At 47.5% G+C, this 72,089-nt stretch overlaps 1 protein-coding gene across 1 annotated transcript; it reads right to left on the reverse strand.

The window, feature by feature from the left end:
- Nucleotides 1–2,367: 2,367 nt before the first annotated feature.
- On the reverse strand, nt 2,368–40,108 carry LOC114082099 (nuclear pore membrane glycoprotein 210-like). The gene is given in 27 exon segments (XM_071607251.1): nt 2,368–3,579; nt 4,607–4,690; nt 4,784–4,879; nt 5,092–5,493; nt 5,659–5,829; nt 5,952–6,441; nt 7,878–8,014; nt 8,403–8,620; nt 9,202–9,377; nt 10,476–10,650; nt 11,973–12,064; nt 13,369–13,527; nt 13,893–14,024; nt 14,958–15,038; nt 16,993–17,172; nt 17,337–17,400; nt 18,829–18,963; nt 19,074–19,201; nt 20,596–20,724; nt 27,218–27,319; nt 27,405–27,509; nt 27,728–27,834; nt 28,241–28,433; nt 29,046–29,219; nt 30,702–30,923; nt 31,204–31,366; nt 39,816–40,108. Coding segments are annotated over 27 exon segments (4,509 nt in total). The 3' UTR covers nt 2,368–3,478.
- Nucleotides 40,109–72,089: the final 31,981 nt, after the last annotated feature.

Genomic DNA, 72,089 nt, shown 5'->3' on the forward strand with positions numbered 1-72,089 from the left:
TGGGAGACAGGAGGAGGAGGGACACATGGGCAAGGTGCTCTCAGCTGAAACTCGGCCTGAATGTCAGCTGACACCAGATATTGATTTGGGGGAGACATTTGTTACACGGCAATAGTTAACTGATACATCGAATGCTAAGCCGGGCACGTGAAGCTGTTTTAGATCTCTCTTTGGCTCTGACAAAGAAATAGCTTAAAAAAATAAACATTTGGATGGAGAGCAGATAGCGCTCAGAGGGAAACAGGAATGATCAATAAACAAATAAAAGCTTATCCTTTTTTGTACCATCAAGGAATTTAAATCACTCATAAAATTCTAATTTCCATCTACCAAACCAGTAAAGATAAACACACACATATGGTGATATTGTGTGTTGGCAAGAGTGGTAGAAACAAAATCTCGTCCCCAGCTGGTGGGTGTGCAGACTGATACAATGCTTTGCAAATGTGGTAGCATCTACCAAATTGGTAATGGGCATGTGCCATGACCCAGTAATTCTACTTCTAGAGAAACTCCCGCCTCTGCACCTCTATTAGTCAGCTTTGCATTACTGTAATGGATTACCTGAGAAAATTGACTTATAAAGAAAAAAGGTTTATTTGGGCCCATGGTTCTGGAGGGCCCAGGCCAAGATGGAATGGCTTCCTGGTTACATCATGAGTTCAAAAGCAAAGAGAGAGGATAGACAGGGTCCCACAGTCCCTTTTTAAAAAATTATTTTCTTTTAATTGTAGTTGGATGCAATACCTTTAATTAATTAATCTATTTTTATGTGGTGCTGAGGATTGAACCCAGGGCCTCACATGGGCTAGGCGAGCACTCTACCACTGAGCCCCAGCCCCAACCCTATAAAATAACTTTATGGGAAAATTCTCTTAGAAATTATTTTCTTGCTGGGCACGGGGGGTGCACACCTGTCACCCCAGCAACTCGGGAGGCTGAGGCAGGAGGATTGAAAGCTCAGCGACTTAGCGAGGCTCTGTCTCAAAATTGAAAAAAATAAATTAAAAGGGGCTGGGGAGGTGGCCGTGACGTGAGAGCATTTTTTCTTAGGAAAATAATTTTTCTTTTTCTTTTATTTCTTGGTACCAGGGATTGAACCCAGGGGTGCTTAAGCACGGAGCCCCATCCCCAGCCCTTTTTAGATTTTATTTAGAGACAGGGTCTCGCTGAGTTGCCTCAGCGCCTCACTAAGTGGCTGAGGCTGGCTTTGAACTTGGGATCCTCCTGCCTCAGCCTCCGGGCCACTGGGATGACAGGTGAGCGTCACCTGATGAAATATTTTTTTTCTTATAAAAACTTTGGGGCTGGGGCTGTGACTCAGAGGCAGAGTGCTTGCCTCACAGGTGTGAGGCACTTGGCCTGGCCTCGAGGCTGGGCTGCTGACCAGGCCTCCCTGCCTCCTCAGGCACGAGGCATGTCCTGGGCCGGCCCTGTGCCAGGTCACAGAGGGAACCTCCCGCCTGGAGGGGACGTGGGATGGCGAGTGCAGACGTGGGATGGCGAGTGCAGGTGGAGGGGCAGCCCTGCTGCCCAGGAGTCTGAGCGGGGCCCCTTCCCTGGGAGGCCCCTGTGACCCCAGCAGTTCCGCTCCCCACCCCCATCCGGGAGTGGGCAGGAGGCAGGGCTGGTCCCTCAGACCCTCCAGCCTGGCTGCTTGGCCTGGGTGCTTGCCCACTCTGACCCTCAGTCTTCTCCTCTGTGAAATGGGCCCGGGGAGGCGGTAGGGCAGCACTCAGCCCGGGGACAGACCCAGCCCAGGAGGAGGACGGTGGCACCCCAGCTGCTGTTCTGAAGGAGGCCGTGGGGAAGCCAGAGAGGGCTCCCGGGACTGGCTGCCAGGTGGGCGCCAGGTGAGGACACCATCTTTCCGCCAGATGTCCATGGTCACTTCTGCTCACCGTGACCACCACGTGGTCACCTGTTGACGTCTAGCGGCAAAGAGGGTGGGGAACCAGGTGGCCTGGGGATCTTGGCTCAGCTCCAAGGCAGGTGGAGCTCAGACCCTTGGGAAGAAATGGGGATGGACCTCAGGGACAGTGGGCAGCAGAGGCCCCTTGGCCAGGCGGGGAGCAGGAGGGCCCAGGAGCTGCCGAGGGTCGGTGGCGAGGAGGGCAGCGTGGCCGGGGGTGTCCAGGCCATGGAGATCAGCAGGGGCCAAGCAGGCGGGGGCCATGGCAAGGGGACATGCTCAGTTGACATTGGATGACGTGGTGGCAGAAGGGCAGGCCCGTCCCCCCGCGCAGAGCCGCTGGCTCCTGTCCCCAGCTGGGTTCCCTAAGGAAGGGTACCCTGGCCACAGTGGCCTGGGCTCGCCTGGGCTCCGGCGACAGGACGCGGGCAGCCCCGCAGTGACCACAGCCCTCGTGAGAACAACCACAGAACTTTATTGACCACACCAGGAGCCGGGCTCCGCGACATCCAGGTCGTCAGTGTGAGCTCAAGTAACAGGCAAGGCACAAAGGTCTCCGTCCCCAGCTGCAGAGCAGTCAGTGCTGTTCCCAGCCCCACGGTGGGCCTCAGAGGCTGAGCACTCAGCAGACACGTGGCGTGCAGGTGTGGCTGGCTCCAGGCGCACGGTGCACAGCCTGGATCCAGGGCCTGCCCTCCCTGGCCCCAGACCTGGAGGGGGCACTGGGCACAGCGGGGTCTGAGCTGTCCTCTGGTGGAGTCCCCTCCTGGAGGGCAGGTCCTGGGTGGCCGCCCAGCCTCCTCGAGGCCAGGGTGGGCTCGGGGCCTCCAGGAGGCTGCCCGGCGGCAGTGCGGGGCAGGGGAGGGGATCTCAGGCAGGAGGGGACACCGTGGCGGGGGGACACTGCAGCTGGGGGACACTGCAGCTGGGGGACACCGCAGCTGTGTCTGGCTCGGGTGGGCCGAGGTATTGAGCGTGGCACAGGAGCGGCAGGGACGCTGGGTCTCTGTGCTAAAGGGACAGCAGAAGGCCCCATGGGGGCTCAAGGACACTCCAGGGACAGGCTCAGGCTGTCCTGGGGGGCAGAGGTCACGCGGAACCAGGAGTTTCTACAAAGACGCAGAGCCACTGTCACAGTGGCCCCCGGAGGGGACGGAGCCGCCCTGGGTGCTTGGCTCTGGGCTCAGGCGTCCAACTGGCTCGGCTCCTGGTCGTGGCTGGGGACAGTTCCTGAGGTGGGCGGGGCTGGCCCAGGACACTGCTGTCCCTGGCCTGTCGTAGCAGCAGCGACAGGGAGAGTCTTCACGGGGAGGAGACACACAGGCCAGGCGCCCCACAAGCCCCAGCGTCACCAGAGAGCCCTTCCCTGAGACCACGAGGGTGACACACGGGTGACTCGCCTTGCCACGGCCCAAGGTTCTGAGGACGCAGCGCTTTTTAGCGGCAAGGAATACAAACACGAGGGTGTACGGGCTCCTGGTGGCCGCACGGAGTGGGCCGCGGGGCTCAAAGGAGGAGGGACACAGCACACTGACCGCGGGCTCCTACCCACGGGGCGCTCAGGAGCTAGTGGGAGGCGTAGGCTGGGCTCCAGAGCCCCAAGCGGGGGCTGCCTCTGCGACCAGGAGGCAAGGCATGGAAGGAGGCCGGAGAGGAGGCCGCTGGATCTAGGGAGGAGGGAGAGAGAGAGTGAGCAAGGGACCCTCTGGGGGAGTAGACGTGTCTTCAACCCTCTTAAGCCAAAAGAAGCATTTATGAAGTGCCTGCTGCATGCCTAGGACACTTTCCTGATGAGGCCTGAGGCCTCCAGGAGGCAGCAAAGGGAGATCCTCAGGGGTATGATGTGGAGAGGGCGGTCATTGAGATTGTGCAGTGCCCAACCTGTGCAGCTGTGCAGGGTGCCCCTGTGTCTCCTGTTCCTACTCAGGGGGCTCACCCCCTGTAAAGGGAGCCCCTGGGTTATTTCCCCACTAACCCTCTGGGGTGTGGACAGGCTTCCAGGGGTCCCTGGGTTTTTGGAAGAGGATGTACTTCTGTAGACAGAAGCACTCTTCCAGGTGGGAAGAGGTGAGAGCCTACCGCAGGTATGGCTGTAAGGGAAGTGTGTCATCGAGAGCTCGGTGGCTCTCCTAGGTCCCGCGTCACAGGTGAGAGGCGTGGCAGGGCAGGGGCTGTGATTCCAGGGGCCAGGACATGTGTGGCATCTTACTTCCAAGGAAAATGCTTCTCTCTATGAAACTCTGCCCTCGTTCAAAAAGTCCAGTCCCCAGCCTCCACCCGCGGCTGCCCAGGGCCAAGCCTGGATGGGGGCCCCTGGGCGGCGAAGGGGAGCCTGGACCCAGAAAGGGGTGCCGTGAACAGCTGCACAGGATGGGCACTGCAACCCCGTTAGATGGTGCTCCCAAAAGGATGTGCCTCTGGAGGCCTGTGGGGTCACCAGGCCTGTAGGGCCACCAGGTCTCAGGTCCCTCGGAGACGGAGGGGTTTTCAAAGGAATAGGCTTTGCCCTTTCTCCCTCTGGGGGACCCCTCAGGACTGCCCGGACCCCCCGCCTGACTTGGGTCCCACGAGGCAGTCCCAGAGTGGACACCTGGGCCAGCATGGGCAGGAGCCCGGGGCTGTCCCCCCACACCCCCACAGCCCGGCCCCGGGGCTCAGGGACCCCCCAGTCTGCCCATGGCGGGGACTACTCACAGTGGGGACTGTGCCCAGGGCTGGCTCGGGGCGTGAGGACCACGGGGCCAGTGAGCTCCCGGGGCCCATAGACCGTGTGGTAGGCTGCGAGGGCAGGCAGGTCAGCGTGGTCAGTACGGTCAGCAAGGGTAGGGCAGGCGGCACCCCCGCGACACCCCACAGCACCCCCCGGCTCACCTATGACGGTGACGGCCGTCCCGGCCAGCAGGGTGAAGAGCGAGAAGAACAGGGCCTGGTAGGAGTCCAGGAGGTGCTGGAAGAGACCGGCCCCGTCTGCGCGGGGACACCGTCAGCAAGGCCAGGCCAGGGCCACCCCAGGCCCCCGCCAGCCCCGCCCATCTGGAGGGTGGCCTGCCAGTGTCTGCCGGCCCCAGGATGCCCAGCAGGGCCACCAGGGCAGGGGACCCGCTCAGAGTCCACCCTGCGTCCCCTCCAGGTGGGAGGTTTCCAGTGGTGACCTGGCCCAGGGCCGGCCCAGGACGCACCTCGTGGCTGAGGAGGCAGGGAGGCAAGGAGGCCAGGAGTCCAGCCTCGAGGCCCGGCCAGCTGGGGAGACCCGTGGGAAGCCGAGCCATCGTCACGCTGCCCATGACAGGCGGCTCTGGCAATGGTGTCCGGGGACAAGAGGGTCAAGGGGTTTGGGAGCCAGAAATGGCTCAGGAGGGCGGGTCCCAGGAGGGGAGGACGCTGGCCAGGGCCCCCCGGGAGGAGGATGCTGTGGCCGGAGTGGGGGCCGTGGGGGGTCACAGGTGGACAAGAAGCCAGGGCCTGTGGGGTCCCATGGCCACTGCGGGGACCCAGGCCCACCAAGGGCCTCAGCGGGCCCAGGCACCTAGTGACCCCGACTCTGGATAAAACACTGGGGGGGGGGGTCGCAGGGGCCGGAGTTCAGTCCTCGGTACCCAAAAAAGGTGACTGTCACCTCGAGGGACACCCTGCACTTAGGACCCTCCAAGTCTGCATCTGACCACAGGTTTCCACTGACCCCCGAGACCATGCTGGCCGTCCCTGCCCCTGCCCCCCAGGACCCTCCCGTGACGTCCCGTCCTGACACTCATAAGGACCAGCCCCACAGCGATCCAGCACCAGGGCCACCGTCACCGGGATGGTGAGGGCCTGGTTAGTGGCAGGGCTGGAGAAGGTCAGGGCGGTGGACAGAGGGCCCTGGCTGCCCGCCCTGGGGTCCGAGACGCCGACCGTGTAGGTGATGAAACTGGGCAGCCCTGGTGGCACCGCACAGGACGGACTCCCAGGAGGGCCCTGGGCCAGGCTGGACAGCGGTGAGCCAGGCCATGACCACCGGGCAGCCCAAGGCGGTGGGCAGAGCCCCTCAGCCCTGGCTCACCCAGTGTGACGTCGAAGTCCGGCTCGGCCGAGAACACGTCTGTCACTGGGAGGTCGAAGACGTCTTGCTGGAACCGAAGATGGCAGCTGAGGAGGGCCTCGGGCCCCAGAGCCGGGATGGCCGCCCTCTGGGCCGCGGAGCACTCGCTGCAGACGGGCGGAGTCAGGAGGCCTGGCCCGCGGCCACCACACCCGGCCACCCAAGGCCAGGGACAGGCGGGCCCCAGGGAGGCGAAGGTGTCCCCTGGGTGGGGACAGCTGGCCAGGCGCAGCTTGGAGGCAGAGCACCTGCCCAGCCGTGGGGTCCTAGGCTCTGGGTGGCCTCTGGGTTCAGGGACACTGGGAGCCACCTCCCCACGGCATGGACCTCTCAGGTTAGAGCTTCTGTCTCCCACGGTGACGGTCACTCTGGAGGCTGTGGCCTCCTGGAAGCTGGCCTGAGCCGTGTGGACACGCCGGGCCACGCTCCTCTGGGGGACACTGACCACGATCTGTGGAGGGCGAGGCAGCTGGTGAGGAGCCGCCCGCTGGCCATCCATGCTGGGCCCCCCGTGACCCCTCCTGAGCCTGCGGCCTGCGGACACCCGGCCCCAGGTGACAACAGGACCAAGGCCTGTCCACCCGGCCAGCACAGCGTACACTCAGTCCGCTGGACCTCATGACCCGGCCTGCGCCCCTCTCGACCTCATGGCACCTGTGACACCCAGATGACACACCAGTCAGGAGCTCCTGACCTGACCTCGCAGCCAAGAGGACCCACTTTAGTCTCCTGTCCTTTACTCAGAGTCATCAACCCCCACTGCAGGCCACAGGCAGAGGCCACACTGACCCCAGAGCCCAGGCACTGCCTCCTTCCAGGTCCCCAGGGGCCAGCTGGACAGGGCTGACCACCACAGCCCCGGACAGCACTCCTGGCCCTGGCTCCGCCCCAGTCCGTGTCCCACTTGATGCCTGTGGCTGGGCCTCGTCCCCAGCCCTGCGCCCAGCCCGTGTCCCGCCCACCCTCGGGGACACAGGAGGCCCCAGGTTTCCTGGCAGCCCCACGAGGAGGTGCGACCCCACCTGGACCCCCTGTGACCCCCACTGTGGTGCCCACCCCCTGCCCCGGCTCCCCTCAGGAAGGGCCGTGGGCGCCTGGTCAGCCACGTGGACAGGGTCACCCCAGCCCTGCTCCCTGAGGCCACCTGCGCTCAGCCGCGGGACCAGCTGCCCAGACCTCACGCCTCCAGGATCTGACCAGAGACCGGCCAGGCCCAGGACGTGCAGCCCTCCTTCCAGCAGCCACCCAGGGCCCTGCGCCCCGGGACCTGCCTGCTGGGCCCTTCCAGGAGGCAGGACACGCCCAGTCCTTGGCCACCCAGGCGTGGCACTAATGTGCCACCGGGGTCCACGCTGACCTGTCCTCAGCCGGACAGAAACACGGAGCCAAAGGGTTGCTGCCTCTAGAAGGCTCTGAAGGTGACCTTGTGGCTTCACTCTGTTGGTGACGTCACATCATTGAGCTTCCCTTGGTGGCCTCAGGTGGCCTCGGTGGCCTCAGGCAGCTCAGGTGGCCTCGGTGACTCAGGCGGCCTCGGTGGCCTGCGTGTCTTTCTAAGATTCCCCTGAGAGGAGCGGCCTCTGGGGAGGAGGCCCGGGGGTCTTGTCCCCCCTGAACAGCACAGCATGGTCACAGGGCACACAGTGCTTCCCTGCTGTCACCAGCCACCCGGGGACGACTCAGAGCGGACGCAGGGCTGCACAGGCCACAGGTCACACTGTGCCGTAGCACGTGAGGGGCCTGACTGAGCACCTGCAGGTTTGGGGACCCAGGTCCTGGCCGACCCCTGGACACACGGTACTGGTTTAAAGGACAGGCGTTCCCAGCCACAGGCCAGGGCGCCGTTGCCCACGGAGGGTGGGCCAGGCCCGGCGCCCACTGCCCTACCTCCTTTTAGATCCTCAGGTGCCTGGGGACCTCGTAGTGCACCGTCACGGACCCCGCGTCCCGGGCCACGGCCACCCCCGTCTTGGGGTCGACCTGGAGGATGCTGTCGGCTGAAGAGCTCCAGGTTCCTGGGGCACCTGGGAGGAGAGGCCCCATGTCACCCGTCCCCCCCCCCCCACAGAGGACGGCCGCCCATGACCTCTTCCTGACCCCTGCCCACGAGGGGCCTTGTGGTTCAGCCTCCCTGCCCGCCTCCGTGGCCACGTCCTGGTGGCCCCTTCTGGCACACCTGCTCTATGGACTGTGGCTGCCCAGCAGACCGTCCCCAGGGGTGCCGTCACCAGGGGAACTGTCCCCAGGCGCCCACTAGGGAGTGGCCCTGCTACCAGGCAGGTACATCTCCAAAGCCAACATGGCCTATGTGGCCCTCTGGTGGCCTTCCTGACCCCTTCAGGGCACCCCAGGGTCCCCCTCCCACCCTGGCAGGCGCGGTGACCCCGAGACCGCCCTGGTTGGCTCTCTCACCCTTGGGGCCCGTGAGCGCAGTGGCCAGGCAGAGGACATCCCCGACCACCACGGTGCCGGGCAGCTCTGGAGCGATGGCCGGCAGGACGGGCAGCGGCACGTAGTCGGAGAGGCCAGGGTGCTCGGGGTCCCACACGCGCAGCAGCGTCAGGCCCACGCTGACCGTGCGCAGTACGCAGATGTTGGTGGTGCCCTTGGTGACCTGCACGAAGTCCTCTCTGGGGACAGGGAGGCGCTCAGCTGGAGGGAGTCCCAGGGCTTCGCAGGCCTCCTCACGCCTTGCAGGACAGAGGCCACAGCCCCTGGCCACCCAGGGCCAGCACCGCCACCCCACACCCAGAAGGGAAGCCGCGGCCAGGAGGAGAGTGACCCCCAGAGAAGGCCTCTGCTGTGGGACAGCCTCGCCACGTCCCCTCTGTGCACCGGTGACACTGTGCCTGCCACGTGGCGTGACGGGCGCGCTAAACGGCTGGCGCTTAGAGAGCAGCTGGTGCCCGTGTCTCCTAAGGCCCCACTCTGCCAGCTCGGCCACCGGCCGTGGGAAGCCCAGGCTGCAGTGGTCACCACCGGCAGGATGCTCCCTCTGCTCCCCCAGACCCTGGAGACGGTCTGCTCCCTCCGCCAGGCAAGGTGGCCCCTCCCTGGGAAACCACGAGTGACCCCAAAATAAAAACAGATTTGAATTGGACAGCACTGGGTCCTGTTGGTGGCTGAGCCCAAGTCCCCACCTGTCGCCACACCGGGTGGAACCAGGGGCACCCCGGGTGGGGCTGTGACAACAGTGTCACCCACACCCTACCTGTTGGTGGCAAAGCTGAGGACCGAAGTGTGCGCGTGGAAGACGTCTCCAAAGTGGTCGTGGAAGTGGACGGTGAAGGTCACGGTCATCCCCAGAGGCAGGGCCGCCAGGGCCTCCTTGTCCTGGGTGTGCAGGACCAGGCTCATGGACATCCTCAGGTAGGAGATGGGGGACACCTGGAGGACAGGGGCAATACGATGACACCCTTGAGCCGGGGATGGGCCTCCAGAGCGCCAGGCCTATGACCCAGTTCCCGCCTCCAACCGTGCAGGCCAAGTCCCCCGGGTGCCACCCAGGACACCCACATCAGGACCTGGAGAGACCAGAGTGCTGTGCTCGTTGCTTAAGCACCACCGGCTGTCACCTGGCTCTTGGGGCACGTGAGGCGGGAACAATGCCCCTTGGGTCAGAGAGGAGTCCCAGGTGACGGAGGAACCCGAGTCCCATAAATCGCAACTCAACAAATCTCTCTGGATCCCAGGCAGAAACCTCCTGGTCACAAAGCCACCCCTCCCCAGTCCAAAGTCACCGCAAAGTCCCGGGAGGCAGTGGCTGGTATAGTTAGCGCTCAGCACGTGCGTGCTGAAACAGGATGAGCACTTAGCCACTTTCATGAGCTTGAAAGTATCGTGGGGGGTCCCCGGCAAGTGCACCGTGTTTGGTCAAGGATTGACCTCGCTCTTCCCTGGGTGGCCCCCGCAGGGGCTCCACTCCCAGGGGTGGCCACGTTAGGGATCAGGCACGTCAGGCAGTGTACCCTTGGGCCGGGGGGACGGGGCACCAGCCCTGGGCCCCCGGGCTGATCCAGGCCCTCATTGGACTTGTTTCCCATCTATGAAACAAGGTGGGTGGAATCGGTGACCTCTTGGGGTCTTTGGCTCCAACGGCCACACACCTGCCCAGGATTTGTCCCTGGGTGACTCTTACGTAAATCCCTACCCACGGTTTACAGCTGGAGAGTGAACACATACTTTTTTTTTTTTTTTGGGTACTGGGAAACTGAACCCAGAGGTGCTTAACCCCTGAGCTCCATCCCCAGCCCTTTTTGTATTTTATTTAGAGATAGGGTCTCCCTGAGTCGCTCAGGGCCTTGCTAAGTTGCTGAGGCTGGCCTCCAACTGGCGATCCTCCTGCCTCAGCCTCCTGAGCTCCCGGGATCACAGATGTGCACCGCAGGCCCCCGGCTGGGTGAACCAGTTTTACACCAGAAAGAGGAAAAACGTGCCTCTGAGCTTTAGATTTTGTTATCCCAAACAGGGCCAAGTGCCACCCACCTTCACGGCAATGATGATGGTCTGGTTGGCCCCGAAAGGCTCCTGAGCGGTCACTTTGACAGTGGACGTCCCGATCACAGAGCCGGACACCAGGAAGCCCCTCTCATCGGCATGCACGACGGGAACCTTCTCAGGCCCCTCCAGGACACGGTAGCAAAGAGCCGCGGCACCGTCCCTTGGGGAAGAAGACATCTGTTTCTGCAGATGGCTGCGGGGGTGGGGGACGGCCCTGGTCGATGCCTCGAGATCGACCATCTGCCTGCAGTGCAGCGTGTGCTGTCGCCGTCTGCAGCCTCGTCAGCCACCCCCAGGAGACCTAAGCCAGAAAGCCTGTGGCTCTGAAGACAACGTGGCCACACACTCCTCAGAGTGGCCGTGGGGTCAGCGGGCAGCGGGCGACAGACCCTGAGGACGGTTGCATCAGCGACACGGTCATTTATGGGTAAAGATGGCTTCTGCAGCTAACGGTCACTGAGGTCAGGCCGCCTGGTGCGGTGGAGAGTGCGGGGCGGGGGCAGGACTGGGGCGGGGACAGGACCCTGGTGGGGACAGGATCCAGGTGGGGACAGGTCCGAGGTGGTCTAGAGCTTCCTCCGCCTTCTCTCTGGCCTCGGTTTCGTCAGCTCTGAAAGGGGAGGCCGAGTGCCCCGTCCTATTTCTGGGGGCTGCTCACTGGACCCTGAGAGGGGTCAAGGACAGCGTCAGCAGGCACTGAGCCAGGGGACGTCCTGTGGTGTCCTGTGCCCTCTCCTCTGCGGCCAGCCCTCCAGGTGATCTGGGCCGCGGCTCCCCTAAATCTGGGGGCCAGCAGCTCTTACTTGAGCCCTGGCTTGGCCGTGTGGCCCCTTTCTTGGTGGGCTCCTGCAGGACGCCTGCTGTCACCTGATGTCACCTCGTGCCATCCACCTCTGCCTGCATTCCTGGGGCCTAGCACAGTGCTGGGCACTGAGTTACTTCCGGCTGAACACTCCCTGGGTGTGCGTTCATAAAACATGGAACTCGGCCCCCGGGCCCTTAGCAACTGCCACTTAAGCGCAAATGCTCCTTAGGAAAAGTGTCCCTGTCCCTGTGAGGGTCAGGTGGGAATCACGTCTGCTCAGAACCTTTAAAGATGCACTTTTCGGACGTTAATGTGCATGGCCACCGCCCAGGGACCTCATTACAGGGCAGCTTTGTCCTTGCGGGTCTGAGCAGGGCTGCGAGGCGCACTTGACCTGGTCCCAGGTGAGGCCGCTCTGGTTAATTCATGGGCTCTGCTTCTGAGTCATTTGAAATATTTAACAGTCCAAGTTGGAACTTGTTCCCCTTTTCAACCCCGAGCTTCCCCCGTGAGTGGGAGATGTTTCTAGGCTGCGGTAGGCGGGCGGCCCCGGAGGAGGCCAGAGATGGGCAGTGGCCGCCCAGGCCCAGCCCAGTGCCCAGAAGGCCCCGTGGTGTCCAGATGGGCATGGGGGGGCAGCTCCCAGCCCTGCTGTGAACAGGAGCCGGGACACGTACCTGTTTGTCTGGAGCTTGATAAACGAGTTGGGGGACATTAATATTTGTCCTGCTTCTATCTCGGGGTTCAGCAGCCGCAGCTTCTCGAAAACCTGGGAAAGAGGGTGAGCTGGGTCTCCCACGGCACGCCTGAATCCCCTTATCCACAAGTGGGGGCTGGGGGCCAGGACGAGACCAACGGCAGACTATCTGCCCCATGGCTGGGGACACGATGGGGCTGGTGGCCCAGCCCAGGAGCAGCAGCTGTCTGCACCCCGTGGGAGCTGGGCCACCCGGCTTCACCCTCGGCCTCGGCCTCGGCCCCCATCACAGGAGACTCCACAGCAGGGAGATCAGGCCCGGCGTCCTGCTCGGGGGACCCCCGCCACTGAGACATCCTGTCCCTGTCACCATCTCAGAACAAGCCTCTCTCTCTGCTGTGGCCCATCCGGCTCCGTCCCCTCTGCCATGCTCGAGGGCTCCCGGAGGACACAGGGGCAGCAGGACTCCTAGGGAGCCCACCGCCTACATTCCCTCTCCAGACCACATAGGGCAGCTGGCTCCCTGCCCTCCAGGCAGCTGGTCCTGTGTCATGAGGCCCCACCCAAGGCCTGACCCCTGACCACAAGCAGGGCCCCTGACCACCTAAGCAGGCTCCGCCTTCCCCTGAGTAGGCTCCACCCTCCCCTGAGCAGGCTCCACCCTCCCCTGAACCAGGCCCCACCCTCCCCTGAGCAGACTCCACCCTCCCCTGAGCCAGGCTCCACCCTCCCCCTGAGCAGGCCCTGCCCTCCCCTGAGCAGGCCTCACCTTCCCATGGGCAGGCTCCGCCCTCCCCTGAGCAGGCTCCACCCTCCCCTGAGCAGGCTCCGCCCTCCCCTGAGCAGGCCTCACCTTCCCATGGGCAGGCTCCGCCCTCCCCTGAGCAGGCTCCACCCTCCTCTGAGCAGGCCTCACCTTCCCATGGGCAGGCTCCGCCCTCCCCTGAGCAGGCCTCACCTTCCCATGGGCAGGCTCCGCCCTCCCCTGAGCAGGCTCCACCCTCCCCTGAGCAGGCTCCGCCCTCCCCTGAGCAGACTCCGCCCTCCCCTGAGCAGGCTCCACCCTCCCCTGAGCAGGCCCCGCCCTCTCCTGAACTAGGCCCAGCTGCTGTTCCTGGAACCCACAGGCTGTTCCCGGTCACCAGGCCTTTGCTGCTCAGATCTGCAGCCAACCCTGCCACCGGCAGAGTCCCTCCATGCAGTCTGGCGACACCACCCTTGGGCTCCCCCCAGGGTGACACACACCCCCTCTGCCCGTCCTCCCCAGGCAGGCGCAGCCCCTCAGTGCAGCGAGGGTCCCCCACACCAGGGGCCCAGGAGCTCTGGGCCAGGCCCCTGCGCTGTCTGCTGCCCTCACGGCTGTGTCCCGTCAGTACCTGGACCTGGATCTCGTCCGAGAGCTCCTTGGCAAGGCCGTGCAGCTGTCCCGCCGAGGGGTCCAGGGCCTTGACCACCACCCTCAGCCCCGTGCGGCCCTTGGCCCGGCCCAGCAGGCTCATGGCGAAGTTGTACTGCGAGGGCAGCTGGACGGACGCCTGAAGGCAGAGAGTGGGCTCAGGGACGGGCCTGGGGGCACCCTCTTCCCCAAGGCCACTGCCCTCGGCCGGGGTCAGATCTGCTGACCCAGGGCCACACAGACGGCAGTCACCCACACAAGGCCACCGGCCACTCTGCATGGTGCCTGGGACGCGGGGTCACTGAGCGGGGCCTGGAGCCCTATGTGTGCGTGGGAGTGTTATGTGGGGGCTGCTGGGTTTTGTGGGGTCCCCCACAGGGCCCACTGCAGGACGTCTGTGATAAGCCACAGTGTGTCCTGCAGCGGGCCCTGTGTCCCCTGCCCTGGGACAGGCCCCCGGGGCGATGAGGCCGCCCGCCCTCCGGGAGGCAGGCTGGGCCCTACCTCGTGGTGCCGTCCGCAGAGCTCCAAGATGTCGCGCTTGGTGACCGACCAGTGGAAGGTCAGGCCTGGCACGGCGTTTGCAAAGGAGAAAGGGCTCTGGTTGTTGGTGACCCCAGTGACATAGACGGGCATCTGGGGGTGAGAGAGCCGGGCCTGTGAGCACCCACGCACCCAGGCTGGGGACCCTCCTCCTGGAGCTCTGCCTATCTGCCCATGTCCACCCCAGGCCGGACATAGATTCTGGGAGCCATGACCAAACACCAGATAGTCCAACCACCGGGGACCGGCCTGTCCCTCCCTGCCAGGGGCTGTGCATGGCCAGGTCCATTTCTGGAAAGACCCCTGGGGCTGCAGGAGGCCTGCGGACACCCCTGGCCACTCAGCCCATGCTGCCGAGGTCCGCACCCTCCTGCTGACCCTCCCAGGCCTTGTGGGGCGTGGACACCGGCAGCCCGGCTCCTTCAGCCTGTGGGCAGGCGTAGGTGAGCCGGCCACCAGCTGGCCCCCAGCCCGACTCCAGGTGGCAGACTGGGGACACGCAGTGCTAGCCACACCCGCAACCAGCTGCACAGGCCTGAGAACTGTCTGACTCGCCCTGGGGATGCTGGGGACATTGGGGACAACCCCAGGTGCATGGGAGGACACACAGGCCCCTGCACCCACGGGGCGCTTCACACGAAGGACGAGGGCACTCTTAGGTCCTGGTATTGGCAGGGGCTCTGGGAAGCAGGCCTCCTGGGTGCCAAGGACAGCAGCCCTGGCTGTGCACAGGACTCGGGGTATCCACGTCCATCGCTCACCGGCCAACCTCACAGGTGCACGGGGTAGGGGCTCCTGCTCTCCAGGTGCTACCCAAGGTGGGGGATGGGCAGCCTCGCCCTCAGGGAGGAGGCCAGGTGGACCCCAAGGGGAGACGCTATGCTTGTGTTGCACGCCCACCCCACCCCAGGCCCAGAACCGAGCCTAAGCTGGGCACCATGGACACGTGGCTCTGGCCCAGGGAAGTGCCCTCACAATGGCTTCGTCAGAACCAGAACACGGAGCCCCATCCCGACTGGTCCTCACCTGGGTGCCCGTCCTCATGCGCGTGATGGGTGCACGGATCCTCACCGCCCGCAGCTGCACCACCTCTAGCTCCACCAGGTCCTGGGAAGAGACTGGGCTCAGGCTGCGGGCCCTTCAAAGTCCCCATCTGGCCCCTGAGCCTCGAGGCCTAGCGGCCCAGCTGACCCATGTTAGCATGGCAGGCTTGCTGGGGCCTGTTCTCTCAGCGGGTGGCCCTCGCAGGACAGGTCTCTAGGTCCACTCAACCCCAAATCCAGCTCGTCCTTCTCCCTGACTCAGGACACAGGCAGGCACACAGGAGCCACAGGGTGCGGTGAGAACAGACTGCACATACTCCCACATTCTCATCTCCATGCTTCTGTTGATCTGACCAAATGCCCACTTCAGTGGCCTGCTGACCTGCGCAGCTGACCTGGGCTGTGCTCAGGCTACTAACCCCTCCAGGCCTGCTGACAGGCTCAAGGGGACCCTGTGCCTCCTGACTGCTGTCAATCCTTGGCACTCAGCTGGTCCTGAAAAGCACTCACTCTCCCACCGGCCCCGGGTCCTCCTTCTCTGGTCCATTTCCACTAAGAGGCCTGGGCCACCCAGCAGGACCACCCAGCAGGTTGGGGTGCTGATTCTGAGCTGGGGTTGGACAGCTGGTCCTGGATGCTTTGACCAGACACAGCTCGACATGGACGTGGGTCCAGGGAGCAAGGGGGCCAGCAAGGCCAGGCCACAGGGAAGAAGGGCAGAGGGGAGGGGACAGGGCTGTCGTCCTCTGCCTGGCCCCAGAGAGGAGGAGCCGGGTCCCCCCCAGAGAGAGAAGCCAGCAAGGCACCCGGGGCCTCTGGACCCCGTGGAAGTTTCCGGGCGCTCAGGGCTGCCCTGCGTCTGCTGGCACGGAAGAGGGTCAGGGCGTCCCCTGGTGCTCACAAAGCCTCTGTGGTCACCCGGATGCTTGGAAGCCCGCACTGAAGCTGCGGGCAGAGGAGTCCATCCGTGGACTCATGGTTGGATCAAAGTCCGCCTGGGAAGCAGGATCACACGCCCTGAGCTCAGAGGGCTCGGGCTGCTCGGAGGGGACCCGCTTCTGGGCGAGGGACGCTGGCTGAGATCTGAAGAGGCCCTCCTCCCTGGTGGCCCTGCATGCCCACGGGGCTGTCCTCAGCCCCCAGCGCTCAGTGTGGCCGGCAGCGGGACCCCAACCTGCACCTGAGGGCCTGGGTCACCACGGTCGAAGGATGCCAGGGGCACCCAAGGCCTCTGGGGTACCCCTGAGCCTCTCACAGCCGTGGAGATGACCCGGCCTCCACTCCAGGAGATGGAGGTGCCCGACCCCCGGGAAAGGCAGCGGACCTCGGATGCTGACCCCCGGCCTGGAGCCCCCCATGCAGGCGGGGCAGGAGGCCCGCCCAGCAGGGACAGCTGTCTGGTGACCAGGAGGAGCAATCAGGCCTGTCCCCCCAGCAGAGGCTTGGGGACACCTGACTGTGGCAGGTGGCTCACGGTCCCTCCTGGAGGTGCCACCCCTGACTGATTCTCCATCTGCCACACTTGGGGCACGACCCTGAGCGCACGCACACTGTCACCCACACAGTGTCCCCTCCTCTGTCCCTGGCACATAATCAAACCCCACTGGGAACGAGCCAGCAAGACCAAGAGCCTGGCCACGTCCCAGACCTGCCACACGAGGACAGGGCCACTGGCTGGTCACTCCAGGGGCTCTCTGCAAATGGGAGCCAGAGGCACAGAGCTGAGGACCGAGGAGAGGACCGCACAGCGTCCACCCACTGGGAGCACGGGGTGGGGTGGTGGCCTGGCCCGCCACAGGAGACCTGGGAGCCTCGGCCTGCAGGAGGCACCCGGGGACGGGGCCCACATGGGCAGTTTGTCCCGGGAGGGGACACACAGGGACGGCAGGTCCAGGGGCAGGTCCCCAGGAGTGCCTGGCACCGCTGGCCACACGGGGCTGCCTGGACCCAGGGCACCAACCCGCAGGGCTCCCCACCCCAGGCGTGGCCGGTGCCGGCCACCACGGGCTCAGGGATACCTGGGAGCCCACGATGACCTTGCCGGTGTCCGCGTCCGCCGCTGGCACGACGCCCGACACGGTGCCGCTGCCCACGGCCAGGCCACGGACCAGCCCTGTGCTGCCCACGGTGGCCACGCTGGCGTTGCTGACGGAGAAGAGGATGTGGGACTGCGGCTGGGGACCGCCCTCAGAGGTGACCTGCGGGGCAGACGCGTGGCTTCGTGGGCACCTGCACACGCGTCAGGAACGTCCACCCTCGGGCCAGCAGAGGCCACAGGCGGGCTTGTCCTGAGGCGGGGCGGTGGCCTCCTCGCTGGGACCCGCTGGGGACATGAGTGGGAAGGACAGGCCTCGGCTCCTACCTGCATCGTGGCCCCGATGATCAGCGTCACCCTCCTGGGAATCAGCCTGAATGGGGGGAAGACCCGAGGGGACGGGAGAGGACGGGTGAGCCTCGGTCACGTGGGTCACATGGGGCACAGCGCCCACGCCTCAGGAGCTGGTGGGCAGAGGTCGGGCGGCGATGATGGACAGTGGACCGGTAGCCATGGGTGACCGTGGGGGCCTTGGTAGGGCACGCGTCCTCTGGCCCAGGACAGAACCACAGAGCCCAAGGCGGGTCCTGTGATGGGGACACAGCCCTTGGGGGCTCACACACGTCACCGTCTGCCACCTCTGGCTCCCAAGGTCCCTCCAGATCCCTGAGGACGTGAGGAGCCCAGCGGCCATCTACTCCAGCATCCTCGGGATTTCTGAGGCTCAAAGAGGGGCCGAGGGGCAGGCAGAAGGGACACAGCGCCCCCCCCACACGGCAGGTCCCCACCCCCTGGGCAGCCCCACAAGTCCCCACGGCCATGGGAGCCGCCAGGATGCTGCCCATGGTAGGAGGGTCAGCCTCCCAGGGCTGCGCCAGGGGGAGGAAGGTGACCGTGCCCTGGAGGCCAGCACCATCCCCTGGAAGCCTACTCTGTCCCCTGGAGTTCTGCACTGTCCCCTGGAGGCAGGCATGGCCCCTGCCAGCTTTGGACGCAGGTCAACAAAGCCCACTGGCCCCTGCGGGGCCAAATCCCTTGGAGGGTCCAAACAACAGGGTGCCCTGGCCCCGGTGGCCTTGGCAGTAAGACTCTAAGGACCCGACAGAGCCCAGCGTCACACGGAGACAGGGGCTTCAGGGCTGCCTTCCCCAGAGCGGCCGGCCCTGGGTGGCTCCGGGTGGCTCAGTGACCCCTCTGCCCGCACAGCCCCATGGCAGGAGCTCAGCCCCCAGGCGCCTGGGCGGAGGCTCAGGTCAGGTCTACACAGTGCATCTGCCACTTCCCTACGGGCCACTCTCTGGGAACAGTTCTTGCTCGTCCCCTTGCCATGTGACTAGGCATGCCTCTCCTTAGGGCCACACAGCCCCCTGTGTCACAGAGGGAGATTAGAAACACTCAGGCTGGGCTCAGGGGCCCACGCCTGTCATCCCAGCAGTTTGGGAGGCTGAGGCAGGAGGATCGCCAGTTGGAGGCCAGCCTCAGCAAAAGTGAGGCCCTGAGCAACTCAGTGAGACCCTGGCTCTAAATAAAATGCAAAACAGGGCTGGGGACAGGACTCAGTGGTCGAGGGCCCCTGGGTTTAAGCCCTGGTACCAAAAAGCAAAACCCCCAGCCACCTCCCTCCAGCACTGAGACCTGCCTCCCGGCCCCGGGGCCGGGTGGAGACCCTCTCCTCAGAAGCCAGGACAGGCACACATTTTAACAGGGCCTCTCCGTGGTGACTTCCTGGGCTGTTGCTGGACCGTCCAGCCTGTCACCAAGAAGACACCCTCCCCCAGCAGGGGCAGACCCCAGAGGGCGTGAGAAGGGCCCGTTTACTTCAATCTGCTGCGGGGTCGAGCTGATCCTCTGTCCGGCGGTATCGGTCACGCTTGCGGTCAGGCTGGTCTGGCCGATGGCCGTGCCATGCACCAGGAACGCAGCCGTGTAGCTGTCCAGGGCTTCATCCAGGGCCCTGAAACAGACGGGGCGCTGGGTTCCACCTCCGGGTCAGACCTGCCAAGGAGGGCGCAGTCGGTCCAGCACTGTCCCTGAGAAGCCAGCCTGACCCCCGGGAGGACTCACACCAGGGTGATGATCTGGGAGGCCGCCCGCAGCTTGAGGTCCATGAAGGCAAAGTACTTGGCCAGGAAAGACTTCTTGTAAAAGTCCAGCACTCGGACGTGGGCCTTGACCATCTTTCCAATCTCCACCTGTGTCGGGGGGACAGAGGCTTGAAGGACCAGTTCCCTCAGGTGGGGACAGTGACCTCAAAACCAATGCCCTAGGAGCTGGCGATGAGTTGCCCAGGATGACCTCTCTCTGGACTAGGTCAATCAACAAACAAACACCAATTAAGTACTTATTGTATACAACAGGGCTTGGGGACACTAAGAGACAACAATTCCACTCCCTACTCTTAATGGATGAACCACAGAACCCCGAAAATAAGGTATAGCTTAGGCCAGGCGAGGTGGCCCACGCCTGTCATCCCAGCAGCTTGGGAGGCTGAGGCAGGAGGATCGTGAGTTCAAAGCCAGCCTCAGCAACAGTGAGGCCCTAAGCAAATCAGTGAGGCCCTGTCTCTAAATAAAATGCAAAATAGGGCTGGGGATGCGGCTAAGGGGCTGAGTTTCCCTGAGTCCAATCCCTGGTACACTCATTCAAAAAAAAAAAAGAAAGAAAAGAAATATATATAGCTTATAACTCCATCATGCATTCAACAGGAGCTCAATAAGTGCTCACCAACTGAACAGTTCACATCTGGCAGTGCATAATAGCAAGTGGGGGCTGGAAATGCTTAGCCAAAAAAAAGGAATCTAGTAAGGAAATGAGCAGAGAAATCACATTATGGGAGGAATATTTAAGACCCGGTCGGGAATGTTAGCACTTTAGCTAATTAATGATACTTTGTAGGTAAGTAGCCTAAGCTGCCTGAAAATTTGCCTTTTAATTACCAACCGTTACACCCACTGGGTCAAACAAGAGGCTGACAGCACCCCCTGGAAGCCTGGCGTGGGTTACCTCTGATATTGGGAGTCATAAAAATTTCCTGATGAGCTGGGTGCCTGTAATCCCAGTGGCACGGGAGGCTGAGGCAGGAGGATTGTGAGCCTCCACAACAGCGAGGCCCTAAGCAACTCAGTGAGGCCCTGTCTCTCAATAAAATACCAAAAGGGCTGGGGACGGGGCTCAGGGGTCGAGTGCCCCTGGGATCAGTCCTGGTACCAAAAAAATATAATAATAATAATAAAAAGAAAAAGTTTCCTGATGAGGCCAAAGAAAACCCAGATCTATTATTTACCATTTTGCAAGAGCAATTGGAGGCCCTGAGCTCTCCCCAGGGTGGTGAAACTCCAGAGGAGCACAGCTGCACCCGGGATGGGGGGCCCGGCTGCTGTGTGACCTGCGGGCGCTGGAGGACACAGGTCCCAGGCCAGGCTGGCTTAGCTGACCTCGCCAGGGTCTATGGCTGAGCCTCGCGGATGTCGGCTGGATGAGGAAACCGGACAGCAGTGGAGATGCTGCCCCTCCCCACCCAGCCAGGGAGCTCAGAGCAGCCCAAGGGCAGTGGGAAGGCCAGCTTTGAGGGGACATGTCCACTGACCTTGTCAACCACGCGGACATACAGCTCGTGGATGTCTGAGATGTAGACGGTGGCCTCGGCTGGGGCCAGGAAGGGCAGGCACAGGTCATGGATCAGGACAGTGGCCGAGCCTGGCAGTAAAGGGTGCACCTGCAAGATGTGGGGTGGGTGGGGTCAGGCCCCCATCTCTGGGGTGCCGCTGCCTGAGACCAGTGCTTGGAGGCAGTGGGCAAGGACATCCACAACCCAAGGGGTGTTCTGTCTACTTCCGTGGGCCCCATGGCCAGCCAGCAGAGGAGCTGGGGATGTAAAATGTCCGTGCTGGGGATCTCAGAAAGAGCGTCTATCTCAACTTTGTCCATTTTACAAAGAGAAGAAAATGGAAGCTGCTCAGAGAGGTGCAGCGGGCGGCCTTGGGACACACAGCAACCTGAAGGCAGAGTCAGGATTTAATCCCAGGAGGCCAGGTCCTGTTCTGGCCGTCTGTTTCTGCGACTCCATGGGGCGAGGCTGCCAACCAGGAGCCGGCAGAATAGGAGACAGGTGCTTTCAAAAGTGAGTTCTAAGAAACCCCCATTAGAGCTCACAGCGTCACAGAACCTGGGGACCGACCCCAGAGGTCACTCAGGCAGATGCTCCTAGAGGCTCATCCATCTCTACACCCTGGCTTTGCTTGAGGTAGTGACCACAGCAAACGCACCAAGTGAAGGAGCAAACCTGAGCTGGTGTTTTCTGGACTTTTACTTGCCAATGTCCCCATTTTAACTCTTCTCTCCCAACCCCTTCCAGGGACTCCACTTTCTACAGAATCTCCCCCCTAACAAATGGCACCCCAGTCTCTCTCTTGTGCTGCCAGATGATGGGCATCCCCACACTGGACGTTTCTCAGCTGAACATGGACCAGCTGCAACATGTCATAGTGCTTAGGTGAGTATTTCACCTGGGGGTTTTCGGTTGGGGCGGGCAGGGCCAAGGGGGGTTGCGGCCCGTCTCTAGCTCACTTTGCTTCCTGCTCTTTGGGATCCCCTACTCAGGGGAAGGGCGATGTGCACAGCGACAGGTCAGTATCTGCTAAGAGGACTTTCAGTACTAAGAATCTGGAGGGGGAAAAATCAGGCTTTGGACTCAAAAGGAGACAAGCAGCCAAGATCATATCGCACCCTGGTTAAAACACGTCCACGGCTTTCCAGTGCTCTGAGGTTGAGCCCGAATCCTCAATGTGTCCTACTGGAGACTGCGGTGGCCAAGGCCGCAACCCCCCTTGGCCCTGCCTGCCCTGGCTGAAAACCACTCAGTTGAAATACACGCCTAAGCAATACGACACTCGCAGGGCCACAGTCTCACTGCACCATCCCTCATAACCATCAAGCCCCAGCCACATCAACCTTCTCTCCTGTCCTCACGGTCAGCAGGCTCCTGCCCGCCTACCTGCCGTGTGACCTTATAGTCCACCTTGAAGGTCTGGGATACAGCCAGGATGGTGGTGCATGCCTGTCATCCCAGCAGCTTGGGAGGCTGAGGAAGGAGGATGGTGAGTGGGAGGCTGGCCTCAGCCAAAGCGAGGCCCTAAGCTCTTCTCCCTTGAGCTGTGCCTTCTGACTCCAACTCAGCCTCCACCCCATACAGGGGAGGCCCCTCCATTACTTTGCTGACTTCTCCCAGGGGCTCCTGTCACCATCTCTAACACAGCCTTAATGGAGAGCACCACTCAGCACCTCCTTCCCCTCCTGGCCTCTCCACCCTATGCTGGGCCTGGTGCCTGGCACAGCCTGGACCCTGGGCACCTCCCTCATCAGACAGAGGCACCGAGGGATTCTCCAGATGCACAGACACCTGGTCCTTGAGCCAGCCTGGCTGTCCAAAGTCTGAACCTGCCTAGTGAAGACATGGAACTTCCGGAAAAATACCCGTGCACCCCCATTCATGCGGGAAGTACTCCCCGTCGGGGCTCCTGGTGCCAGAAGAGTCGGGGGATGCCTGTGGCAGCCAGGACGGAGGTGTCGGGGGGAAGGATGGGCAGCCAGTGGGAAAGGCCAGTGGGTACCTCTGCCCCCCAAGGAGAGCCCATTGGGAACCGCAGAGAAGAACGAGAAACTTCAATTTTTGCACATTTTAAACAGAGGCAGAAAAGGACAGTGGGAAGGTCACTGTCCCTTCCACTCAGCTGTCAGAGGGTGGACGTGTGGCCACCTTCTGGAGGCTGGCCTGCCCCGTGTCTGGGGTGCCCTGGCTCCCTTCACCTCTGTGATGACGCTGGGGCCTCACAGGCCACGTTGGGGACAAACTGGTGGCTGTGGGGACCTGCGCCTGACCCTACCAGGACCACAGCCCCTGCCTCTCATGGCCTGGGTCCCGGGCTCCTCGGCCAAGCTGGAAGGACAGAGCTGGGGACAAGCCAGGCCTGGAGTGAGCCCTGGATTCCAAGAGCTGGAGTGTCACCCGAGGACATTGGCAGACGGAGCCCAGGGCAAAGTTGTGTCACCTGTTTGCAGGTGACGAATGCAGTGCTGCCCTAAAGAACCAGTTGCCATCCCAGCCCCCGCCTCCTCCCCAGGCCCCCACCCTGCTTTAAAGTCCCCCGACAGGTGGCCTTCGCAGAGACCAAGGACATGGGGATATCTCTGCCTCTCCGCGGCCGCGGGCTCCTGTTCCCTGAAAACCTGTGCAGGCTCCATGGTGGGCCAAGCATGTGAGACAGAGGGGACTGTGTCTCTTCCTGTGCCCCAGGAGTCACCCTCAGCCCAGAGGATGACCTCGGCTCGCGTGACAATCTCAGGCTCTGAGGGGAGTCCTGGCCTGGGTGCTGGGCATATGCCCCTCTGTCCACAGACCAGTGTCACAGAAAAGTAGGGCCACCTGAGCTCAGGCCCAGCTGCTGCCACTGCTCCCTGCCTGCTCCCCAGCCTGTGTCCCCAGCAGCAGTGGCACCAGGCCCTGCACTGCTTCCCAGGGCCTAGGAGACACCAAGAGGCACCACTGTGTCCTCTGCTGCCCTGTCAACGTCATCCCACACCCAGCAGAGCCCTTGGCCTGACAGGAACGCCAGCCCTGCAGAAGGGACACAGCAGTGAGAAGTGGCTGTCGCTCAGGTGGCAGGGGACGCTTGGCCCTGCTCCTGTGACCACGCAACCTCAGCTGGAGGGCTCATCTTGAGCCACCTGGCTATGTCAGCTGGAGAGGGACCCGAGCTCACGTCAGGGAAGTGCCCCTCTGTGTGCCCGCTGGACACGGGGCCGAGTGGCTGAGCTGGCCGTGGCCTGCACAGCCTGGCTGCCCCGAGCACAGGACAACAGGCCCTACGCCTCCCTTCCAGGGCCCAGGGCTGTCCCTGAATCCTCAGTGTCCAGGAGGAAGAGGAAGTGTCCCAGCAGGGGTGAGACCCAGCAGGTCCCCGAACTAGCAGCTGAAGACCAAGGAAATGTGTGAAGTGTCCTCTGGAGGAGGCTGGGAGGACCTGCAGACGGTCAGCACTGAAGGGGACATCCCTCCCAGGGCCACAGAGGCCCACAGGGCAGGGCCCAGTTTCCCTCTAGAGCCTCGAGAGTCCCTGCAGGAGGAGGAGGAGGAGGAGAGGACGAAGAGGAGGAGGAGGCGGAGGGGGAGGAGGAGTAGGAGGAGGGGGGAGCAGGAGGAGGAGGAGGAGGAGGAGGAGCAGGAGGAGGAGGAGGGGGGAGCAGGAGGAGGAGGAGGAGGGGGGAGCAGGAGGAGGAGGAGGAGGAGGAGGAGGAGCAGGAGGAGGAGGAGGAGCAGGAGGAAGAGGAGGAAGAGGACGATGAAGAGGAGGAGGAGGGGGAGGGGGAGTTGGAGGAGGGGGAGGGGGAGTTGGAGGAGGGGGAGGGGGAGGAGGAGGAGGAGCAGGAGGAGGAGGAGGAGCAGGAGGAGGAGGAGGAGGGGGAGGAGGAGGGGGAGAAGAAGGAGCAGGAGGAAGAGAAGGAGGAGGAGGAGGAGGAGGAGGAGGAGGAGGAGGAGGAGGAGGAGGGGGGGGAGGAGGGGGGAGCAGGAGGAGGGGGAGCAGGAGGAGGAGGAGCAGGAGGAGGAGGAGCAGGAGGTTGTTCCAGAGAACTTCTGGGGACAAAGCTGTTCTCAGGGGGCCTGCCTCACAGGTTATTCTGCCAGAGGGCTGGGTGGGCCCACCCTGGGGTCCTGCCTGCAAGGGGACACTGTTCCCCTCAAGATCCCACAGAAGGGAAGACACAGGGATGGCCCAGTGACCAGTGCATGTTCCAGGGAGAGGCGGCTAGGGCTCTGCAGTGGCCTCTCCCCTCAGCCTCCCAACGTAACGGAGACAGGCACCAGCTGCCTACATCTTCAGGCTGACTGGGAGGGGTTTTTCCTTTCTTTTTCAAAATTTTTAAAAATACTTAATTATTTTTTTTAAATGACGATGTGGCCCAGTGGCAGAGTGCTTGCCTAGCATGCCTGCGGCCCTGGGTTCCATCCCTGGTACCAAAAAAAAAGAGAGAAAGAAAGAAAATGGAGTCCTACCTCACCCCACAAACCCAGCGTATTGTTTCAAAGACTGAAGTGCAAGAGCTGGAATTTTAAGTCTAGAAGAAAACATGGATCTTCACGACCTCGATTTTTAACAGATTCTTAGATCTCACATCAAACACAGGAGCAAGGACACAAGGAAACAGAGACACCGCACCCCTCAAAATGAAACCCGTGAGCGCAAGACGATGCTACCAAAAAATCAAAAGATGACCTAAGGAACAGGAGACAGAGGGCTGGTGTCATCAAGAAAGCGTGACAGTAAACCTGGGGCTGGGGCTGGGGCTGAGCCGCAGGGCCTGGCCCAGTATGTGGGAGGCACTGGCTCGATTCCCAGCACGGCCCCTGAATAAGTAAAGATCCATCAACAACCAATAAAAATATTTTTTAAAAAGATGAAATATGGGCCCAGGATCTGAGCAGACATTTGTCTAACAAAGCCACAGAAACAGGGTGACGAGCACAGGAACAGTCACCACACCATCAGCCATCAGGCAGATGCCAACGGTCACCGCAGTGCAAAACCACTGTCCAAAGATGGCTAGAACTTAAGTCTGATAAGTACAAGTGTTGACAAGGATGTGGGGCAGCCAGGGCCCTCACGCAGGTAGGGGACATGAGGAGCCGGGGCCCTCCCTAGGCTCCACCGCAGGAACGGGGTTGCTGAGCCACTCGGGAAATCCGCCAGGAAGTTCCTGGATAGTTTCCACAGTCCCTGCAGACTCGGGGACTGCATTCCTGGGTATAGGGACGACAGAAGTGAGAATGGTCACTGAAGTGGGCCGCGTGAGAGAGCGGGTGAGGACAGGAAGGTGGTGGCCACAGGGCCCCGGTTTCTTTTGGAGATAATGACAACACTCTCGACACTGACCATCGTGGTGGCCGGGCCTGGGTGTGGACACCAAAATCCACCAAGTCCTACCTTCAGGGGGCGACGCCCACGGTACCCGAGTCGCACTGTGGTCTAGACGTCACCAAGTGATAGGAACCAGCCAGGGGCACGGTGCAGCCCCCAGGCCCTCCCTGCTCCTCGACTTGCCTCCGTCCCATCACCTAGCACCAAGGTCACACCCAGGTCCCCTTAGCTGACACTTCCAAGTGTGTCCCTGACAGTGGCTTGTGCCCCTCACTTTGTACCTGTCCCAGCCCACAGGCCGTGACTTGGGGACCCCCACATTGAGACGGTCAGGAGGTGAACGGACTGCGGGGCTCACTGGACACCGCTCACGGTGACACATGTGATCACTGGTGACACCATGGACTCTCTGCGGCAGTGGGTGAGGCCACCTCGCGGGCAGACGGCTCAGGCCCTGGACGCAGGCTGGGTCTGGACGTCTGCTGGCCTAGGAGGGCCGCCTGCTTCCCCAGGCCAGGCCCAGGGCAGGGACCGGCGGGGGGACTGCAGGTGGCCCCCAGGCAGGTGCCACCGCTGGGCCAGGGCCCCGGGAGTTGCACCAGCACCCACGCCAGGCGACCACCCTGGCCTCCTTGAGGTCCGTGGCCTGGTCCTGATGGTGGCCGCCTTGTGGGAACCGTCCCTTAGAACAGGGAGAGCAGTGCCTGGGCTCTGAGTGGCCCAGAGGCAGCCGGCCAGCTGTCCCTCAGCGGTGCTGCCTGGCTGGACACCCCTGCTGTGTCCCCTTGGGCCGCCCTGTGCCTGACTCACTCAGCAGGAAACGGGCTCCTTCTAGAGAAGGTTCGGGCCCAGGTGACGCCTGCCTGTTACCTCAGGACTTGGGAGGCCTGGGACAGAGGATGGAAAGTTGGAGGCCAGCTGGGAAACTCAGGAGGACCCTGTCTCAAAATAAGGACCACGAAGGGCTGGGGATGTGGCCCGTGGCAGGGACCGCAGAGACGTGGGGACAGGGAGCAGCAGGTGTGTCCTGGGTCCGAGAGGCACGATGGCTGCTAAGGTGCTGCCTGTGTGAGGATGTGTCACTCTCAGCAGGACACTGAGGGACACCACTGCTGACAGGACACGCAGCTGTGGACACGGACTAGAGATCCCCAGGTGGCCCTGCAGTGACAAAGGTCCCAGAGTGACCCAGACGCACTGGTGCTGCTCAGTCCCAGCTTTGGAAACGATCGGCCATGGAGCCCAGGGAATGGCCCACTGAGGAAGCCACCCCGTGCCGGCCGAGGCCCCGCTCACCGTGGCAATGCCCCTGGCCTCCTGGTAGGCCACCCTGACCACGTTGGCAGCGCTCGTGTTGAGGAAGAAGTAGCCGGAGCCCTCCTTGACGTGCAACTCCGCCTGGGGACGAGAGGCCAGGGGCAGCGGTCAGGCAGGGCCAGGGCCCAGGGTCTCCCGGGCGGGGCGGGGCTGGCGGGGGACCCACCTGGACATCAGGGTGGTTGTAGAGGGTCACCACGTCCGGATCCACACGCACATCCTCCACCAGGACCAGCTCCACCGAGGCGGACACAGGCGCAGGTGGGCCAGGCTGCAGGGACAGGGCAGGGCCATCAGACCCATAGGCCACCCCTGGGACAGGGGCGGGATCCCAGTCCTGGCCTTGCCCCAGGCCCCCGTGATGTCCAGGACACACACTGGGCCCAGGGCAGCCACCTTCCCATGAGGCCCCAGACCCCAGAGCTGGGAGGAGCCGTTCCCGGTGCCCAGCGGGCAGCTATCCACCCCCACGGGTGGCTCTGGACATACCAGTGGCTTCACTCTAGCTGCACTGAGGTGGGACAGCTGGTAGCCGGTCACTGTGGCAGAGATGGAGGTGGTCCCTGATGCCTCATGGACAGCAATGGCTTGCAATCCTGGGTCCAGAGGAGGACACCGACGTTGGGCCTCTGTGGTCACCCACCCCTCCATCATGGGCAAGCCCCAGTGTGAAAGTCGAGGGGAGTCGGGAGTCGCCAGACCCTGAGTGGGGCCCAGGGAGCAGGGCTGGAGGGGACGGGCCAGCTTTGGCTGCTGAGGGGCCTGGGGACACACAGGGGCCACCGGGGACTCCCCACTTGGGACCTCTAGCTCCAGTGCAAGACTGCAGCCCAGGGAGCTGCCCGAGCTTCGGTGCTGGACGAGGGGACCCCAGCTGGCCAAGGGGCGCCCCAGCTGGCAGAGGCTCCGACAGGTGCCACGCTGCTTGGGACACTCATCTGTTGGGGTTTCCCTGGTCCCCAGCCTCCTGTCCAGGGCTCCAGGCCCACAGCCGCAGCTCACCGTGAAACTTCCTCTGGCCACTCCCGTCATCCCGGGACACCAGCTGCATGGGCAGGTCCAGCTCGATGCTGGCCAGCAAGGGCCGGGTGGATTCCCACTGGACGCTCAGGGAGCTGAAGTTGTCGAATTGGCGGCCCTGCTGGTCATAGGCGGCGAGGTCCAGCAGGGGGTTGCGGTGGCTGGAGACGGGAACCTACAGGAAACAGAGGTCAGGACACCCAGGCCTGGGCACAGCCACGGCTGACCACATGGTGTATCCTGAAGCTGGCGGGCTGCCTGTGGGGTCCTGATGGGGGAAGGGATGAGCTGAACACCAAACTCTACAGCTGCTGGCCACCAAGGCACCCTGCACTCAGGAGACTGAGGCAGGAGGATCGCAAGTTGGAGGCCAGCCTCACCAACTCAGCAAGGCCCTGAGCACCTCAGTGAGACCCTGTCTCTAAATAAAATACAAAGAGGGCTGGAGATGGGGTTCAGGGGTTAGCACCCCTGGGTTTGATCTCCAGAGCCAAAAAAAGTTGGTACTAAGGAATTAAGGAGCAGAATAGTGGTCAGTAGAGGCCAGGGAGGCAGAGGAGGATGAAGAGCAGAGGCCAAAACAGTCAGCCAGGAACAGGGACTTCCCTGTCCCCCATGGCAACACCACAGTCCAAAGGCTCCTGGCCGGGGCCACATCCCGGGGATCCAGGTGAGCTCAGGGGATGACAGGCAGGCAGTCCAACCTGCCCACCACCTGGACTGTGCTCTGCTAGTCCCTGGCCACCTCTCCAGGCCTGCCTCCTCCCTCAGCCCCTCCCCCACGCACCACCTGCTTGTCGTGCTGCAGCCGTGGACACGACGGGTCCAGCGGGGGACCGGCGTGGACAGGCGTGAGGCTGATCCTGGATGGCGGGGCGCAGACGACCTTCACCACGGCAGGCTCCACGGCCGGGAAAGGGTTGGTGAGGCTGGGCTGGTTCCCCACGGAGAGGGCGATGACCTGGGGGTGGGGGGATGGCAGTCAGGGCACGTCCCCCAGGGCGCGTCCCCTCCTGTGCTCTGCTCTGCAGGACGGCTTTGATGTAGACACCCACGCCTGGTGGCTGCCAAGGGCCGGGGACCCAGGGGGCACGGCTGCAACTTCTCAGTGCAGGGCGCTGTGGATGCTGTGGATCCCAGGGCCTCTGTAGGGGACCTGGGGAGATCGGGGCACTGTGGCCTCCGGGACCCAGGAGCCCCCAGGATGCCCCAGCACATGCAGATGTCCCCAACATGTGAGGAGGGGACACGCTCACTGCTCACAGACCCTGTCCTCAGGGTGGACGGGAGGTGCTGCTCAGGACACAGGAGGGTGCAGAGGGTCACCCTGCAGGGCCCTGGCTGCCTGCTCACTGGCCAAGAGGGATCTCGGGGGTGGGGTCTGGCCCTGTGTATACGCCCTACGGGATGGGTGCCTAGGCCAGTGCAATGCCACACCCCTCTGCAGACGGCCCGGATCTGGTCCAGGTGCCCCATAGGGCCACCAGGCAGGAGAGGGCGGGTCCCCTGGGCTTCCTTCTCTGTGCACTAATCTGGTCACACAAGCGTAGTCCTGGGCATCCTGGGAGCTGCCCGTGGGACTCTGGACTCCACCGGTGCCCTCTGTACTATTAAATGTGCAGGGGACACCCCCCGCCTCTCCGGGTCCACTCTGACCTCCTGCTCACTTTCCATGCCCTCTTTGGGGAACCCTGGCAACAGAGCGGTGGACCTCACAGGAAGACAAAGGGCGCAGAGCCCGTAGCTTCTGCCTGGCTGGAGGGCGCGGGTACCAGGCACCAGAGGACCTGCACCTCGCCACCCGCCAGGCCAGCCCAGGGGCTCAGGCCACACCATCCACTCAGTCTTCTGATATTTCTCGATTTTCAAATTTTAAAAAAAATATATGAAGAGCCAGGCACCCACGTGACTCACGCCTGTCATCCCAGCTACTCAGGAGGCTGAGGCAGGAGGATCACAAGGTAGAGGCCAGCCTCAGCAACAGCGAGCCCCTGAGCAGCGCAGTGAGACCCTGACTCTAAATAAAATACAAGACAAGGCTGGGACAGGGCTCAGTGGGTAAGGGCCCCTGGGGTCACTCCCTGGTGTCCCCCCACCCAACAGGGATCCCAGGGGCAGGAACACAGGCTGTGCCGCGTGCTGAGCCCCAGGTGACCCCCCTGGTCTACAGCCTCCTCACTCATGAGGCCCAACTCTAGGACCGTCAGGTTTTCTGCCCTGACCCCGACTCCGGCTGGGTGGGGGATTCTGCGGCCCTGAGAGGGACCCCTGGGGGCTGTCTCTGGGACAGCTGGTGGCCTCGGTCCCCGCTCAGCCTGCCCGTCGTCCCCTCACCTGGCCTTCACTTCCCTCCTGTTTTGTGGGCACAGCAGGACAGCATCCCCAGGGTCACCCAATCTCTGCGAGGTCCCCCACCTGGAGGCCCTGAGCAGCAGCCACTCACCTGCTCGCCCAGGGCCCGGCAGGTGGCGCAGATGCTGTGCTGCTGGTGACTCCGGGAGGCGGGCGGGCCCAGGAGGGCCAGGCTGATGCTGTCCCCGTCCTCAGAGGTGAGGTTCCGGAAGAACCTGGCAGGCTCCAGGACCCAGGGCCGGGGGCCTCCTTCAAACAGCATGTCCTTTGAGGAGCCCAGGGTGACCACAGCTACGGAGGACGGGTCCACGGCCTGGGAGGGAGAGCGGGGCCTCAGCCTTCCCCAGGCAGGGCAGGGGACAGGCGGGGCAGGGCCTCGGGGCCACGTCTTTGCCCTCTCTGTGGGGACAGCCCAGTGCCTGAATCCCCCGTGCAACCCTCCTGGGAGACCCCAGGATGCAGCGGGCTCTGGAGGGAACCCAGCCTCGCTCCCCCCTGGCCTCTGAGGGACCCTTGGCTTGGCCTCCATTGGGACATCCGCGGGAAGAGCCCCAGGGAGCTGTGGGCACAGTGGCCCAGGGCAGCCGGCTCACCCTGAGGGGCAGGTAGGCGGTGATGGTGAGGCTGGCGCTCAGGTGGACGTGGCCATGCGTGTAGCTCACCAGGAGTGTGGTGGAGCCCCGAGCCTCGGCCTTCACCCAGACGCCACCACAGTGCTCAGGCCCTGGGGGCAGCCGCCCTGTGTCAAGGAGAGAACTGCGGTCACCATGGGAAGCTGGAGGGGCGCATGGCTAGCTCAGGGCCCCTCCACCTGGCTGGACACACAGCTGATGCCAACTTAAGAGCCTTGGGGCTGGGGTGTAACTCAGTGCCTGACACCCGACCCCGAAAACAGACAAAGAATCAAACAAGTCACCCACCAAGATGTCCTAAGGGAACGACTCACGGTCTTGTCTTTACCCCACAGACCTAAGATGGCCTGTAGCTAAGACTCAGGTCAAGAAGCATAAGATAGCAGGGTGGTGGCCCACGCCTGTCACCCAGGGGCTGGGGAGGCTGAGGCAGGAGGATCGCAAGTTGGAGGCCAGCCTTAGCCACTCAGCGAGGCCCTAAGCAGCTCAGTGAGGCCCCGTCTCTAAATAAACAAGAAATGCAAAGGAGCTACAAGCACAAAATGAAGTCTCTGACCCTGACTTGGTTCTAGATTTCCTTGCTGGTTCAATCTGATCCTTGCACACACCCAGGCAAGCTATTGTATTCAGGAACTGAATCTCTGGACAGGGTCCTCCACCTGACTGATGGACTCCCACACTCATTTTAAGACTGAACTCAACAATCACCTTTTTTGCAAAGCTTCACTCAACTACCAAGCAGTAACCCTGGAAAACTTTGTCAGAAAAATGACTCCATCACAGAAAAAAATTCCTGATTTATGAGATTTTATACCACAAACATTAAATTAGACGTCTTAATAGAAATAAGAGAGTTGATTTTCTAAGTAACAACTTCATTAAGCATTTCTTTAAAGATGTGTTTCTATTCAAATTGCTATGTTCTAAAGACACACATGATAGTTTACAAAAAAAACTATAATCAAGTTGCTGTTTTTTTTTTTTTTTTTTTTTTTTAAATTAAGAAAGTACCCAAATGCATATTAGGTGATGGGAAGAGTTCATTTCTTGAGGCTAGAATTTACTAAACTTCTGAGGAGGAAATAAAATCCTTCAACCAGATATGAGAAGACGACCTGTTGTCTTGAATACTTCAAAATAAAAATTGCTCTCAAAGTCATTTAAATCATAGTGTGATTACAAGCAACATAATACATCATCTTATGTTCAATCACATTTACTTGAAAAATCATTTACCTTCCACATGAATAAAGCGAGAATGTACAGATTGCTTAGTCATAAAAAGCTGTTTGCTAATAGATTCCCAAATTTAGGATTAAAGGGAACCAATAATAATAATAGGGGAGTAAAAATAAGACAATAAAGAAGAATAAAAGTAAAACTTAAAGGAAAAGGTACACATAGAACAATGATTTGAACATAAGAACACATAAAGGTAATCACAATATGTTGATTTAGTATTGATTTTAGGTAGACACAAGTATTTCCTCTGCAGAACCTCAAAATTAGGTAAAGAAGACATACAAATTAGAAGCCCATGAATTAGCACAAAGACTGTTGTTTAAAAACATTTTCATTTGAAAATAAGCATTTTCATCTGTAATATATGCATTAAGTAAGACATAATGTTTATAGACCAGCTATTTGCTTGAAAAAAAAAAAAAAGCTCCATAAAATAGCAACTTATTCTTCATTGAATCAAACTACATATAATCTTTTTCCAGTACCAATTTTAGTTAAGTACTTATTCATGTTATTACATATTAATAACTGTTACTAACTTTCTTGGGGGTCTAAGTTACGTAACCTTGTCTCATCCTGTAAAACAAAACAAACCTACCCACCTTATCAGTCTCCTCCACACTTGTGGATTTCACCACACAAGAAGCTAGCCTCTCCTGTATGTTTGTAAGGTCCTGAGGGGCACTCTGAGATGCTGGCATTGGAGGCAATGGAGCACGCCTCTTCTTGGGTGCATCCGATGGCAGGATGTTTGAAACATATGGTTTGGAAATAGTATTGGACCTCGAAAAAGTTGGGCGGTGCTTATTTATTAGAGGGGTTTCAGGAGCACTTGCAGTCTAATAAGAAAAAGACAGTGTCTATATGCAATTTCAAGATAAAAACCACTTATTTTATACAAGATTTGAAGACTCTTCTAAGATATTGCATAAGAAAATACTTACTTGCTCCCACTTTTTCTTACTACATTGAAAAAAACTAAAAAAAACCTTTATTTTCTTTTTCCTTCATAATGTCCAGGTTTTGTGATATTTGGCAGGATTGAAAAAAAGAAGAAAGTCATCTTACTTTGGTACAGAGAGTTGAATATTCACTTCCAAGTTTTTCTTCTCTTACTTTCCCTCTAAAACCCTATCTAATACGCTAGGCATGGAGGTATATGCCTAGAATCCCAGTAACTCAGGAGGCTGAGACAAAAGGATCACAAATTTAAGGCCAGTTTCAGCAACTAAGCAAAATCATCTCAAAAATTTGTTTTAAAAAGAGGGGGTAATAGGGAAGGTAACTCAGTGGTAAAGCACTCCTAGGTTCAATCCCTAGTACCAAAAACTTTAAAAATAAATAAAAACAAAAACTTAAGCAGTAATAAAAGTTGTCATTATAATCTGAAATGAATCACTCAGGACTACTTTTATCAAATTCTCAAAGAAACAAATATTCCTGTTTCACAACATAAGAAACTTAAACTAAGATATACTCAGGATCAATAATCACAACTAAGACATACACTCAATTCTTTATGACTCAGCCAGTGTTGCATAATTACCAACATTTCAGAAGTATAATGAAAGCAGTACTAAGATGGAATTTTATAACTATGAGTACATACATTAAAAAAATCACCACAGCAAACACAAATAATCTAATGATATTTCTCAGGGCATTAGAAAAACAGGAGTAAACCAAATCCAAAATCAGTAGCAGGAAATAAATCATAAATATCAGAACAGGAAATAAATGAATAGAAAGGATCAATTAAACTAAAAGGTGGTTCTTTGAAAAGATAAACAAAATTGACAAATACTTAGCTAAACAAACCAAAAAAAAAAAAAAGAAAAAGAAAAAGAAAACCCAAAGAAATAAAGAGATGAAAAAAGGATAATATGACACATATCACTGAAATTCATAGGATCATTAGCAATATTGAGTAAAACTATATACCAATACACTGGAAATTCTAGAAGAAATTAACAAATTTCTGGGCCCAGATGACCTACCACAATCGAACCAATAGGACATAAAAAAATCTAAATAGATCAATAATAAGCAATGAGATTGAAGCAGTAATAAAGAGTTTCCCAACAAAAAAGACAGATTCATTGATGAATTTTTACCAGATTTTTAAAGAACTACCACCAATGCTCCTCAAACTATTCCATGAATTAAAATGGAAAGAAACCCTTTCAAACTCATTCTGCAATGTATCACCCTGTTACCAAAACTTGATGAGGATACAACAACAACAACAAAAAACTATAGACCAATGTCCCTGATGAATATAGATGATATATATCTTCAATAAAATACTTTCAAATGGAATTCAACAGCACATTAAAAAGAGCATATATCATGATCAAGTTGGTTTCATTCCTAGGATGCAATGATGGCTCAATATATATGAATCAATAAATGTAATACAGCATACAGCACATAAATAGAATCAAGAATAAACATCACATGATCATCTCAATAGATGCAGAAAAAGTCCTTGGTAAAATTCAACAGTCATTCATGATTAAGTTCTGAATAATTAGATATAGAAAGAAGATACCTTATTATAATAAAAGCTATATATGATAAACCTATATCCATCATCATTCTGAATGGGGAAAAACTGAAAGCATTTCCTCTAAAATCAGGAAAAAGAGTATCTATTCTCAACCTTTTCATTCAGTACATTGCTTGAAATTTTAGCCAGAGCAATTAGGTAAGAAAAATATATAAAGTGATATAAATATGAGAGGAGGAAGTTGAATTATCCCTATTTGCAGATAATACAATTATATTCTGAGAAAATCCTAAAGATTCCATCAAAGGACTCAAAACTGATAAATTCAGCAAAGTAGTAGGGATACAATATCAATATACAAAAATCAATAGCTTTTCTATATATCAGTAATGAATGGACTGAGAAAGAAATCAGTGTTTCTTGAACAAGGAGGCGAAAGATTGCTACAGTGAAAATTGGAAAGTAGTGAAGAAAGAGATTAGAGAGTAGAAGATGTAAAGATCTTCCATGTTCATGGATTGGAAGAATTAATATTGTTAAGACAGCCATAGTACTGAAAGTGATCTATGGGTTCAATGCAATCACAATCAAAATACCAATGACATCTTTCACAGTTCTTCACAGAAATAGAAAAAAAATCCTAAAATTCATCTGGAATGAACAAAGACCACAAATAATCAAAATCATTCTGAGCAAAAGGACTAAGGATGTAGGCATTGTAATCCTTTATTTTAAAATATACTATTGAGAACCTCATCAGTATACAATATGAAGATGTGAATTTGGTGTCAACATATCTTATATACAATCAAAGATATGATAAATTGTGGTATAAAGGTGTATTAAGAATTGTAATGCAAAAAATAAATACACAAATGACTAAACAAGCAAATAAATAAAGTATACTACAGAGCTATTTTAATTAAAAAAAACCTGGTATAGACATAAAAACAGATATACATGGATACAACAAAAAATAATATAAAGGGGCTCGAGTTATGGCTTAGCAGCAGAGTACTTGCCTAGCACATGTGAGGCCCTGGGTTCGATCCTCACTACCACATTAAAATAAAGGTATTGTGTCCAACTACAACTAAAAAAAAATAAATATTAAAAAAGAGAATATAAACATAAACAAGATATATCTCCCTATTTACAGATAATACAATTATCATTACAATTTCTCTCTCTCTCTCTCTCTCTCATATATATATATATATATATATATATATATATATATATGAATTGAGGACCCAGAAATAAACCCATGTATCTTCAGACAGCTGATCTCAATAAAGTGCCAAAAATCATATACTGGAGAAAAGCCTTTTCAACAAATGGTACTAAGACAACTGGATATCCACATGCAGATGACTGAAACTAGATTTCAATCACCCTGAAGAAAAATCAACTCAAAATGGATCAAAATCTTAATTTAAGACATAAAACTTTGAAACTACTGGAAGAAAACATATAGGAAACACTTCAAAATACTGGAACAGGCAATGATTTCCTGAATAGTACTCTGATATCTCAGGAAACAAAAGCAACAATTGACAAATAGGATTACAATAAATCAAAACTCTGCTGCACAGCAAAGGAAACCACCAAGAGAGTGAAGAGGAAATTTATAGAATGGGGAAAAATCTCTGCCAGCTATTCATCTGACAGAGAATTAATCTTCAGAAAGAACAAATATTCCAATCAGTAACTGGACCAATGATCTGAACAGACATTTCTCAAAAGAATACAAATACAAGACAACAAATATATGTAAAAATATTATCTTTAGCCTTAATAAATCACAAAAAAACTACATGGAGATTCCTGTCACCCTATTCAGAATGGCTCTTGTCATATAAATAAACAAACCAAAGCAAAAGCAAAAGCAAAAAATAAAATAACAAATGCTAGTTGAAATGTGGAAAAAATATGAATCTGTATAAACTGTTGATGAAAATGTAAATTAGTATAGCTGGTATGGAAAACCCTTTACAGATTCTTCAAAAAACTAAAAATAGATTTACCATAAAATCCAACTAGAGCTGGGCATAGTGGTGCATACTTGTAATCCCAGCAGTTTGGGAGGCTGAAGTAGGAGCATCGAAAGTTCAAAGCCAGCCTCAGCAACTAAGCAAGGCCCTAGCAACTTAGTGAGACCCTGACTCAAAGTAAAAATAAATAGACAGGGGATGTCAATGGCTACGTACCCCTGGCTTCAATCCCTAGTTCCCCCCTCCCCACCACCACCACCACCAAAAAAAAAAGCCAAATAGACCATTCCTTAGTGTTCTTTCAAAGGGTAAAAAGTGGGAAGGAGATGAAATGAAAAGGAATTATTGGGAAGGGGGAAGGATACTGTGGGGTGGGCAAAGAGCAAGAGAAAGTAGAATGGAGGGTAGACATGATCAAAATATGATACATGTTTATATGGAAATGTCAGAGTAAAACCCATTACTTTGTATAATATATATTGATAATAATAATAGTAATAAAAAATGCACAAGATGATCTTGAAACAATTAAGAAAACTGTGAAAATATATTGGAGTTCATGTTAGAGGGACTCAGGATGGTTTCTAATGCAAAAATCTGAACAAATTTGGTGTCATGATTCCATAATTGAAACAATCACATACGTTTCATTCTGTGCTTTCATAATGATACTAAGAAAAGAACTCTTCATCATGTTCATGCTAGAGAACAAGTCCATTATTTAAAAAAACATCCAGTAAAGAAAAAGAAATTATCCCATTTTCATATGACCTTTTCTGACTGAATTTGATCTAGGGAGCCAAATTGCTGATATGAGTGAGTCTGTTTTATAGAAATATCTCAACAAACAGTTAAAAGTAATGTTTACATACACTCTTGTCCTTTATCAATTACTGTTTAAGATGCAGACAATAATTGTTGATGGTTAACATTAGAAAAGATGATAACATGTTACTGTCAGTTAATAGTAACACAAAAATAATACCTATGAAGTTTTCTTTCTTTTTTCTCTATTTTTTGGAGGCAGAGTCTCCCTATGTTGTACAGGCTAACTCCTGGGCTCAACCAATCCTCGTACCTCAGCCTCCAGTGTAGCTGAAACTACAGGCGAGTGCCACCATGCCAGAGATGTGTCACTAAAACCTGATTAAGGCTCTAGATTTAATAGTCAAATTTCAGGAAATAGAGGGGACAAAGAAACATGTGACAAGGATACATCACCAAAATTTTGAGTAAGACAAACTATAAAACAAATGACCTGGTTTTGTCAACAAACCAATTGCAAATAAAAAAAAAATTAGGACAGGAATAAATTTCAAAAGCATTATTTTACAAAAAACAAGGGTTTTATAGCAAATCACAATGTAATTTCAATGACATTGAAAACAAAGCACTGTGTGTCAAAATTTGATATAGCTAAAGCAGAGCACAGTAAATATACATTCTTAAATGTTTATTTAAAATAAACGTTCAATAAATGAAATAAACCATGATAATGTAGGGACTTCTCTAGGAAGGCAAAGATAGTACCAATAAATATTAATGCAATTTGTCTTGATAACATTAAAGAAAAACTATATTCCACAAATTAAAACTCATATCTGATAATCCAAATATTAATTAAGTAGCATGCATTCTGCATGAAAAGCCTAACAATAGTAACAATTAATAATGATGAACAGGTGGATAGGACTTCATGTTCAAAGAATTTTTCATAGGCCCATTTTACTTCTTAGAACATCTTTTTGAAGGAGTTATCATTAGTTATAATTCTAAGCCCTTCTTATTTGAGTAATGCCAGCATTTACCCTATAGATATAAAGAAATATAAGCAATGTTATCACTCGAATTCACATCCAAGGAGCCAGGTGATCAGAGATTTGAATAACTTGCACAAAAATACACAGGTTATACATGGTAAAACTAAAACCAATATCTATTTAAAGACTTTCTGTAATACTTGTGGTTTTTCTTTTTTATGCCGCTATTTCATTTTAAGATAGAATCCCCTAATAAATAAATATATATACACACACAATTAAGTTTAGTTAAAAGAACAGGTTGAAAATTCATATGGCGGCACAATAAATAATATAACCAGAGTGCCAAGCATGGTGGCACATGCCTGCAATCCTAGCTATGGAGGAGGCTGAGGCAGGAGGATCACAAGTTCAAGGCCAACTTGGGCAATGTAGTGAGACCATGCCTCAAAATAAAGCAATTCTTACAAGGGCTGGGGATGTAGCTCAGTGAAGAGCACCCTTAAGTTCAATCCCTAATACTGGGAGAATATTTATTTATTTATCTGGAGAGTATTTCAAATAATGATTTTTCCAGACATCTTGTCATCCTCTGCACTAGTTAACCCATCTTCCCTAAAGTTCTAAGTAGGGATCACTACAAGTCAAAGTGAAACACTAAAACAAGTGAAAATTTCAGCCTATTTTTTAAAAAACTCGATACTATAGTTTCCAATGATACCAAACAACCTAAGAGCTGAGGACACTTAACAGCACTTTGGACTGACCTGTAGACACTGTAAAAAAAAAAAAAAAAAAAATGCTTTCTTAATCTTATTCAGAGCATTCAGTCATCTGTAAAATCACAGACTTCCACTGCTGGAAGAGATAGTAGCAATCTATATATTCAACACCTTTAAAATGAGGTACAAAGGATTATGAAATTTGCTTAGGGTTAAATACATACAGAGTGGCAAAGTTAGGAGCAGAAGCCAAGTGCGAGTAACAGTGCTGTTTCTGGAAGGAACACAGAAACCATTTTTTTCCAATTTTTGTGCATAAAGGCAGACGGGGGGAGGGGGCGCTTACCTCCAGCGCTTCAAAAGGGACAAAGCTGGTCCTGGCAAACCCATTGATGATGTCCTCTTTGGCCAAGGTGGACTCGCTCCGCTTCCTCCGCGGGGGTCTGGGCAGGACCGGGGCTTCCCATTGTCTTCCTTGTCGGAGCCGGACGACGAAGCGAGCGAGGGCGCCCGAGTCCAGCCGGCCCCGCCGCCCGCCGAGCCGACCCCCAGACCGACCCGGGAGCGCATCTCCCGGTCTCGCTGCGACCTTGACCGCAGCTTTTTGCGGAGTCCAAGGCCCCGATCCGGTCCATCCATGGCTCTGCCACGCCGGGGTCCCCGCGCTCGCCGCCCGCGCGCCACAGGCTCCGGCCGGTTGGTCGGTCGCACAAAAAAACTGACTCGGAGCCCTCCCTCCCGGGCACGGCGTCCCTCCGCCCCGCGCAGACGCTCGCCGCCCGCAGCCGCCGGCGAGCCCGCAAAGGTCGCAGCAAAGTGGGGGCGCAGAACTTCGCCAGCCCCGGCGCGGGAGAACGCCCCCGCCGCTGCTCACGCAGGAAACTCACCGCCCGCAGCCGCCGGCGAGCCCGCAAAGGTCGCAGCAAAGTGGGGGCGCGGAACTTCGCCAGTCCCGGCGCGGGAGAACGCCCGCGCCGCTGCTCACGCAGGAAACTCACCGCCGGGCCGCAAGAGGTCCAAGCCGCGCAGCCAGTGGCGGCCAGGACCGGACCGCAGCCAACAGGATCACGTGGGCAGCTGGGGACCAGCAGCGCTCCAGAGCCCAGGGCATGCGCGCTGGGGCGGCCGCGCCTGCGCACTGGGGATAGCGGGACGCCGCGCGCGGGGGCTACCCTCCGGCGCCCCCGCGGGCGCCCCGACCCTCCGCGCGCACCGTGCGTCCTCCCGGGACACTTGCTCCTCGACCCGCCCGAGGAGCCCCAAGGCGTTTCCCCCGGGCGACCCTTGGGGTCGGAGGAGGAGGCTCCGGGCGGGGACGCTGCGGGGCGCTCGGGGCCTGGGCGTGACCAGGCGCCGCAGAGGGAGCGGGCGTCAGGTCGCGCGAGGCCCCGCAGCTTCCTGCAAACTTTTCCCCACGTGGCGCCACCGCGCGAGGCCGAGCCTCCCCGCGCCGGGCGGCCGCGAACTTGACCCATGGGAGCCGCCGCCGCCACGGGCTTTCGCCGCGTCCCTGCGCCGGGAAGCAGCTGATGCTTGTGGAGAGTTGTCCTGAGGAGCTGAGGGAGGCAGGGCCACCTCCCTCCAATGGGTTGGGATCCCGCGGGCCATCACCAGCCCCTTGGCACCTCATTGTCCATGCGAGCAGAACCCCACCGCCCGTCACCCTATCGCCCTGGACAGCCCACTCGGGGAGGAAGGGAAGGGAAGTGACCGGGTCTCCAGGCTCTGTGTGGGACCCTTCTTAATTTAGAATTCCGGCTCACACGTTCATTAGTTCTATGGGAAAGAGGTGGAAGGAAACAGCGGAGGACCGAGTTTTCTCGGATACACCCCGGACTGACTGGCTGCTTTTCTTTTTCCTGTATCCCCCACGCTGCCCCTCCTTTCCCATTTCAGTTTTACTCACCATAACACACTTTGATTTGTAAACATATCACATGCCTGAGAGAGAGCTGATGCAAATAGCATGCTACGTTTCTTCAGAGAATTTATTTACAATAGCTTCATAGATAAAGAAATTTGGAAATTTAATGATCACAAAGTTAACACTAATACTTACATTTAAATTAAGAGCTAAGAACGTTTGTGTTTATTATAAACTGAACATTTAATGGCACATAGAAAATGTAATATTCGATTAAAACCTAAGTTGTCCTGGTTGGACATATTTATTTCGAAGTCCAACACTGAATGGCTGTTCACTTTTCTCTATTGCCGATTTGTCTGCTTCAGTAGGTTCTGGATCTGGAATTTCAAATCTAAGAAGAAAATCAAAAGGAAAGGAATTTGTTGATACATAAATTAAAAAAAAAACATTTTAAATACAACAGAGAAAATTAATCAACTGAAGATTCCAGTTTCCTATCATTTTATAGAACATACAAATTCTATAAAACCTTTTCTACAGTACTGCATACATAGAACTACAAAAAAGTTGCCTTCAGCTATATGATCCTTAATTAAGAGAAGCAAGGGCGGCCATCCAATTATTTTTCTCTTCTTCAGACTTAGCAGCAAATATGATACTGTTGTCATTTGGGGGTACTAGTGCAAAGGCATGTCTGCCCCACAAGTATCTTCCTTATCACAGATTTCTACTCTCCACATAAAAGAAAACTTTTCTTTTAATCTATAGTCTGCACTACTGTAACCTGGAAGCTGGTCTGGCCATGATTAAATTTACTTCTGATCATTAAGCCATCAAAGAAAAAAATATGTCTTTCTTCTTAGCACCAATTCTTGTCATTTGTCCTTCCATTATGAATTCATTGCAGCACTGTGCAATATCTTTGCTTATCCATCCATCTATTTTTCCCAATTTCTGTCATTTTTCTGTTGGTCCAGTTCTTTCTAATTAATTGATGATTATAAAAAGGGCAACCTGGATCCCTAATTTTTTTTTAAAAAAAAGATAAGAATTTAAGTTTAGTCAATAATTGCACAATCCCAATTCCTAATTGCCTCAAGGGCAAACTTTCAAATCAAGTTGCAAAAATATTGCATTGGGCTAATGGTGTTATTCAGTGGTACAGAACAAGTTATCAGTATAAATAAAACCATGGGTATAATCCACATAATTTTAAAAGAAAAAAATAAATAACAAAATACTAAATTTTATAAACAAAATTTATGTTCTTTTAACTTTGTCACTAATACATATATGCCCTGTTTCATTGCTGTGAAAAAGAACTATTACAGACTCTATATTTCAAAATTCCTATTACCCTAAGTAGTAAAATTACAAAGAAACTTAAACTCTTGTATTGATTATAAAAATAATTAAACACATTTTAGGTGTCTTATCTGTGAAAGAGCTAATAAAAAGTAAAACAAACAGAAAATTGAAAGAAAAGCACAACTTTTAAAATTGCAACTTTCATTATAATTTATATTTTTGAGAAAACCAAGCACCAAATATAATGAAGCATGAAGAAATATTCATTGTTTCATCAGTTTGGAATTAAGAAGATTGGTGTCTAGATGAATACAGTTTTTACATTATGTCCATTCTACGTTGAAGATTCATGAGAGAAGTAACAGCTTGGTTCAAATCTTACTCTGTCTTCTGGCTCCTCACCACATGCTTCCAATTGCTAAGAATATCCAAAAAGATAAATTAAAACTGCATTGTTTAATTCTTGCCTCAATTTTTTGTTACTAGAGAAAGCATCATCAAGCATTTAAATCTTTAAATACAGTTTAAATACATTTAATAAAACAGTTATTTTACACTACTCTGTTTACTTTATTATCCCTTAAACCAAGCCTCTTTCTACAAATACAATATACATGTAAATTATTACTAGCAAAACAAACAGTAAAAAAACTGAATATCATTTAAACATCTTCTAGATTTACAAAAATAATTTAAAATATCTAAAACAAGAAAACTATGTTACTTTTATTTATTAGTAACTGTGACTGCATGAAACAGGATAAACTCCTACAAATGATTTCATATTCTTTTAAGGATAACATACTTGAGTTTCAGCAACTTCAAAAAATTTACATATCTTTGTTTTACAACAAAATAAAGTAGAAAACCTTTACCACTTCAAATCTTCAGAAACTTTTCTGCATACAGAGTCCATAAAGGATTCTCCTAAAATTTTTATAAGAAAAAATAAAACCAGTATAGTCAGTATCAAGAAACCATGAAAATAAATATTCTGTTATAATCCTGAGAAATCATAGTTAAAAATCAGTTTGTTAGTCTGCAAATCTCCGGTTTTATTTCATTTTCCAAAACTTCTCTTGTATCTCCCTCTCAGAAAGAAAGAAAGTTTATTTTTTCTAAATAAATTACATTGGACTATGCTTCTGTATTTCAGCTCTTTTGACAGAAAAATTCAAAGTGGAATAATGCATAGATATCATATAAAATTATATAAAGGTATGTTTATGCAAGAACAAATGTAACAAATTATTATCACTTCTTTCAGAAAAAAAATAAAACTTAAATCTATTTAATGATTTTAGTGTCTAGAAAATGTGTGCAAAGTTTATATTTTCCCCATATTTCAATCAATATCTCAAAAGCATCCAGGGATATTTTTTTTCTCAGTAAGGAAATGGTGAAATATTATTTGAGAACTTGGTCCATTAACTTTAATTCATCTCCTAATAATTATTCTATGTATGAAACACAGAGGCACTTACCTGGAGAAGTTTTGCTATTAAGAGATTAGCAATAAAAATATTTTAAGTGACTATCATTTGAAGTAATATCTTAATCTCTAGACTAAGAAATAAAACATTAAAGTATTAGGAAAAATAGGTGAAATCACCATATAAAGTTTCCAAAAATATAACACTTGCTTATTCTGTACTTTTAAAGGTGAAATTTACTAGCATAATCACTTATTTTGCTGCTTTAAAATTTCTGATGTTTCTTCTCAACTCCACTTTAAAATGTTCTTAATAAAGATGGATATTGATTTTAGAAATGGTTAAAGCATTTTATTCTGTTTTTGTTGACAGCAATTTCTAAATTGCCACTAATGTTCAACATAACTCTTATGCGTTAACTTATTTAATCTTTATTGGATTCTAGGGCTACAATGATACTAATTTTTTACTGTCTACTTAGCTTAAGCCCACCCAAACGGTTACATATGTCTTTTTTTAGAGAGAGAGAGAGAGAGAGAGAGAGAATATTTTTAATATTTATTTTTTAGTATTTGGCGGACACAACATCTTTGTTTGTATGTGGTACTGAGGATCTAACGCATGCCAGGCGAGCGCACTACTGCTTGAGCCACATCTCCAGCCCCAACATATGTCTTTTTAATAGAGTTCTGTAATAATTACAGGTTGTCAAGCAGGAAAAAAATTCAGATATTTAGAATTTGAGATTTTCTATATTTATTGGTATATAAATCATGATTCTGGCATAAACTTCATCCAATAATTTGCAAAATATTTCTTAAATTTTCAGCTTAAGAATATCTAAGCTAGTTTCTGTATAGACATGTGAAGGCCTATATTCTAAATTTTCCACACTGACATGCAAATTATCATCCTGAACTACTTACAAATTAATCATACTCTTTCATGGGCTCCAGATCCTTCCTACATGTTGGCTTTGCTAAATACCCAATGAACTTAGCCTTCAGGATATTTACAATGGCTCTTAATGAACTTGTCTTCCAAGTAAGCCTTTTCTCTCTTTATTTTTTTTCTTTTGAAGTGACAGCACATTCACAGAAAAGTTGCATAAATAACACATACACTCCTATATATTTTGGTCAGTAATTTGTTTTAACATTTTGCCACAAGCTTCATCATTCTGTCTTCACCATTTTACTCCTTTTTAAGAGTAGTTTTTGATACTTTCCAGTTCCTTGGAGAAGAACAGGAAATATTTATGAATGCTTTTGAGATCATTTTTGGAATATATGAAAAAATCAAATGAATCACAAATTATCAAATATTATTCTTCCCATTGACTCCTTTAATATTTCAGTGGTACATTTTATTTATTTATTTTTTTTGGTATTGATCATTTGTTTTTATTTTCGAAGCATAACAGCTTTAACATAATTATATTCATTAGTCTGACACCTAGAAAGCAATGAGCATTGATTTGTACAATGAACAAATGAGCAAGTTTTCTTGTGTTCTTGAATTATAATTCCTTCATTTGAGTATATTCAATTTATTCACATAATATTAGGTTCATTTTACATGACTGGGACACTTAGAATTTAGTTAACAAGGGGTAGGAAATCTCCAACATTGTAATAATAGACAAGTGATGCCCACCTACAGCCAAAACCGTCCGATGGGGAAATATATAATTCTTTGCTTTCAGAGATGATAAAGAGGCACATGATCATTGTATGGGTGTTTAGGAGAAAGGAGAAAAGGACTCCCCTCACTGCAATAAAAATAGATATTTCAAAAATTTCTAATGTTTCTTCCAACTAATGTTTCTTCCGTATTAGCTCTAAAGAGACTCTAGGTTTTGAGTTCATCCTTTTCGCAGGTGGCCCATTCTATCCTTGGATTACTTTAATTCCTACAGAAATCATTTTCCTGAGCCAGAATTCGCCTCCCCCAACTTCATTCTGTAGGCCTCACTTGTCTGCTCTGGAGACCTCTAGGCCAGTTACCACCTCCTTCTTCAGCCAGTCAGGACCGCACCAGTCCACGGGGCAGTGCCAGATCCACTTCTCCTCCTCCTCCAGGACTCACAGTACAACCAACAGTCTGCAGCTCTGAGACACCGGGCACCTCGAAGCCATACAGCCGCCGGGTCCCAATCCACGAGGCGTGGAGCCCTCAGTTTGTGTGGCTTTTAAATTTTATTTTAGCTAAGGAATCGCTGCATAACACCGTATCATAACAAACGTGAAAACACTTTCGGGGAGATGTTGGGAACACTGGTGAGTACATTTCACGAGGGACAAAATGTTTGACATTTCTGGAGGCCAAGGGTGCAGCGCCGCTCCGTGTCTGTGAACCGGGGCTGCGTCCGCGTCCTTCGGTGCCCAGGAGACGCCGACGCAGGGGTCTGACAGGGCGTCAGGTTCCGGGACCCACTGGCCGGCCCCAGCGTCCCAGGCCGGGAGCCCACGCGGGCCGGGCGCCGGGGGCGGGCGGATGACGGCGTGGGGGCGTGGGTCTGCGAGGCGGCGGGTCCGAGCGTCGCTGGCCCGGGGCGGGCTCCCTCGCTGGCCGGCAGGCGCGGCGCGCGGAGCAGGGGGCTGGCGCGGGGATGGCGCACCCGGGGGTAAGCGGCGCGGGCGGCGTCACAGGCACTCGCAGCCCGCCGCGCAGCAGCCCGGCAGGCACACGCACACGTGCACGCGCGCCCCGCACCCGACCCCCTCGCGGCCCCGGGCTCGGGGCGGCGGCGGCGGCGGCAGGGGTCGGGGGCGCGCGGGCCGGCGCCGGGCGGGGCCCCGGGGACCCCGCGGGCGGCGGGCGGGCGGGGAAGGCGCTCGGGGGCCGGTCCGCGCGGCACCCATTCTCGGGAAAGGCCTCACGGTCTGCGGTGCGGCGCGGGGCGCCCGCGGGCTCCAGACGCCGCGGGCGGGACGCTGGCGCGGGGCGCTGGGCGCAGGCGGGCTCCTCCGGCGGGCGCTGAGCGCGGCCTGTCCCACAGGTCTGGATGCTTGTGGCTGGCTTCCTGTGGGCGCTGTCACCAGGCCGGGCGGCGGGCGCGCTGAGGACGGGCAGGCGCCCGGCGAGGCCGCGGGGCTGTGCGGACCGGCCCGAGGAGCTCCTGGAGCAGCTGTATGGGCGGCTGGCAGCGGGCGTGCTCAGCGCCTTTCACCACACGCTGCAGCACTCAGTGGTACATTTTAGAATAAGTATTTTCTTTCTTTCTTTCTTCCTTCCTTCCTTCCTTTCTTTTTATTTACAGAAGCTCAGTACAGTGATACATTTCAGGAAATTAGATGGTGATAAAGATCTATTACCTAGTCTACATTTCATATTCCAGTTCTGTCAGTATTCCCAGTAACATTTTTAGCATATTTTTCCCCAGTATAAGATCAAGTCAGAATTTTACTACATTCTCCCATTTCTATTTGCAATATAAATAGTTCTTCAGTATTTATCTTTCATGACTTATTCAAATAACTACGGTCAAACACACTTACTAGGTAAATCATTATTCACCCAACAAATTCACATGAATTTTTAATCTGATTGCTCTATGCAGATTTAGTGAGTTCTACCATGGTGGTCTCATAATATTACTTGTATTAACCACTTATATTATAATTCAGTGTTCTTCATTAAAATGTAAACACCTTAAAATATAGTTTTTCTATTCATTTTTACTAGAGTTCCTACACATGGTAAGTACCCCCCCCAAAAAACTGGCAGAATTTACTAAAATGAATGACTTATTTTATAAACACTTAAAAATTAGATATTAAACCAAAGAAAGATGACTATTTTTGTATTTCTCTGTCCATGCTCTCTTACGCATTAGCTTATTAATCTTTATTACATCCCTGTAAGATAAGCCTTTTTATCATAAACATGGCACAAATAAAGGAAGTGAAGCACAGAGAAGTGAAGTCATGTGCCTAAAAGGTTTAGGAGGTGTAACAATACACCTTCCCCTGAACCTTTAAACTAGAGGCATCCTAAAAAAGGAAACAGTACTTACTCTAAATTTGCTGAAGTCAGAGAGTACATATGTCTTTAGCAATGAAGGACAGACTTGATATTTTCATGTGAATATAAAATTATATCATAAAGAATTTGTAAATTGGGAAATGAGATTATTTTCTTCTTCCTATTAAATAATGATTGAAGAATGTTTTAAAAACTAAAATTCATCTTTATAAAGAGGAGTTTATATAAATTAATATGAGGAAAAAAATGAAAAACAAGATTTATAATCAACCATGAGAGGGACCAATTTGTAAAGAACAAAAAAGAAAAGTGTTTTCTACAAAAAGAACTTTAAAATATTGCTATCAGTAACAGCAATTCAGCAATGTATTTGAAAATAAATTTTAGGCAACTGTGTATGTACAATCTCTAACAATTTCTCATTATATAAATGTTTTTTCCATCTGACCATATAATGTATGTGCTTTGGGGAAATAAAATTCAAAAACTATTTAAATACTAAGTTCACAAATAGATTTTTCTTGTCACTGAAGTGGATAGCCACTTTAAATTAAAACAGTGGCTTAAATCTGGTCTGATATTGTGTTTTATATTCCTAAAGAAAGTGATAACCTTAAGTCACACTAGTCCAGCCTTATTTCTTATGATTCTCATTCCAAAGTAACAGGAAATTGAACTTATTTTGAATTAGTACTAATTAGTACTAAAATACTAAATAGTATCATGAAAATCATGTCTCCAATACATGTCCTGAATGTATAAAGAATTTCTATTTATAAATTATTTTAAAATTCTGGTTAGAGAATGGGCAAAGGACTTACATAGATATTTTTCAAAAAAAGGGCCAAAAAGGTACACAACACCACTAATCCTTACGGAATGAGATGTGCATGGTAGCCAAAAGGTGGAAGGAATCCCAAGAATTCATCAGTAGATGAGCAGATAAACAAAATGTGGAACATACATACAAAAGAATATTGTCATCTCTCATATGTAAGCATCACAGATAATGGTGTTTGTTGTACTAAATTTTCTTCCAGTTTTCTGCATAAGATGTAATTTATTGTTTTATGGTTGATAATTTTTATGCTTTTATTATATTTTATTTTTATGTGGTGCTGAGGATCAAACCCAGCGCCTCACACTTGCTAGGTGAGAACTCTACAAGTGAGCCACAACCCCAGCCCAACAATGTTTTTCTATTACTGATAAAACTTGCTATTATGAACATTCTTTTGTATAAATTATTTTAACAATATTTGTTGAACACCTACTATGTGCCAGGTACTGTGATTTTTTTGTCCTAACTGGTTTTACATGACAGTAAAGCAGAATTCATTTTGACACAATGTACACAAATGGAGCATAAATTCTCATTCCTCTGGGTGTACATGGTGCTGAGTCACACCAGTACTGTAATTATATATATATATATATATGCTAATAGTGTCTGTTTAATTGTAATGTCCTTCCCATTCCCAATGCCTCACCCCTCCCTTCACTCTCCTTTGCACTATCCAAAGGTCCTTCATTCTTCCCTACCCCAACTCCCACTGTGGATCAGCATTCATTTATCAGAGAATACATTCAGCTTTTGGTTTCTTGGAATTGGCTTATATCATTTAGCATGATGTTTTCTAGTTCCACCATTACACCTGCAAATGACATAATTTTATTCTTGTGCATGTCTCTTGGTGCACTTATGCAGTTAATTACTCTGTAGTACATATTCAGGGATAGAAATGTTTTGTCATCAAGTATGTATATCTTCAAGTTTAAGAAATAATACTAAGCAGTTTTCCAAACTTGTACAGATTTCACTGCTATTAGAATACATAAAAGATCATGTTGTTCTTTATACATATTTTCAATTATTAAGTTCTGTCATATGTGTGTATGTAATGGTATCTTGTGGTTTTAGTTTGTATTTCCTTGAGTAGTAATAATGAGCTTGAATATATGTTCACTGGCCATTTGGATAATCTTTTGTGGAGTTATTAAAATTTTTTCCCGTTTTAAGTATCTTCTCTTGGCTTATCCTTCCATTTTACACTTCCACTTGTTTTTCAAATCTGCCATGCTTGAATTAAAACTAATGATATTCCATATTTATGCCAAGGATTATAGTTTTGTTGATTACACATGGGTGGATTCCTTGTAAAAATTATTTAAAACTTTAAAGTACCTAGTAAGAGAGAGTAACTGCTGTCCTTAAATAAGAATCAAAACTAATCAATGAGTTTCTTTTCTCACTTCAAGTGCCCACGCACTTTCCTTTAATCTTTTAAAAGCAGGAGGGACTACCAAAGAGGCATGTGGGAGAAGGAGATTTTCTGGAACCATCCAATCTCATTCTCCTCCACAAGTGCTACTAATTTCCACTGATTTCAGCTATCATATGAGCACTTTCATCTACTTACAGATTGCTTTTGATTTTTTCAGGTGTGATTCCAACAAATATTGTTCACTGAAATTTTCTTCTCAAACATTTTTAAGAAGCAAATGAATTTTCTGCTTGACTATGTTGTACTTGCTTTCTTTTGGGGGAGTTCTGGGGATTAAACTCAGTGGCAATCAATTAATGAGCCACATCTCCAGCCCTATTTTGACTTTTACTTACAAAAAGAGTCTCACTAATTTGCTTAGTGCCTCACCATTGTGGAGGCTGGGTTTGAACTTGTAATCATCCTGCCTCAGCCTTTTGAGCTGCTAGGATTACAGGCACACCTGGCCTAATTTAGTTCTTTGATTGTGTTGCTTCAGACAGCCTGTTTACACTTTTTCCATCTAATTGTTTTAGTAAAAATATTAAATAAATGTCAGAATAATTATTGTACATACATTTTAGGCACATAGGCAAGAAATTTATTTGGTGATTTTTTTCTTTTTTGTATAGTTTGATTTTGCTGTCAGCACTGAAAACTGAACCCAAGAGTGCTCTACCTCTGACCTGCATCCCCAGTTTTTTGTTGTTGTTGTTTGATATTGAGATAGTTGCCCATCCTGGCTTCCAACTTTCAATCCTTATGCCACAAGCCTCCTGTGTTTCTGGAATTAAAAGGATATATCACCCTGCATAGCTCATTAGGGGATGTCTACTGAATACTTACCTATCCCAAGAATTCTCTACTTGGTATGGTGGGTCATACCTGTAGTAATACCAGCTACTTGGGAGGATGGAAGATCACAACTTTGAGGCCAGCTTCAACAAATAAAAACAAAAAATAAAAATAAAAATAAAAAAGGTCTGGGGATATGGCTTCAATCCTCACTACTTCCAAACGAAAAGAAAAAAAAAATCATTGAGAAATATTACACATATTGAGGAAATAATACTTATATAATTTGATTGCACATATCTTCATAAAAGCTAATCACTTCATAAAGAATACATAAATATAGTGCAGTCTTAATATGAATAATACATACATTACCCCAGATATCTACTTAGTTTCTTAAAACATGTCTAGATTATGTACAGTTCTTCTTAGAAGTCCTATCATTGGACTTATACTTGTCTTCTATATTTATCAACATTGGAATCATCCTTATTTTACTATATAGTACAAATATTTTCCCTATGTGGATAATTACACTGTTGTTCGTATAGCCACTTAAGTCTACATATAAGATTAAGATATTTGACTATGGTGGCTTGACTCAGCCTAAAGCCACAGCTACTTTTGTCACCAATCACTCACTAGATCTCTTGACACTTGACAAATGTGATTAAGACTAATATGTATATTCTAAATACATATAAAGTCTTAGTCCTAATTGTGAAAGAAATAATACTATACTGCACAGTAAAAAAAAAAAACACTCAACTTAAAAGTTACTTTCTTTTAAAGATATTTTTTAGTTCTTGATTGACATTTATTTTATTCATTTAAATGTGGTGCTGAGAATCAAAGCCAGTGCCTCATACAAGCAGGGTAATTGCACTTACTTGCCCACAAAAATTATTTTCTTAAGAAGTTAAAATAACATGAAACTTTAGAGCAATATCATACATAAAATTATTACATAAATAAATCAACAATTAAAAGACTAATATTGTGTGTCTCTAAAAGTTCATTTCAAAAAGTAAGCTCTTTTATCACATTGGTAACTCAAGATTTCACTGTGAAATAACAGATAAATTTTCCTGTCTATCTACTCAATGGAAATTACCTGAACATAAGAAAGATATTTCTCCAAATTTTCTGGAAAGTTTATTACACACACACACACACACACACACACACACATTTAGCCGTAAGATATTTTATTTTTGTGAATAAAATGTATATAAAATACTATGACCAGTTCAAAAACTAGATTTCAGACTTCATAAATTTATTTCCTGTAAGGCTCAGGAAGTTTTTGCCTTACCTTTAATAATTCAAAATAATGAAAACTCTCACCAGCATAAGATGAGGAAGGACATAACGAACTGCTTCCTTAAACTCATCAGCAATGGACTGCAAAGCAAAAAAAAAAAAAATGTAACAATGTTCCTCTGACATCAAAGATACATAATCACCATTCCTAACAAATAGTTTTTAAACTATATAATACAAGATTGTCAAAACTATAATGAAAAAAATAAGCTACACTGAAACTCAAGTACCATAAATTAAGTTTTGCCTCTCCTTTTCCCACTTTATTAGAGATAACTTCTTTTCCCACTTTATTAGAGATATACATACATTTTATCCTCTTGGGCAGGGCTAGTAACTCTCACAAAAGACTTCTGAAGGTTTTCTTTAAACATTTGAGCTTCCATATACCCTAAAGGAATTCTAAAATGCTGCATACTCTCTTGCACATTTTCATGTTGTAATTAGAAATGTATGAAGTTTAAATACCAATAAAGGGTGTATGTGAAGAGATGATGTTTAATATAAATGTGACTTAAGTATATTTTACCAATGACTGAATAAATTTCAGACTAAAGCCATTTAACTTATGAAATATTTGTTATATAATTTAATTGATAAAGCCAATCTTCAATTGATATAACAAGTAGACAGGTCAGATATTTGTCATAAAGCCTGAGTTGATTAGATTTTTTTAAAAAAAACATATTAATACCCTGGTCTCAAGGAGTAAAAGCATAAGGAAGGATCTAAAATTGTTTCTACCATAGTACATCCAGGTATGAGAATTGTACATGCTTACCCTCTTAAATATAGTCAATAAATAATGAAGCACTCTTTTTAAAAAGTTAATAATCATCTTTGAAATCAAATCTTTTTCTTTATTTTTTAGTTATACATGGATGCAGTACCTTTATTTTGTATATTTACTTTTATGTGGTGTGGAGGATAAAATCCAGTGCCTCACATGTGGGAGGGAATTGGTCTACCACTGAGTCACACCCAAGCCACCCATATATTGTTTCTTAATTCATAGGTAGTCAGATAAACGTGACAAGGCAGAGGCACATATGGCATTTAAATACCAATATCTTTTACCATTATCACCCCAAATCTTTCTTTTGGGTATTCTTAGTTTGTACTCAATGAATTATTAGTAGAAATCCTTTTTGTTTCATTTTCATTGGAGCCCTGGGGATTTTCACATGTTGGATCAGTGTCTAAAAGGAAATTAGATATGGCAAGGTATAATGCATAAGAGAAGTTGGAAAGAACAATGTAAAATATGCAGGCAAGATCTCAGACAAACTAGGAACTGATTCCCTTAAAGATCTTATTATCTTTAAAGATTTTATTATCTTTTGAAGAACTTTCAGGTATACCTAGGTATAGGTATACCCAGGTGTTAAACACTACTACTCTGTAGAATACATGATTTTCTAAATGTTGTAAGAGATATAATATTAATTTATGTTGACTTTTTTAAAAGTTGACTTACTGATGTTTCTCCCCACAAGACAAATAATGACAAAAACAATATTTAGTGTGAGAAAGAGTAGGATATAATTCTATTAAAATTTTTCCTTAATATCACTCCTGAAATTAATATTTATACTATGAACAACAGTATGAAATGAAAACATCCACTGTATTTGGCAAATTAAGTTAATTTTTACAGGTAGATTTTCATATTATATCCTGATTACAAGAGAGATGATAGTGTTTTGAGGGGAAGGGTAAAAAATAATATAAAGATTACTGACTGTAGAGGGAGCAAATGGAAGGATGGAGTAACTAGAGTAAAGAAAGGTTGGATTGTTTGCTTCTTTGAAGACAATACAGAGTTGATCATCATATTCTGAGAAGAAGGAGCTAGTCTAGATGGAGAATTTGCTATAGCTAATAAGTAGTCAAGTATCACTTATGTCAATGAAACATCCAGGGGTTAACAGAATAAATTTTCTTTCTCTCTTCACCTATTTCCATTTTATCTAAATGCTTTATTAAACCAAGAAATCTGTGTCTTCCAACTAACTTCAGTATTTATCTCCTTTAAATTGTAGACCTGATAGGGAAACTGATGTGAGAATGCAAGAGGCTATTCTCATTTCTTTACGATTTCTCCAAGTCATCCTACTGGGAATATAATACTTAAATTAGCTCGCAGATCCATCTCTATACTCTCATCCAGAATATATCAGATTCTTCTGGGTATTCCCACCATCATATGCAAACTAAATAGTTTTTCTTGCACCTGTTGTCACCTCTGACTCTTTACTGCATGCTGAATATTTTTCCAGGTATCCTATGTTGATTTAGGTAGAGTCACAATTTTACAATTGAATTTTTGTTCACATATTCTAATTAAACTTATTTTTTTTACATTTGCCAGGTCCTTGTATGTTTTATAATATAAAGAGAAAAATATATTTGTAGAGCTGTCTACATTATGCTAGTGCAGAAATATTTTGAAAATACAAATAAGTTTCTAAATATTTGTGGTATTTACTCAAAATTATTTAATTCATTGTCTGATTAAATAATGTATTGATATGTTAAAACTATCAATTTTGAATGATCAGAAATAAATAACTAAATAATATACTTGTTATTTTTGGAGATTAAGTTCGGTATAGTCACCTCAAATGTTCAATTTATGAACATGGAACTACTGTTCTTGTGGGAAATAAAAGGTTGATTTTCTGAGGACTGATATCACCATTTTCATCAACATATAAAAACATAACCTTGTTTTATGAGTGTTTTTATTCTAGAATTTACCTCAGGTAATAGGAACAATTTTGGCAGACAAGTTAGCTTCTCCAGGTGTATATAACTGCAAACCAATGAGTAACTGAAACTGGGCATACATGATCACCCCAATACTTCATGACAATGTGAAATTGTGTCAAACCGCTCATGCTCCAGAGACTACACCTTTTCTCAGTTTTCTTTTTCCCTATTCTATTTCACCATCTTCTTTAAAGGTTAGTACTCAATTTTACTTGCAGAACATTTTCTCAAAATTTATTAATGCACAAAACAACAACAATAACAAAAGAAAACTGCATCTAGGTACCCAACCTAAGATAGCCATCAACACTTCATTGAATCACAGTGCATTGTTTCCTTCTTCATGTGAATTTTCACCTTGGCTAAATACCACTGATTTAGGTGTTTTTGTTGTTGTTGTTGTTGTACATGCTCTAAATTCCTCACTCTCTGTGGCATCTTGATGCTCTTTTTAAATTAATTTTGATTGCTGCCTTTTTTCAGGGGAGGGAGATGCTCTTGGAAAATATGTTTTTCATGACTTGTAATTTTCCTTTATGAAACAGGTTACATAAAAACATCTTGTAGTCCTTGATTCTTGCCAGTTTATCTACAAAATTTAGACGATGTCATGTCACACAATAAATGTTCAATAAAAGTTTTGAACAGTTGACTGTAAAAGGCAACGAAAGTGTGTCCATAGATTCCATGGAAAGGGTTTTTTACTCTAATATTTTTTTTTTTGCAAAACCTGTCCCTAATGGTTCTAGAAAAATCACATACTCATAATTCCCTCCTAACATCTTAGATGCTGTTTTCAGTCTAATTTATGCAGGCAAATAAATCTGGAACCATGGTGAAGAATCTGTATACTGATTTTACAAACAGCTCTTACTGTTGTTTCCTTACATAGTACTTCCCTACCTTCTCATTGTATTTCAGTTTAAAAAGGTTTTAGGGGAAGTGTGACATGGGCCATGAATAATTCACATGATGATTGAAGTCTGCATATTCCTTTCCTCATTTGGAAATTTTTAGGAGACTTAAAACTTCTTCAAAATCTCATTCTGGTTTGAATAAATTATATGGTAAGTTTACTGGTATCTGATTTCCATAGTGAGATAGTCAGGATTATTTACAGAAATAGAAAAAATAAAAAACATTGTATCCACACACCACACATTCATTCTTGTACAGACATAAATGTGACTTATGTTAAGAAATTGGCTTATGCAGCACAATTCACAATAGCAAGACTGTGGAACCAACCTAGATGCCCTTCAATAGATGAATGGATAAAAAAAATGTGGCATTTATACACAATGGAGTATTACTCTGCATTAAAAAATGACAAAATCATAGAATTTACAGGGAAATGGATGGCATTAGAGCAGATTATGCTAAGTGAAGCTAGCCAATCCCTAAAAAACAAATGCCAAATGTCTTCTTTGATATAAGGAGAGTAACTAAGAACAGAGTAGGGACGAAGAGCAGGAGAAGAAGATTAACATTAAACAGGGATGAGAGGTGGGAGGGAAAGGGAGAGAAAAGGGAAATTGCATGGAAATGGAAGGAGACCCTCAGAGTTATACAAAAGTACATACAAGAGGAAGTGAGGGGAAAGGGAAAAATAATACAAGGGGGACAAATGAATGCCAGTAGAGGGGGCAGAGAGAGAAGAGGGGAGGGGAGGGGAGGGGAGGGGAGGGGAGGGGGGATAGTAGAGGATAGGAAAGGCAGCAGAACACAACAGACACTAGTATGGCAATATGTAAATCAATGGATGTGTAACTGATGTAATTCTGCAATCTGTATATGGGGTAAAAATGGGAGCTCATAACCCACTTGAATCAAAGTGTGAAATATGATATATCAAGAACTATGTAATGTTTTGAACAGCCAACAATAAAAAATTAAAAAAAAAGAACTATGTAATGTTTTGAACAGCCAACAATAAAAAATTAAAAAAAAAAGAAATTTATATGAAAACCATGGTAAAAAAAAAAAAAGAAAGAAAGAAATTGGCTTATGCAATTATAAAGGCTGAGGAGTTGTAGGATCTGCAGTAGGCAAGCTGGGGATATAGAAGAGGAAGAGGGAAGATAAGTTCCAGTCTAAACGTCAGACAATTCAAGATCAAAGAAGAACTGATGTTTCAGTTTTTGTCCAACGGCAGAAACAAAGCAGAAAAAGATGTTTCTGTTCAGGTAATCAGGTGTGAGGAGCTCCTTATTACTTACTCAGTTAATCATAATATTTTGTTCTATTCAAACATTCAAATTGGGTAAGAGCTACCACAGTAAAAATGGTAATCTGCTTTCACACTCTACTGATTCAAATCAGTCTCATTAAAAATCACCTTCATGTGCATCATCTGAATAATATTTGACCAAACATCTGGGGACAAGTGGTCCAGAGAAATCCATGCATAAACTTAATCACTAGAAATGCACGTGCATGCTTATTCACAAATAAATTTTATTATATTTTCATTTCCTGAATGCCACTGATTGAAAGAAAAGTGAGATCATTTTAAAATTATGTTAGCCACTGATTTAAAGACAAATGAGATCATTTTACAATTATGTTAGCCATAATATACTTAGATATTTTTTATTTATATATACACACAAGTCTCACTCTGATTATTGTATCTTCATCTCTTAGCTATAGCAAAAAAAAAAAAAAAAAAAAAAAAAAAAAAAAAAAAAAAAAAAATTTCAAGGCTTTGAACATAAAACTGTGTAACCAAAATCTGGTATTTTCTCTCCAAGTAAGAAATTTAGATATTTTAATGATCAAATCTCATCATTCTGTGTACAGCTTGTATTAATTTCTTCATTATTGTCTTTATTTTATGTTTTTTTATCATTTGATTTTGAGTCATAAGTATTTTTCATCCCGTTTAATTAGAAAATGATAGACTAAAATCTTATTAGAAATGAGACAATTTAGTAACATGTTGTGTTAATTTTAAAACAAAATGAATCTTTTAATTTGCCTTAGGATCCATGTTTCTTATTTAGAGATATGAAGCATAATATTTTATGGAATATTATACATTATATTATGAATTGTGTACATTGTTGTATCTTTTTATTGCACTCTTTTATATAAAAAAGACATTCACGCTACAGTTTATTTCCTAATATAAGAAAGATATTTTGATTTCTCTGTGAAGCTATGCATTTCATCATTGCACCCTCTGTATACAATCTTGTTTACATTCTATATAAAAACACAATTTTATATACAAAAGTCACAGTGCAATTAGGCTCCTATGTGGAAACAACCAGTGTCACCAAACCAGTGAGCTATATCCCCATTTCTTTTAATTTTATTTTTTAAATTTTTAGACAAGTTCTAAGTTGCTGAGACTGTCCTTGAACTTGTAATCCTCCTGCCTCAGGCTTCTGAGTTGTTGGGATTGCAGGCATGCATCACTATGCCTAACTGAATTTACATTTTACAAATGAATTGGCATGAATATTTACATGTACCTATATTTTTGTATTGAAGGATTTTGGTAAAATTACTGAATGATAGAAGATGTGCATTTAAAATATTATGTGTTTCACAGTTGTTAGAAGGTATTTGCATTGTGTTTCTGATTTCAAAGAAATTCTTCTGAAGATTGAACATTATGAACAATCTCACTTTAGATTAATTTGTTTTTTAAACAAAGGTACCAATATTTTATATCTGAGGAAAATTTTCCAACTTTTTGTTAGTAATATTTTTAGACATGAGTAGGTTTTGAACTACATCACAATTTTGTATAAAATTGTTTTTTACATGATTCTGACAGACCCTATTTAATGTTCTTCCAAAACTTTCCTGATTCTATTAAATGAAATTTGGAGCAAGTACAGATATAAGATGTCCGATTTTTGAGTAAAATCAAGATTTTGTCAGAAAAAAAGAAAGAATATAGTCACTAGGAGGAATGAGCAGAAGATGCCAAATTGAGCAGAACTTTTATTCAAAATGTGATGAAATAAATACAGACATGTAATGAGTCCTCTGAAGGATATATAAGCAACTTGTAACTGGAGGATCAAAATCTATCCAGGAAAAGACTATCAGAAAATTGACAAAAGTGACAGCTTTGGCAATGGATCAATAGGAGACGTCATTCTCTTGAGGCTAATTCTAAAATGATCAAAAAGTTGCAATACCAGATTTGGAAATAAAGATGTGGTTAATAATAGAAGCCAAAAACAGCAGACCCAGAAAAAAATTTTGCAGAATTTCTCAGTGAAGATGGAAGTGGGGAGCAAGATGATGGATACGGAACCTTTAAAATTATGTTATATTCAGTTTTTCATAAAGTTATCAATGTAACAACAATAACAACAAAACAACACAGGTTTTCCAAATAACTCTCATTGGATTAGAACTGAATTTATTAATTTAAGGTAATTAGCATATTAAACATTAATTGACAGATAAAAACGTCAAATTTAGTATGTTGATCTTATAGCCAGATACTTTTCAAGCTGTCTTAATAATTATAAAAGTTTTTTTCTGTAGATTCTTTGGATTCATATGAAGACAATAAACATCCATTTTCTCAAAGAGTGTATTGAGTTTTACTTTTTTACTCAAATTCTTCTAAATTTTCTTATTTTAAGTATATTTTTGCCTTGTCTCACCTTCTAGCAGATATTTATGTATGGGCTCTTATACAAGCACTCCAAATCAAGATGATGTTTTACATCAGATTTGTTGTCCTTTTGAAAAATGGAAACTAATTTTAATAGGTTAATTGATTTCTACTTCTGATTTTTTAAAATAATTTCCTAGTCACTAATAGACATTGAATATTATTAAATATGTTTCATCTGCCTATTAATACTCATCAGTTTCTGTTCATTATGTGACAAATTACATTGGTAGATACAACAAATTCTGGCCATCATTGAAAAAGCCCTTGTCTGAGATATATATATATATATATATATATATATATATATATATATATATATATATATATATATATAATATTGTTAAATATACAACTGAAACAGACGGTTGAATTACTTATGCTTCATATTTCATAGGGTGCTATAACTATTGATCCCTGCAATGTTTTGTTAATTAATTAATTCATCTTTATTTATGTTTGCTGGCATATAATTTTCTTTCCATATGACACCTAAGATCAAGGTTATAATAATTTCATAAAATTGGGTTCCTTTGCTTCTGTTAAGCTGTGTATATAAGATAAGGAATATTTATTTCATTAAATTATAAAAGAAATCTCTGCAAAATATATAGAAGTTGGTAACTGTTTTTATACTTTGGTTAGTTTTGTTACTTTATATATTTCTGTGTGTTTACATAATTATATGGAAATATTAACTTATATTTTAAAATCATAAATTAAAAAGTATAGAAATTTTATTTTTTATATTATGTGCAGTTGTATGAGAAGCTCCTTACTACTTACTCATGGGAGAGTTTGCTATTTTGTTCTATTCAAGCATTCAATTTAGGTAAGAGCTACCACAATAAAGATGTTGATCTTATACCCAGCTACTTTACAGTTAACATTTTTTTCTATTTTTTTTTCTTTTTTATTATTTTAATTGACAGATAAAATTGTATTTCTTTCTTTCTTTATTATGTACAACAAGTTTTGAAGTACGTATGCATTATGGAATAATAAAATCTTATTAATTAACATGTGTATTACCTCTCATATTTATCATTTTTGTTGTGAAAACACATACTATCCACTGTCCCAGAATTTTTCAAGTTAAGCTATATGATTATTGACTATTGCTAACATGAAGTACAACAGAACTTTTAAAATTGTTACTCTTAACTGAGATTTTGTCTCCTTTGACCAAAATCTCTCCATCAACCCTCCCACAACCACCTCAGACCCAGGTAAGCACCATTCTGCAGTTCAATGGGAAATAATTTTAGATTGTACTTACAAGTAAAATCATGGTGTTTGTCTTTCTGTGCATGGTTTTAATTTAATAACATCATGCCTTCCATGTTTATGTATCTTCTCACAAAGACCAGGATTCTCTTTAGTTTAATGATTGAATATTATTCTATTGTGTGTATGTACCATTTCTTTATCCATTCATCTATTAATGGATCCTAAGGTTGATTCTTTACCTTGGCTATTTAAAATAATGCTGCAATGAAAATTAGAGTGCAGATGTCTCTTAGACATACTTATTTCATTCCTTTGGGATATATAGCCAATAGGGATTGCTGGATATGTGGTATTTCTAATTTTAATTTTTTGAAGAACCTCCATACTGCTTGTTATAATGGCTGTACTAATTTAAATAGTCACTAACAGCGTGCAATTTTCCCTTTTCTCTACATCCTCACCAAAACTGTTATCTTTTCCTTTCTCCAGAGTAGGTATTCTATCAGATATAACTAATATATATTGTGGTTCTAATTTGTATTTTTTTGTGTATGTATTGGCCATTTATTTGCCCTCTCTTGAGAACTATCGTATAATACCTTAACTTGATTTACAAGTAGTGTTGTTTTCTTGCTCCTATGTTTTCTCTATATTTTGGATATTAACCCCTTATCAGATGAATTGTTTACAAATATTTTCTCCAATTTTGCAGGTTTTTTATTCCCTCTATTGACTGTTTTCTTTCCTGTGCAGAAGCTTCCTCCTTTTACTTAATCTCTTTCTGTATACAGAATGGGTGTCAGTGGAGAGGTCAATACAAGGCATTTGGGAGTTGTAAACCCACAGGTGGCAGTAAAACTATGCAAGGATGATCAAACAGGATGTTCATGGAGTAGCATTTGGCATATAATAAGTTCTAAAAATTACTTATTTAAAAATAGCCCTAAAGACAAGAATAGCACCATATATAGAGGAAAAGAAAATACCAACAGAGAAGGGAGGTACATGCTACATGGTGTCCTTTATGTAATGTTTTCTGTGGACCTACACATATATAGTAAAAGTATAATAGAATACAAGGCAGGTGAGTATCAAAATAGTTTAATCAGTGATTAACTATTGCTAGCAAGGAGGATAAAGCATAGCTATACCAAAAACGTCAACAATATCAATAATTATTTATTTGTGTTCTTAAATACAACCTTGAAACAACAGGAAATATACTTTAATATTGTATAGACTTGGTTAGTGAGTCCATAAATATATAGTTGAAATTTTTCCTTCTGAATTTTATTAAAGAGTAACTGGAATATGAAGAATTGATTAAGAAAGTGTGGACTGCACTTTCTAAACTTTGGCTATAAAGAAAAAAGAAGAGTAAGAGTTAGACAACAAGTTTTTCTTTTTAAAAGACAAGAGATATTTTGGCATTTTGTGGATTTAAGAAAAGAGAAGACAAAGAGTTTTGAAACATGAACATTAAGAGATACCTCAGCAATACAGATGTGAAATAAAAAACATGAGAAAAAAAATTAACTTATCTGATGTTTTCCCTTCAAATTTTATTACAATGGAGGTACAACTTTTTATTTTTAATATATTCCTTCTGCTACTAAAAGCATAAACTCATTTTGTCTAGTTCCACATTATAAAAAAGAGCTAAGAGGATAATATTATATTTATTAGATGACATCATTCAAGAAATTATAATAAGACAAAGTCAAATAATCATTTTTTCTCAGAGGAAATCAGTGACCATGAGACTTCTTTTTATTTCACAAACTGAAGTGCATTTATATATTTTGAAGCATCACCACATAGTTGAAGTATCCACTTATACTCTATCATTACCAAAACACACTGGAAAGAGAACACCTGTAGGGGAAAAAAGGAAAGGAAATGGCATTACACAACATATAATTTTATACTTTTGAATACTGAAGACCATTGAAAAGATGATATAATTGAAATAATGAAAGCATGCCAGAATGGCGAAAGAGAAGTCTCCATTTATAATATTGACTTTCTGAAGGACTTCAAGCATTGTTATCTCAGGTAAAATATAATGGCCTTTCATCTGCTCTGTATGATAGCACATATTGCAATTCTGTGAGATGAAAATTCTTTTAAACTTTTTGGCAACTTATTTGGAAGTAACTGCATTTTATTTGTTGGACATGAAATATTTTACTGAGATGCCTTTTCAGTTTTAAGGTCATCATTAATGTGCATGAACAATTAATGGAATCGAGGGAATGATGAACATAATAAAAAATAATATTTAAAAAAATTAGGATCATTGGTGAAAGCAGACATACATCCCTCTCTTGATAATAGAAAGTCTCTTTTAAAAATGCAGAATTTATTGAAATCATAAATCAGAGATCACATATTATTAGGGCAAACTTCCCAAATATGGAGTATACAGCTGCCATTATGATTAATTCCCCTACCACAAACTACTTGCTATTTATTTATTTATTGCAAATGCTCTCCCCTTGATACTTCTCTAATTCCCTCCTTCAATCCTAGCACTGATCATCCACCTATGTAAGTGCTAAGCTGCTCTAGAATCCTTTTGAACTTCTGAATCCCAGGGATTGATCCCATTGCTTGTTTCCAATGAGTTATATGCTTTGGCATTAGCTAAAATCTTAAATGTGGGCAAGACAGTGTTCCTAGTCAGATAATTGTAGTCACAATGTGTTGGCTGCACTTACAACAGCATTGGGATTTAAATAACGCCTTTCTTCTTTAAAGAAGCAAAGCTGGAGCTTAATTGGCAGAATTATGAACTAGACAAAAATAATCCATGACACCTCCCATCTTGCATATACTGACTCCCTTTAACTCTCCTATTAGCTCCTGCCTTCAGTCTCTTTTTCATTCCATCTCTCAGGCAACAAATTTCAGTTTCAGTCAAGTCTTTTTTTTTTTTTTTGCATTGAAAAATCATCTCATTGTTTTCAAATGCAATGTTTACTAGTCTATGTGAGCTACCAGAAATGTCTGTCACACTTTCAATAAAGAATTTTAAACTCCATTGAGAAAGAAATTTCTATTTGGCAAACTTTTAGATACTTCTGAAATGATACAGAGAGTTGGTAATTATATGAATTGATAAGAAGATATTGACCTCTAAAGTACAATCCCTAGGATTAGTAGCATTCACTAACTATTAATAAGAATTGTAATGACATATGTTGGACATTTATCATGTTGTAGATCTGATCTCAGTCTGCAGATCAAATATCAGTATCTTCTTCTTATTGATGAGAAAGTTAAGATGTTAAGCAGTTTATAAACTTGTCCACTGTCACCTGAATAAAGTAGCAGATGCAATTTTTTTATATAATGAAGCTACCATTATAAAGAATGACACTTAGACTTGGTTGACTAAGAGAAAATTAGATCTGTGGTGAATTCATATTACTGTTTCTGTTTTTGGATATTCAAGCAAGCATCATACACACTCCAATTAATGACAAGACTTGCTGAGGGTACAGGTTTGCAGATTCTACCAGCAGCCCAGCAGGCTTTACAAATGAGTGGCTCTTTGGCATTTGGTGCTATGGCAGATTTGCAAACACGACTTTCCCAACAGACCGAAGCTTCAGCTTTAGCTGCAGCTGCCTCTGTTCAGCCACTTGCAATACAGTGTTTCCAACACTCCAACATGTTTAACCCTCAAACAGAAGAACAAGTTGGATGGGATACAGAGATTAAGGATGATGTGATTAAAGAATGTAATAAACATTGTGGAGTCATTCATATTTATATTGACAAGAATTCTGCTCAGGGCAATGTGTATGCAAAGTGCCCCTCAATTGCTGCAGCTATTGCTGCTGTCAATGCATTGCATGGCAGGTGGTTTGCTGGTAAAATGATAACAGCAGCCTATGTACCTCTTCCAACTTACCACAACCTCTTCCCTGATTCTATGACAGCAACACAACTACTGGTTCCAAGTACTTGATGAAGGAAGATATAGTCCCTTATTTACATAGCTTTTTTTCTTGAGAATTCATCTTGAGTCATCTTTTATTTAGATAAAAATAAAGAGGACAGGGTCTACTGTCATTTGTATGCAATTCCTGTTACCTTGAAAAAATGAAAATGTTAACAGGAATGCAGTGTGCTCATTCTCCCTAACTAGCAAATCCAACTGTATACAAAGCTGTTCTCATTCTGCCTTTTAAAATGTTCATGTAGAAAATTACATTAAGGATCTTTAGGAATAGCTCTAGGGGAACAAGTGTGTGCTTTCTGTATAAGACAGGTCTGTAATGATGTTTTTAATGTTTCAGAAGCCTAACTTCTTACCCAGGTTACATTTCACATTTCACTAATGTTGATATTTTACTCATGGTTTATCAGAGGTTTCTGGAATACACATTTAGTGTATGGGGATTCAAGCCAGGTAAAGGGCTGTTTGGCTAGCATCTCATCTTGCATTTTGATCATTTGGCAAGAAAGGGAGATTTCAAAATTATATTTCTTGATGGTTTCTTTTCAATTAATGTATCTGTAAAAGTTTCTTTGTAAATATTATGTGTTTTGGTGTATATTAAGATTCCAAACAAAATGATCACTGCATTTCCTGAATATGCTTAGTCAAGAGTCTGGTAAGGCAAAGAAGTCTCAGCAAGAAATAGGAAATGCAGAAATAGGTTTTGTCTGGTTGCATATATTTTTTGCTCTTTTTAAGCTCTGTGAGCTCTGAAATATATTTTTGGGTTACTTCAGTGTGTTTGACAAGACAGCTTGATATTTATATCAAACAAATGACTTTCATATTGCAACAATCTTTGTAAGAACCACTCAAATAAAATTTTCTTAAAAAGGCAAAAAAAAAAAGCATTCAAATGTAATGCCAATTAAAATAGCAAACATAGAAATATAACTAACTTGCTCAGGGCCTTGTTAAATTGCTGAGGCTGGCCTTGAACTTGTTATACTCCTGCCTGGGGCTCCCAAGTTGCTGGTATTAGAGATGTGCCCCGCCATAGCAACCCCTTACCTTTTCTTCTCAAGCTTTCTGTTATCCTATAGTTGGCTTCATCTGCTATCCATCTCAGGTAGCTATAGCATTCAACAATTGCCTGTGGTTGTTTTTGAGAAATGCCACCATTGTAATGGGGGTTTGCAATGAGCAACTGCTGAGTCCAGTTAAATAAACAATCTTGTGAGTGGGGTGTGACAGTCAGTCACCAGGAACAATGATGGCAATTCCCTAGGAATTGGGGCCTGAGAGCTGTGGAAGAGCTCCAAGCCCTTTCTGCCCCCTCCAGTGGCTGGCAGGCTTCAGGCTGGAACCTACATATGGGATGCCAGTTTTTGAGATGATTGTAGAGTTGTAGGAAAGGGAGGATAAATAAAAATGCCTTGATGCATTGCTGAGGGTCTTCAAATTTTCTAAATGCTCCAGGATTGCTGCAAGCCTTTGGTTAATTTTCAGAGTTTTGAAAAAGTAGGTACTGGCTATTTTTGGTCAGTATGTTCATTTCCTTTCTGAAAGGAATTTTTTAGAGTTTTTCATTCCACACATTAATGGGATGATATGAAATCATGGTTATTAACATACTAGACATAGAAAGAAGAGAACAGAATCAACCAACATGGAAACAGTCATTATGTGAATCAAAACATAAAGAGAAAAAAGATGAAAAATAAAATGGAACAGGGCATGAAGATGTATAGAATAATCTCAGATGTCCAAAGTGTTCGTTTAACTGGGATTCCAGTATGAGAAGAAACAAAAGAATTCCTTAAAATTACTTAAAGCAAATCAATCACAGATCTGAGAAGCTCAGAATAATTCCAAGCAAGATTTTTTGTAGTGTTCTTAATAATTCCTGAATAGCATATTTTTGAACCCAGACATTCATAAACCTTAAAAAATGCCATTTCTACTGCAATCCTAAACAATTAACAAAAAAGCAAAAATGGAAAGCCAATAGAGGAGATCATGGAATTCTAAATATATCAATTCATCTCCTGTGTCTTCTCCAAAGCAGCCAATAATAAGCAAAGAGAAAAAATAATTGATGGGACAAACAAAATCAACATGAGAGATTTAAATCTAAAGTACTATAAATAATCACATTAAAATAAAACAATTTAAGCTCCATATTAACTTCTGACTGTTGTTATATGTAATTGTCAAAATAATAATAATGATAATAATAATAATGGCTTAAACAACATAAATGTATGCTCTTATGGCTCTAGAGATCAGAAGTTTCCAGTGCTATTAGTTGACTAAAATCACAGTGTTAGCAGGTCTCTGTCTTTACAGGGGCTCCAGAGAATCCAGTTCCTTACCTTTTTCAGCTTCTAGAGGTGGCTGCCACCCTTGCTAATAGCCTTATAGCACCTTGACCTCAGCCACACTCATCGCATCACACTTTCTGACTCTCCTGCCTCCCTCTTTCCCTTATAATGACCTGAGATAAACTGATAATAAAGGATAATATCCCCAACTGGATAATAAAGGATCATATCCCCAACTGAATCACACCTTCAAAGTCCCCCCCTGTCATATGCAATACTTATTCATAGGTCACAGGGGATTTGAAAATGAACATCCTGGGATGGGAGGGTTCAGTCTACCATATTCCTCAATGAAATGGTAAAACCCTAACTACATCATATTAATAGGAAATAAAAAGTTTGGATAAAAAGAATGAAATAATATATATTACACAAACACTAAGCATAAGAAAGTGCAGTATTTACATCAACATTGAAGAAAGGACAATTCAAGGATAAAACTTTTACCAGATATCAAAAAGGGCCATGTGTAATCATACAGGAGACAATTTTATTCCAGAAAAACAACACAATGTGTTATTCCAAATGTGTACAGAATTAATAAAACCAAACACATAAAGCAAATTTGACAAATGACAAACAGAAACAAATCCAAAATCATAGTTCAAGACTTGACTATGCTACTTTCAAAACACTGGTAGAATAAGTAGGTGAAAAATCAATAAGGATATGGAAGATTTGAACAGTATTATCATCCAAAGTGACTAAATTGTCATTTATAAAACACTACATCCAAGAACTACAGAACCTGGAATAAAGTGTACCTGGAGTATTCAGTAAGATAAACTGGAATAAAAGTCTGAAAGTATAAAATCATACAAAGTATTTTCTGTGATCATAGAATTATCAAATTGGGAATTGGTAACAGTAACACACCCAGAAAATTTTTGAATATTTGGAAATTAAATACATTACTAAATAACATATAACTCCTTGAGAAGAGAAAAAAAAACATCCTTAAATAGAAATTTGGAGGTGACAGAGTTGATGCATTTAGCAGACAAGGACTTTAAAACTGCCGTTAGAAATGCTTTTAAATATTTAAAGGAAAATATAAACATAGTGATGTTTATTGGAGAAACTCAGAAGGATAAATGGATTTTTAGGAGCTGAAAAGCATATTTGGCATCTATGGCTGAAATAGTAAATGCTACCTCAGTGACTGGGTTGACAATTTCAGTCTCAAGTGGTCTAATATTCAGGTAATTAAATTCATGCAAGGGATAGTGGCAATGGGATTGACCAAGATTATAAATACACAATCACTATAGGATTGAAGATGCCCTAGAAACTTTAGGGAAAGTAAGTCACAAACACCAATGTTTGTGGAGGAAACTTCCAGGATATGGAGACAAAATGTATTGGGACATTCAAAGATATTTTATGATGCTACGTTTGTGGAAGATAATTTCTTCTCCCTATTGAAGAAATTATCTTCCACAAACGTAGCATCATAAAAATTTATCCAGGAATTGAAATGCGACTTAAAATGCATAAACAGGAAAGCATGTGGCTATGCCTGAAGCCAGAAATAGACACTGTTGTCAACTTTTAACACAAAGCTGATAATGGATCATGTCAAAAATGCTGATAATGCTTTTTTCCTATGAATTCAACTTCAAATGCAGATGAACATTTTTTGATGAGTCTATAGGAGAAAGGGGGAAGGCAAACCAGAAGCGCCTTCAAGTCTGCACACTGGGACCCTCAGGAAAGTGGCCAACAATATTCAAGAAAAACTAGTATTTGTAAGACTTCACAGAGGACTGATGATTTTCTTGAATGACTTGGAAAAGTGCCACTGGGATGTTTGTATTTATAAAAATAAAATCACAATGATACAAGACTAGAAAACTATACCTCCATATACTTTTTTTGAGACTTTTCAGTTTTTCTCTTCAAATACAATAAAACCTATGCTCTGCCAGGTGTGGTAGAACATGCTGGTCATCTCAGTCACTATGGAGGCTGAGGCAGGAGAATCTCAAGTTCTAAGCCAGCCTCAGCAACTTAGTGAGGCTAGGAGCAACCAAGACCCTGTCTCTAATAAAATGGGGATTTAATAAGTGGAACTGTGCAGGAATGTTTCCTTTCCTTCTTTCAAAATTTTCAACAGTTTCATCAAACTCCTTGTTGCTAGTCTGCTGGAGCAGGGTACAACTAAATGAACAGAGAAAGGTCTGAGGTAGGGTAATGGATGCAAAAGTGGTCACCCTCGCAGGGATGAACTAGAATAGAGCAGGACTGGAGCAGAAGTTATCCCTGCAACCAGTGGAGGGTGGGGTGTGGTTTGAGTGGGTGTCATGCCCTCCACAGGCCTCCAGGCGGCACTCTGGTCCCGCCGTCGGCGGGCTCAGGCAGCCCAAGGGGCGCAGACTCACGAAGGCCAGGATCTTGTCTCTGGGTGTCGCAGCCCCACGTGCTGAACGTGGTGCTTCAGTGGCGGTGCAACTGGCGGGTGGCGGTGGAAGCGTGAGACCTGGAGAAGCGGAAGGGCACTGGGAGAAGGACGCGGACGCCTGCAGGAAGTCAGGCCTGGAAGGCGCTCACAAAGAGCGGGCTGTCCTCTCAGGTACTGCGCCTGCCTGCGCCCATGATGGCAGGCCGAGCGGGCAGCAGCGGGTGGCCAGGGAGGCAGAGAGGCCGCAGCGCCAAGGGGCTGGTGGGCTCCCGCGGGATGGGAAGTGCTTTGGATGAGTGATTGGGGTGTCCCCCAGGCGGGTGGCCTCTCCGGGTGGTCCTCTCATTCAGGAGGCTTGCCTTTCCTTCCTTGTCCCTAGTGGGCTGTTTCAGAGGGTGAAGTGTCAGTCATCACGCTCGCTGTACAGTTCCTGAGGTGGCTCTCCAGGCCTGTGGCTTCCAGGAAGGGATGTATGGCCTTCCCCCCATGAAATGTGGTGAGTTTCTTCTCTGGCTGTGATTTCCAACCTGGAATCGCCTTCAGGAGCAGAAAAGGGGACAGTTTATCCAACGTGATCTTTCCAGTTTGAGGGGCATTCTTAGGATGCATCTCTCCTGTTTTCTCATATGCATTCAGAATTTCAGATTTTCTCATTTCCTGATTCTTAAAAGTAGACATTGACTCCCTTATTGCACATATCAAGTCATGGCTTTTTGAAACACTGGGTGGAGTGATTGTCATCTCACTAGTGCACCAGGTTCTCAAGTAGTAAACTGACCTTCTTCCATATGTAGTCCAATTTTGTAAGGAGAGGGAATGAATTTGAAAGTGGGCTGTGTGGTGATAATGAACTCTGACCTGAATGAAAGACGAAGGAGGAAATGCTTAGATAGTACACACTGCTTCTATCACGAAGAAGTGTGAGTGCAGCCACCAGGTAGGTCTATGTTGTTGGCAGTATGAAGCAATATATGCCCATTACTACTTTGGGGTAGCCAACAGTATTTAAATGTAGGTAGTTTTGACTAATCATCCTCATGTACAGGTTTATATTTATTTCTTCAGGCTAGGTTAGAACAAAAACCAGGACCATAACCTAATTCTTGATCAGTGCTTTAGTCCTATTATGTAGCATGATATATAGTACTCAATTTTTTTTTCGTGGTTATGCTCATTTTAAATACTTGATTAAGGAATTGTCTGCTAGGCCTTTCATTTGTGAGTTACTCTTTTCCATTTTGTGATTAATGAATGACTTGTAGGGTATTTGGGGACTCTATATCTTAATCATTATCGTGCTTTAAATTTACTCACATTTATTTTAATATAGACTTCTTGAAACTTATTTTATTCAGTGGGCTGTAATGCATTATTTCATTATTTAGATTTTCAAGTTGTGCCAGATATGATTAGTAGGAAATCTAAGTTGGCTTCTCAATTGGGGCCATTGTTTGAACACTTTACTTTCCTCTTTGTTTATTTTTAAAAGTATAAATTGGCAAATTTTAGTTGTATATATTTATGATGTATGAGGTGATGTTATAGTTTATATACACAGTGTGAAATAAGCTTACTAACATATACATCATCTTAAATACCAGAGTATTTTTGTGGTGAGAACATTTGAAATTTATTCTTTTAGTAATTTTGAAATGTATAGCATATTATTATTTATTTACCATGGTGTGCAATAGTTCTCAAAAAACAGAAAAATCTATTCCTTCTGTCTGATTGAGATATTGTATGCTTTGACCATTTTCTTCCCATGTCTCCCATGCCACAGCGTCTGGTAACACCATTCGACTCTATGCTTCTATTAATTTTATTATTTTTCATTTCACATGTAAATGAGAATATGTGGTATTTGCCTTTATGGAGTACTTTCTTTTGACAGTAGATATTTCAGGTTCAATGTACTCTTTATTGGCTGTTCAAACTCTGGTATTAGTTGTTTCTCTAAAAGCCCTGGTTCCTTTTAATGTGGGCCTAGCACTTAGAATCCTGAATCTGAGTTCTATATGAGTTCATTGCTGTTTGAGTGTCACTGCTCTGGCATATGTGTGTGTAGGCACACATGCATACACTTATTTGTATATCATTTATATTTCAGTGTTTATTATTCATTTGTTCTGAAATGTTCATACAATGAAATGCATTTTAAGTCAAATGTGGTTGACTTTCAATAAATCATTATAATCTAAACTGCTTTCAAGATAAAGAATGTTAAACCACACCTGAGAAAGTTCCCTTGTGTCCCTTCTA

The sequence above is a fragment of the Marmota flaviventris genome, unplaced genomic scaffold (assembly GCF_047511675.1).
Source record: "Marmota flaviventris isolate mMarFla1 unplaced genomic scaffold, mMarFla1.hap1 Scaffold_44, whole genome shotgun sequence".
In the NCBI taxonomy this organism is placed as follows: Eukaryota; Metazoa; Chordata; class Mammalia; order Rodentia; family Sciuridae; genus Marmota; species Marmota flaviventris.